Here is a 72,089-nt window from a genome sequence, read left to right on the forward strand (position 1 = left end):
ATCCAACACATCACCATCCAGCAAGCCTACGATGGAATTACTCACGCACGGCGGTGAGCATCATGAAATTGGTGGTGGAGGATGGTTAATGATGACGACGGTGATAGATTCCCCTCTCCGGAGCCCCGAATGGACTCCAGATCAACCCTCCCGAGAGAGATTAGGGCTTGGCAGCGGCTCCGTATCGTAAAACGTGATGAATCTTTCTCTCTGATTTGTTCTCCCCGAACGTGAATATATAGAGTTGGAGTTGAGGTCGATGGAGCACCAGGGGGCCCACGAGGCAGGGGGCGCGCCCAGGGGGGCAGGCGCGCGTCCCACCCTTGTGGACAGGGTGTGGGCCCCCTGGCCTTGATTCTTTTGCCAGTATTTTTTATTATTTCCAAAAATATCTCCGTTGATTTTTAGGTCATTCCGAGAACTTTTATTTCTGCACACAAATAACACCATGGCAATTCTGCAGAAAACAGTGTCATTCCGGGTTAGTACCATTCAAATCATGCAAGTTAGAGTCCAAAACAAGGGCAAAAGTGTTTGGAAAACTAGATACGACGGAGACGTATCAACTCTCCCAAGCTTAAACCTTTGCTTGTCCTCAAGCAATTCAGTTGATAAACTGAAAGTGATAAAGAAAAACTTTTACAAACTCTGTTTGCTCTTGTTGTTGTAAATATGTAAAGCCAGCATTCAAGTTTTCAGCAAAGATTATGACTAACCATATTCACAATAACATTTAAGTCTCATGTTTACTCATGTCAATGGCATAATCGACTAGCGAGCAATAATAATATATCTCGGATGACAACACTTTCTCAAAACAATCATGATATGATATAACAAAATGGTATCTCGCTAGCCCTTTCTGAGACCGCAAAACATAAATGCAGAGCACCTTTAAAGATCAAGGACTGACTAGACATTGTAATTCATGGTAAAAGAGATCCAGTCATAGTCATACCCAATATAAATTAACAGTAATGGATGCAAATGACAGCAGTGCTCTCCAGCTGGTGCTTTGTAATAAGAGGGTGATGACTCAACATAAAAGTAAATAGATAGGCCCTTCGCAGAGGGAAGCAGAGATTTAAAGAGGTGCCAGAGCTCAATTTTTGAAATAGAGATGAATAATATTTTGAGTGGCATACTTTCATTGTCAACATAACAACCGAGAGATGGCGATATCTTCCATGCTACACACATTATAGGCGGTTCCCAAACAGAATGGTAAAGTATATACCCCCCTCCACCAATGTTGGGGATATTACCACTGGGCGTAAACCGGCCAGGAGAGGCCGGGTTAACCCCATAAGTAGTTCATCTGCATCTGAAGTCCATGAAAACAGACGGTGACGCTATATGAAGGCCCAGGGCCCAAAGCCGATTTAAGGCCTGTAGACATAAACCGGTATTAATATGTAAACTTATGTTGTAAGATAGAAGTAGCAGAGACCGAGCCGGACACGATTATGAGCCGGCCTCGGGATTCTGTAAACCGACGGGCGTCAACCCATGTATATAAGGGGACGACCCGGCGGTGGTTCAAGGACAACAGACAACAACTCGAGACTCAGGCAAAGCGTATTCGCTCCCTGGTCATCGAAACCCCATCAATTCCATCACAACTAGACGTAGCTTTTACCTTCATCGTAAGGGGCCGAACTAGTATAAAACTCTCTTGCATCCTTTGTCCGCTTTAACCCCTTTAAGCTAACCCGTAGCGATGGCTCCATGACTAAGTCCTTTCTCTAGGACATCTGCCATGACAAAACCACGACAGTTGGCACCCACCGTGGGGCTATCGCACGATGGTTTCTAGTTCTTGGAGGGCAACTTTGAAGGACTCAAGGGTTACGCTGTGGGCCGGATGACCAAGAGTCATCGCGGCAAGCTCTACATCGATGATGCAGGCTACGGCCCTGAGGCCGGCTCAATCGAGTACGGGTACCGGGTCCCCTTTGGTGGCATACACGTTTTCATTGGCAAGATCGGCGAACCGGGCCCTGAGCCGGACATCTGCACCGACCTCGTCGAAACGGCTCAGCGTGCGAGATCTGCCCAGGTCAAGCCTGTCATGAAGCGTGCCTTCGTGGGAGTTATCCATGGAGGGGAATCTGAGGATAGATCGGAATCTGGTGGTGAGACCGTCGTTTATTCCGGCGACGAGTCATCGACCGGAGAGACCGAGTCGTTATATCAGTTACAAGATGGCCGGATTGGGGGCTATTCCGATGGCGACAGTATTCTGGACCCCTTTGATCTTCCAAACCGGGTTGCGATCTTCATGGCCGGTACGCAACTGGTGCTCCACTCTTCGACTGCAGCGGCGATGATTTCCGGATCGACAGCGGCAACAGCGGCCGGGGCAGGAGGCCTTGTGGGACCGCCAGCTCAGGTTCTATCTGATTTGTTTGACGCGTTGGCAATGCTGATGGCGGAGGTTAACCCGGCGGATCAGGATGCACACAATGCGGAAATCACGAAAGTGAAAGATCAGATCACCCAGGCCAAAGCCGACTTAGCAGCTGAGGATACCAGGATGGCCGCGGAGCGGGCCGCTTTGGATGCACAAGCTTACCGGATTATGCTGGATCAGAGTGCATCGAACGAAGTCCTGAAGAGGAGGCACCGATCTCGCCTGCCGCCGGTTTATGACGCTAGAAATCTCTTTAACACCCCAGGAGCAAGGACCAGTAATCCGCTGGTGGTAAACCGGGCGGAGGCACCTGGAGCAGGGGCGCCGGTTCAGCCACCTTTGGTGGATCCGCCTCGTCAGAACAACATTGTAACACCGCATGTCCCGACGCCACCGGGTCATTACTCTAACCCGTTGGACAACATTGTCGCTGCCGCTTCACGGCTGGCGGCCATCCCGATCGAAGGCGATTCTCCAGCGGCGGTCGAGACGCGTCGGGTTAAGGAGCTTCTTTAGACAGCCTTGGTTCAACAGGAGGCTTATTCATATAGTCGCGATCAGATTCATTCCACTCCCCGTCCAAGCCGGAGTTACCGCAGGCGTATGGATGAACCGGCAGTGTCAAGCAATGCACGGAACCATGATCCGCCCCGTGGCAATAACCCGGCGGGTGGTGCTGGTGATGCTCAGGAGGTGGTGGACTGGGCTCGGGCACGCAGAGAGGCCGAGTTAGCGGCGCAGCATGAAGCCCGTCAGCTTACTCCGATTCATCCAACCACATCAGTGGAACCAGGAGTTACCTCTAGTTCTTTGGGAGTGCCGTCAGCTTACCAGGCGTTGCGCAATGTGCGCCTGCCCAAGGATTTCAAGGGCCCGCGCAAGGTGCCGAATTACACCGCTGATTTATCCCCTGAAACATGGGTCGAAAGCTATGAGATGGCCATGGAGATGCTGGATGTGGATGATACGGCATGTGCGAAATACTTCACCATGATGCTAGAAGGGATGGCCCGCACTTGGCTAAAGAGCTTACCGGCTAATTCTATCAGGTCATGGGCCGAGTTGAGAGCCCGGTTTATTCAGAATTTCAAGGATACATGCAAGCAGCCCATGTCAATTATGGACTTAGCTGCCTTTGTCCAAGAGGAAGGAGAATCAACAACCCATTGGGTGCGCCGGGTTTCGGAGATTTTGCATTCATCGGACCGCATCAACGCTGACACCGCAGTTTTAACATTGGAAGGCAATTGCCGGTTTGAACCCCTGAAGTTGAAGTTGGGATGGCTCAAACGTCATTGTAATGACATGGGAACCCTCATGGCTGCACTGGTGAAGCATGCCGACTCTGATAGTACCAAGGATCCCGAGTCTGACGATGATAAGACAGGGAAGGGAAAAAAGAGCGGCAACGCCAAGGGGCAGCACCACAACCCGGCGGTTCATGGAAACGGCGGCAAGCACAAGGCGGACCACGGTTTAGACTTTGTGGCTAATACTAATACACATGACAAGGGCCAGCGGCGTAAGGGTAAACCGCCCCAGCGCGGTGGAGGGCCAAGTCCTAATCCGGACCGTTTGTCTTATCTGTTGAACCAGCCCTGTCCAAAGCATGGGACGAAGGAGAACCCGTCTACGCACCTCTCGAAAGATTGTTACATCATGCAAGAGTTCAAAAATTCGGATTCTTTCCGGTATGATCATGGACCAGGAGGCGGTTCGGGCCCCGGGTCTCATGGGCCGGGTTATGGTGGAGGAAATTCCGATTCAGGCTTCCACGGTAATCAGGGTGGACACAACAATCAAAGTAATCAGGGTAACCAAGGTGGCTATAATCATCAGGGCAATCAGCAGCAGCAGCAGTAGCAGTCGGGTTACCAGAGCAACCCGAAGCAGTTGAACAGTGGACAGTATCATGTCTTCACCACTAGCTTGGACAAGCGCGATCAGAAGCTTCATAAAAGGGCGGTGAATGCCGTTGAACCGGCGGTGCCCCGTTATTTGCGCTGGTCCGAGCAGCCGATTGTGTGGAGTAGAGAAGATCATCCACCCCGGGTTGACAATCCGGGTCATCTGGCTCTGGTGGTGGCACCTCAGGTGGGAGGTTATAAGTTCACTAAGGTACTCATGGATGGAGGGAGTAGTATCAATATCCTATATTATGAAACCTTCCGTCGCATGGGGTTAACAGATAAAAATCTTAAACCGTCCAATACGGTGTTCCATGGTGTGGTGCCTGGTAAGTCGGCATATCCTATTGGTAAGATAGCTCTAGAGGTGGCTTTTGGAGATGAGCATGACTTGAAATCAGAAACATTGACCTTTGAAGTGGTGAAAATTAGAAGTCCGTATCATGCCCTATTTGGACGGCCAGCTTATGCTAAGTTTATGGCACGGCCTTGTGATGTCTATCTGCAGCTCAAGATGCCGGGTCACAAGGGAACTATAACCGTGCATGGGAGCCGCAAGATTGCTCTGGAGTGTGAAGAAGGTGATGCGGCTTATGCTGAGTCGGTTTGTGCAACAAAAGAGTTGAAGTTTTACAAGGACAATGTTGATCCGGCAGATATGACTTCGTTGAAGAAACCAACTACAGAGCATGATCCAAATCGGCTGATGAGACTAAGCTTGTTGACTTCGTGCCTGGCAATTCGTCCAAGAAGTTTAGCATCAACGCTAACTTAGATCCGAAATAGGAAAGCACGTTCATCGAGTTCATCCGTGAGAATCAGGACATCTTTGCATGGAAGCCTTCTGACATGCCAGGTGTACCGAGAGAACTCGCTGAGCACACTCTCAATGTTGATCCCAAGTATAAACCGGTCAAGCAGTTTCTCCGTCGGTTCAATGAATAAAGACGCAAGGCTATTGGAGAAGAAGTAGCCAGACTCTTGGCGGCTGGTTTTATCGTTGAAGTATTCCATCCTGAGTTGTTGGCTAATCCGGTGCTGGTCCTCAAGAAGAATGGCACTGGGCGTATGTGTGTGGACTACACAGATCTCAACAAAGCTTGTCCAGCAGATCCTTTTGCCCTTCCCCGTATTAATCAAATTATTGATGCTACGGCGGGTTGCGAGCGTTTAAGCTTTTTGGATGCATATTCTGGTTATCATCAGATCAAAATGGCAGTTAAGGAGCAGGAGAAGACAGCCTTCATAACTCCCTTCAGAGCCTTCTGCTATGTGTCCATGCCCTTTGGGCTCAAGAGTGCCTAGGCGACTTATCAACGGTGTTTGCAGAATTGTCTTCATAAACAGATCGGCCGCAATGTTCACGCCTATGTGGATGATATTGTGGTAAAATCAAGGAAGAAGGAGACATTGATTGATGACTTGAAGGAAACCTTTGATAACCTGCGGGTTTATAAAATGATGCTTAATCCGGCCAAGTGCGTCTTTGGTGTACCTGCAGGCAAGCTCTTGGGCTTTTTCCTGTCTAACAGGGGCATTGAAGCTAATCCGGAAAAGATCAAAGCCATCACCTCCTTGGCCAAACCGAAGTGTATCAATGATGTTCAATGCCTGGCAGGCCGGATTGCCGCGTTGAGCCGGTTTATCAGTTGCCTTGGTGAGAAGGCCATCCCTTTATATCAGATGCCGAAGAAAACGGATAACTTCATTTGGAGTGACGCCACTAATGAAGCATTTGAGGACTTAAAGCGGCCGCTAGCTAATCCGCCGGTTCTCGCTGCTCCAGTTGACAAAGAGCCATTGTTGCTATATGTGGCAGCTAACGCCCGGGCTGTTAGTATGGCTATTGTGGTGGAGCGCAAGGAGGCCGAAAAGGAATATCCGGTTCAACGGCCGGTTTACTATATCAGTGAGGTACTTATTGAGTCCAAGCAGAGGTACCCGCATTGGCAAAAATTGGTGTATGGTGTTTTTATGGCAAGTCGGAAGCTTAAGCAGTATTTCCAAGGTCATCCCATCACGGTGGTCAGCTCTGCTCCATTGGGAGATATAATCCAGAACAGGGAAGCAACTGGCCGGATTGCTAAGTGGGCTATAGAGCTCGGGCCTCACAGGTTGAAATACATACCCCGAACGGCGGTCAAATCTCAGACACTTGTGGATTTCATCAATGATTGGTCAGAATTACAAGCGCCAGAGGAGAAGCCGGATCATACTTATTGGACTATTCATTTTGATGGGTCCAGGCAATTGGAGGGCTCGGGGGCTGGAGTCGTATTAACTTTCCCACGAGGTGATAAGTTTTGTTATGTTCTCCATTTAATGTTCCCTTTCACTAACAATGCAGCTGAATATGAGACTTTACTCCATGGTCTTCGGATGGCTAAGGAGATGAACCTAAGCCGAGTTAAGTGCTTCGGTGACTCGGATCTGGTGGCTCAACAAGTGTCCGGCACTTGGGATTCCAAGGACCCACTAATGGCAGCATATCGGCGTGAAGTGGATATTGTTGCAAGTCACTTTAAAGGTTATCAGGTGGATCATGTGGACCGGCGGAAGAATGAAGCGGCGGATGCTTTAAGCCGCCTGGGTTCCCAACGTAAACCGGTTCCACCTAATGTCTTCCTGGATGTTTTGCATAATCCGTCCGTCAAGCTCCCTGGTGAAGAGGATTTGGATGTTCCTGATCCGGAGGCTCAGTTGGTGGCGGCTCTTCATGTTATCCCGGATTGGACGGTTCCATATCTGGTGTATATGAACCGGGGCGAGTTACCAGAGGATGAAACTTTGGCCAGGCAGATAATCCGGCGGTCCAGGTCCATGACTATTATCAATGGAGAGTTACATCATTGCAGTGTGACAGGGGCGTTTCAATGCTGTGTGTCTCCTGATGAAGGCAGTGAAATTTTGCGTGAGATCCATGAAGGAGATTGTGGTCACCACGCCGGTTCAAAATATTTGGTGGCCAAGGCGTTTCGTCATGGTTTCTATTGGTTGACAGCTCATGCTGATGCCGAGGACTTGGTCAAGAGATGTGATGGCTGTCAGAAATTCTCAAGGCGCGCTCATGTACCAGCTCAAGAATTGAGGATGATTCCAATCACCTGGCCGTTTGCAACTTGGGGGCTGGACATGGTTGGGCCTTTCAAGAGGTCCAAGGACAAGAAGGCCCACCATTTGGTGGCGGTTGATAAGTTCACGAAGTGGGTGGAGGCAGAGCCAGTTAGTAAGTGTGACGCAGCCACGGCGGTTCAATTCATCAAAAAGGTGATCTTTCGGTTCGGCTTTCCACACAGCATTATAATAGACAATGGTACCAATCTGTCAAAAGGTGCCCTGAAGGAGTTCTGTCAACGTGAGCACATCTGGCTTGACGTATCATCAGTGGCTCACCCACAGTCTAATGGTCAAGCAGAGAGGGCCAACCAAGAGATCTTGAGAGGCATCAAACCCCGGCTTATGGTTCCTTTCCAACGGACGCCAGGTTGTTGGGTTGAGGAGTTACCTTCTGTGTTGTGGAGCATCAATACCACACCCAACAGATCGACGGGATACACACTATTCTTCATGGTTTATGGAGCGGAAGCAGTTCTTCCTAGTGACATCCGTCACGACTCACGTCGTGTAGCGGCATATGTTAAAGCTGACAACGAGAAGGCACGGCAGGAAGCTCTTGACTTGTTAGATGAGGAATGTGACATGGCGGCAGCCCGTTTGGCGATTTATCAGCAAGATCTGCGTCGTTATCATAGCCGCCGGGTTAGAACCAGAACCTTTCAAGAAGGTGATTTGGTGCTTCGGCTCATCCAGGATCAGATGGATATGCATAAGCTATCCCCCCCTTGGGAAGGACCCTTTGTGGTCAGCAAGAATCTACACAACGGGTCATACTACCTAATCGATGTTCGAGAGCGCAAAGACTCACGCAAATCGGAGGAGGAGACCAACCGGCCGTGGAATATTGCTCATCTTCGGCCCTACTATACTTGAGCTATAGGCTCTGCTTATGTACATATTATGACATTGTGTATATTATGATCAGTATAATAAACCGGAACCTCAGCTAAAGCGGGGTATCCCTGTTTTTCTCACATCATGTGTGGTTACATGGAGCTTACAAAGCGGCGTCTGGTTTACCCCTTGATTTAGCTTCTCAAAGCTTTATATTACATCACTTGGGGGCTTGGTCGTATCCGAACCATAGCTACACCTCTTGATCGGCGCAATGCCACAACATCACTTGGGGGCTTGGTCGTATCCGAACCATAGCTACACCTTTTGATCGGCGCAATGCCACAGCATCACTTGGGGGCTTGGTCGTATCCGAACCATAGCTACACCTCTTGATCGGCGTAATGCCACAGCATCACTTGGGGGCTTGGTTGTATCCGAAGCACAGTCACACCTCTTGATCAGCTCAAAGCCACATCAATCCGGGGCCAAAGAGAGTGTTGTAAAACAACAGCTCAAACATAGGCACCCACTGAGCACAGCTCACAACGTTGCTTGGGGATTCTTTGCTGTCGAAATGAACTAAGAATCTACACTTGTAATGGGCTATCAAGCCATGGCATGGAAGCCTGGTGTATACACCTAAAACCCCGGGTTAACCTCCCTATTTAAGTAAGTTAGTCCGCCCAGGTAAACCTGGTATGACCCTTCGAACTTTGACAAGTTACTCTAAAATGAAGACCCTGAACTTGTCAAGTTAAAACGATGATTGGTTAAGGATTGAGGGCCATCTTAAAAGGCTTTGCAAAAATGGTTTAACTCAGTGGCCTGGTAGCCCATGAAAAGCCTCGAATTTGGGGCCTGGCAGCCCGTGAAAAGCCTCGACTACAATGGTTTTCATTTGCCTTTTGCTAAGTTTTCTTTGTTTTCATAAGATTTGTGATGTTTTTAAACCGGTGTTTATCAACCCGGTTAGGCTGTCAACTACAAGTTGTCAGTACACGATCAAATTATAATCCGGAGACTATCAGCCCGGTCTGGTTTTGACTCAAAGTCACCAGTATGGAATAAACCGGTGTTTATCACAACCCGGAACAGTTTTATTGTAAACCGGCATCATATATCAGGAGTTACTTATCCTCCAGAGTCGGGTTATGGCCCTAATTACAAAGTTGGTCAGCCAACACTATGCCTAAAGGTCACAGGTATCATATATTTCCATATTTGGTTATCTTTTACAACCTTGGTTATAAACCTTGGTCATATATATAGATTTGGGTATCATAACCCACCCGGTGGTAAACCGCCAGGGCACTTTAAGCTTCTTATCTACAGGAACAACTTGGATAAATAGCTATGGATTATGAACATCATATCTTAAGCATGGTGAATTAACACGCATCAGTTGCAGATAAATATGCACGAAGGCATAACAGACCAAGTGTTTTAACTAGCCTATTACAAGGCGTTTCAGTGCCCAAAGGGATAATTGTTTCTCAATAAGCATTGCAGCACGTGGAAGACTAAACCAGCCCCCGGATTATGATTGCTTATCAGCTTGACCTGACCACTGCGGATCATCTTGCACCGGTTCATCTTCTTCATCTCTACCCAACGGCTGGAAGTCAACAGTTGCCCAGTCGATCCGAGTTAAAGCTTGGAACACAGCTTCGTCGCTTATAAGGGTGGACGGTTCAATATCAGGGGCATAGGTGTGCTTACGGATTGGAGGGATCAGATTTTGCGCTTCCGGAATTGGTGCAGCAACCCGTCTGTTCTTGTCATCATAACTTGCCTGATAGTATGAGAGATCAGCTTGTTCAGCCAATTGACAAGCCAGTGGACGTACTTCCCAGTTTATGGCGCGGAGATCCTCCTGGCCAAATTTTGATCCGTCTTCTTTTAAGCTTGGGAAGCCTTTTGCCACGTCCACCGGATCAAGTTCAGGCACCCACGCCTTTGCCCGGGTTAGAGCGGTCAGAGCTCCGGCCCTTGCCGCAGCTCTCTTTAGTTATTCAACCCGGGCAGGCAGCATGGATAGCCTTTCTAAGGTGTCCTTGATCAATGTTGTAGGAGGTTTATTGTGTGAAGCGGTGCAGATGATCCACTGCGCGCCGGTATACAGCTGCTCTATCAGAGTATAGGCCACTTTCAATTTCTTCTGTACGTCAGAGCCCAGATGGCTAATGCGAGCTCCTGCACCATTGTACACATCAGTAAGCCGACAACACATGGGAAAGATATGTTGAAAGCATTACGGAAAAGATGTTTACCGAAAATAGCAGCAGTCATGGCATGAATCTGCTGCTTTACGCCGGTCAGTTCATCAACCACCAGTTTAAGAGCGGCTTCTGCGTTTTCAGCCCTTTTTATCAAAGTGGATTTTTCAGTCTCCCAATCCGCCCGCTCCTTGGTGAAGCTCTCCTTTAGCTTTTCCATAGTGGCTAAGGCGCTCCTCAGCTCATCTTTTGCCTTGGAAGTTTCGGCCTGTTGGGACTTGAGGTTCTCTTGCAGATCATCGGTTTGGCTTTCCTTCTTGCTCAGTTCAGCCTATAAAGAGACAGATATATAATGAGTTGACAGTACATATTTGAAGTACCAAGCACATAACAAGTTATGCCCTTAGTACTTGGGGGCTAATGCATATTTGCTCTTTATCAGAAATTTTTACAAGTCCCAAGCACAATACAAGTATTAAGCTTGGCACTTGGGGGCTAATGTGTATTTGCTCATAAAATGCTGATATGGGAATTCTTCTACAAAGTCCCGGTTCATCATTACAAAGTTAATCCGGCCCTTGGGGGCTACATCAGTGAAGTTAAGGTGCATTGTTGCAAACATGAAATTGTTACTAAGTCCCGGTTTAAATTGGTATCTTAAACTGTCACTTGGGGGCTACTGGAGTTGATAAGCTGCAATTAAATATAAGAGAGAAACACTTATGAAGTTACCTCATATCGCGCCTTCATCATATTTACCAAACCGGCTTCATAGTCACGGCTGCTGTACAGACAGTTCAGGAAGCCAGAGTGAAGGTCTTGAGCATTCAGATGAGCATAATTTGACAAATCGGCATTCCATTTGCCTTTGCAAATTGCAGAGAGCTCATCTTTGGCAGTATGCTTTGACAAAGCGACAGGATTGCCCGGAGCGGTGTGGCCAGTGCCAGTAATCATAATGTCATCATCTCTATCATCAGCAGCCGTTACTGGGGTTGGCGGTTTGTTAGTGTTTTTAACTAGACTTGCTGGTTTATTGTCAGTTCGGACAGGGCTGGTTGGCTGGTCAGCATGGCTTGTGGTGTCAACTTCTGCCTGCTCAGTAACGAAGCCATGGTCTTGAAGCGGTGGGTCGTTCAGTATGGCATCAATATTGGTCTCTTCAGGATCTACAGTTTTCTCCGGTTCAACAGCCACGTCTTCATTAGCCGGTTTATTCAACCGAGCTTTTTTGCTGGGTCTGGGCTTGGCGCAGAGAAAAATAAACATGAGGATTAGTACAGTATATCAAAATAGCAACATCAAGGATAACAACAAGTGTATAGCTCACCCAAGAACCATTTTAAGGGGAGGAAGTTTTGTGGCCGACGACTCGCCAGAAGATGAGTGAGAAGTACCCTGATAATTTGAATCAGACGGGTTAAGAGGCTGGCGGAAACAACCCGCTTTGGGGCATGAAGTATCAATGGGATAAGAGACCTCTGATTGGCGTTCCCGAACCGGACTATTCGGTAAACCGGCGGAGGTAACTACCTGGCCGTTGTGCCGGGTTGCGGCGAGCCTCGTGTTGCTGTGTCTTCAAAAGAAAGTTTGGGTCCAAGTAAGCAAGGGGGTGAGAAAATTTTACTTTCTGGTTTGCTCGACGGATTTTTGATGTTGGCAGAGGATCTGAATCGGAGGAAAGAATGATTACCTCTACATCATCAGCATGACTGCCTTCAGCGTCGTCCTGATAATAATCATTGTCAATGAGGTGTACGAAAAATGAACCAAGAGAGTCAAGTTCTACCTCTGGTTCCGGATTACCCACATCGTCATCAGCTGGTAGATCGGAGGATGCAGTGGTCCTTTTCTTGGCAGGTTTTTTGACAACCTTGGTCTTTGGATGAACTGGCTTGACCTGTTTGTCTTGCGGCTTCGCCGGTTTGTCTTGTGATGGTTTCTTGTTCCAGAACGGATCATCACCCTGTTAGAAAATAATCACACTTTCACAGAATATTTGGACAGAAGCAACTTCAGATAAAAAGATTATATGATTCTTACAGCTAGTGGTTTATTGAAGGTGCAGAAAGGGAGTAGTCCGGTTTGGGCACAGACAGCCTCCGGTTCGTTCATTATCTTTTTTACAGCCTCAGCGACTTCTGCATCTGTAAGCTGAATGTCAATGCCGCTGAGCATCCTTCAAACTCCCCGTATATTCACACATCAAACCGGAGCGCCGGCTTAAGGGCAGAATACTCCAGCTTATCCAACAACGAGCAAGAGCAACTCCTGTCAAACCATTTGCCATGAAGGCCCTAAGCTTTGATAATTGAGGAGCATAGTTGGCCCTTTCTCTTGCAGTCAACCTCTGAGGAAAAGGATGTGTGTTGCTCAGGTGTTCTGGGCGGTAACCCAGCAGGGGGTTTTCATCAGGTGGAGATGTATCCATGCAATAAAACCAAGTCTGGTTCCACTCTTTGGGGTGACTGTGGAGTTTGGGATGAGGGAAGGTGACTTCTTTCCTTTTCTGAACCGCCATTCCGCCCAGTTCCGTATTGGGTCCATCCGAGAACTCTGTGTGACGGTTTAAGTGAAAGAAATCCCTAAACAGTTCGACTGTAGGTTCCTCTTGTAGATAAGCCTCACAGAAGACTTGGAAGTGGCAGATGTTGGTCACAGAATTGGGACCGATGTCTTGAGGGCGCAGCCGAAAATTGGCCAGTACATCCCGGAAATTTTTTGAGCCGGGAGGGCTAAAACCTCGTCCGAGATGATCAGCAAACACGACTACCTCTCCGTCCTTGGGTGTAGGAGGACTTTCCGGGCCAGGGACCCTCAAGTGGATGACATCTTTTTTGGCTAAAGCGCCCGTTTTAACAAGATTGATTAACTGCTCTTCGGTTACTCGAGAGGGAGCCCAATTGCATTCATAGACTTGCTTGGCCATGGCAATGGAAATCTGAAACATGATTATTGCCGGTTTAAGATTTACAGTGGACAACTATAAAACGGTATAAGGATACAAGCATATTGATAAACCAGATTTGGTTATTCGTAAACCGGAGTCTGACAATGGAAATAGTGTAATGCATTGGCGGTTCAACATGGGACTAATGGTATCTATTGGGTCATCATTTTGTATATGAAGTTAAACTGCCCAATCTGGTATTAAAAGTGTATAAGTGAAGGAAGAAACAAGTTCCACATCTTGCCCTGATAATTTCAGATCTACCGCGCGTTGGAAAAACAAAATATATTCCGACCTAATTTCCAGCGTGTGAAAGGTTCACCAAGTTGAGATGAGTTTTATACAAGGCAGATGTTCTAACAAGAAGAAAGGATTCTAAACTACAGAAGACGCTAAAAATATTCAGATCTAACTGGCCATTGGTGCCGAAGGAAGAACAACTTCAAGCTATGAAGAACATCGAACCCTAATGGCGGATCTAGGGCGAGAAGAAGAGGGACTTACTGGCGCAGGAGGAAGCAGCGGAGGATCACCGCTTTTCTCTGATAGGAACAGGTTGATGCAGCGGCCTTTGTCGAAGCAGAGACGAAGGACGACGGTGGCGGCAGAGCTCGAGGGTCAGTCGGCGCAAGGAGGACGACGATGCGAAGAGGCGCGAGGGGAAAAAATGGAAAGACCCCCTGGCCCTATTTATAAGGGTAGAAAGATAAGTGTCAGGCGTGAAAATCGAGGAGCCTAAATTTTGGATATGAGGCGGAGCTGTCGCCTCGATTGTCAGAGGCTCATTAATGACACGTGACGGCACGGTGGTTTACCATGATCCTAGAAGATGATGTCACGGCGGTTTACAAGATTATGTGAAGATATTGAAGAAGAAATTTTCTTAAGTATTGAGGATTGACATGAACCAGTTCAAATCAATCTGGGGCCTAATGTTGGGGATATTACCACTGGGCGTAAACCGGCCAGGTTAACCCCATAAGTAATTCATCTGGATCTAAAGTCCATGAAGACAGACGGTGACGCTTTATGAAGGCCCAGGGCCCAAAGCCGGTTTAAGGCCTGTAGACACAAACCGGTATTAATATGTAAACTTGTGTTGTAAGATAGAAGTAGCAGAGACCGAGCCGGACACAATTATGAGCCGGCCTCGGGATTCTGTAAACCGACGGGCGTCAACCCATGTATATAAGGGGACGACCCGGCGGCGGTTCAAGGACAACAGACAACAACTCGAGACTCAGGCAAAGCGTATTCGCTCCCTGGTCATCGAAACTCCATCAATTCCATCACAACTAGACATAGACTTTTACCTTCATCGTAAGGGGCCGAACTAGTATAAAACTCTCTTGCGTCCCTTGTCCTCTTTAACCCCTTTAAGCTAACCCATAGCGATGGCTCCACGACTAAGTCCTTTCTCTAGGACATCTGCCGTGACAAAACCACGACAACCAACAAACATCAATCCATGGCTTGTCCGAAACAATGGGTGCCTCCAACTAACAACAATCCCGGGGGAGTTTTGTTTGCAATTAGTTTGATTTGATTTGCATAAAGCATGGGACTAGGCATCCCGGTGACCAGCCATTTTCTCGTGAGTGAGGAGCGGAGTCCACTCCTCTTGAGAATAACCCGCCTAGCATGGAAGATACAGACAGCCCTAGTTGATACATGAGCTATTCAAGCATACAAAACATAATTTCATTTGAAGGTTTAGAGTTTGGCACATACAAATTTACTTGGAACAGCAGGTAGATACCGCATATAGGAAGGTATACTGGACTCATATGGAATAACTTTGGGGTTTAAGGGATTGGATGCACAAGCAGTATTCCCGCTTAGTACAAGTGACAGCTAGAAAGAGACTGGGAAGCGACCAACTAGAGAGCGACAACAATCATGAACATGCATTAAAATTAATAAACATTGAGTGCAAGCATGAGTAGGATATAATCCACCACGAACATAAATATCGTGAAGGCTATGTTGATTTGTTTCAACTACATGTGTGAACATGTGCCAAGTCAAGTCACTTAAATCATTCAAAGGAGGATACCACCCTATCATACCACATCACAACCATTTTAATAGCATGTTGGCACGCAAGGTAAACCATTATTTACTCCTAGCTAATTAAGCATGGAACAAGCAACTATAATCTCTAAATGTCATTGCAAACATGTTTATTCATAATAAGCTGAATCAGGAACGATGAACTAATCATATTTACAAAAACAAGAGAGGTCGAGTTCATACCAGCTTCTCTCATCTCAATCATTTCATCATATATCGTCATTATTGCCTTTCACTTGCACGATCGAACGATGTGAATAATAATAATAGTGCACGTGCATTGGACTAAGCTAAAATCTGTAGGCATTCAATAAACTGGAGAAGACAAGGCAATATGGGATCTTGGTTAAATCAACAATGATGCATATAAGAGCCACTTTAACATTTTCATTATGGTCTTCTCCTCTCGACCCCCAAAGAAAAGAAAAGAAAAGAAATAAAACTTTTTACACGGGAAAGCTCCCAACATGCAAAAGAAGAACAGGAAATCTTTTTGGGTTTTCTTTTAATTATTACTACTACAGGCAAGAAAATAAACTAGCTAAAAGCTACTACTAATTTTTTTTTGGTTTTTCTTCAAGTTTTTCAAACACACAAGAAGAAAGCAAGAAAAAGGAAATAGACTAGCATGGATAGCACAATGAAAAACTTTGAGCACCGACAACTAGCAATGAGTGTGTGAACATGAATGTAATGTCGGTGAGAAATACGTACTCCCCCAAGCTTAGGCTTTTGGCCTAAGTTGGTCTATGGCCATGGCTGGCCTGGCGGATATCCGAAGTTGTAACTGGGGTCCTACTGAGATGAAGCCTCGGGTTGCCACTGGTTGGCCATCTCCTCCGGGTCCAACTGGTAAACAGACTGGCGTGAAGGAACAAATTGTGGTTCCGTATCTGGCTCTATAGCTGATGTGGGGTTCCGGTAGGCGTGAATGGCCTCCAGCGGAACAAGGTACTTGCCTGCAGATAAGTCAAACAAGGAAGGAGCAGGCAAAGTAATAGTTTCAGAGTGATTTTTATCAAATATCAGTCTATAGTTAAGCTCCTTTTTCCCATTCTTAACAATCAAATCATGTGCTACCATACTCTTCTAATCTAGAAAAACAGGAGGTAGCAACTTTTCTTCTTGCTCATAATGTCTAATAGGTATGCTAAAATGTGCGGCAAGGCGCGAGGCGAAGATACCTCCCAAGATGGGGCCCTTAGTACGGTTAAGATTTAACCACTTTGCAACAATAGCGCCCATACTAAATGTGTCATCACGGAACAAGGCATGGCACATAATAACAATGTCAGGGGCACTTAGGTTGCCACAGTTTCCGCGACCAATTAAGCATCAACTAGCAAATATTGCAAAGTAACGTAAAACAGGAAAATGTATGCCAGTAATTCTTGCATCAGAAACTTCCCTAGTATTCCCTACAGCAATTGTATCAATAAACCCCTCCACATCGTCACGATGTGGCTCCTCTACGCTACCCGAAAAAGGCAACTTGCAAACCTCACAAAATTCAGAGAGGGGCATCTCCTTATACTCATTATATAAATCGAAATCCACCGAAGGTGGTGACCTCCTAGCATGGAAATGAAAATTTTGAACAAAGATATTAGTGAGTAAGAGATACTGTTCACGTTGGTTGCGGAGGAAGTTGGTGAGGCCTGCATTCTCAGCCAACTCATAAAAATCATCATAAATCCCGGCTGCTCTCAAGAAATCATCACAAGGCCATTCACACGGCCGAACTTCCGCGGTGCGAGGGAGATTATACTTGGGCCTCTCTGAGGGAGTCCTGGATTAGGGGGTCCTCGGACAGCCGGACTATATCCTTCGGCCGGACTGTTGGACTATGAAGATACAAGATTGAAGACTTCGTCCCGTGTCCGGATGGAACTCTCCTTGGCATGGAAGGCAAGCTTGGCAATACGAATATGTAGATCTCCTCCCTTGTAACCGACTCTGTGTAACCTTAGCCCCCTCCGGTGTCTATATAAACCGGAGGGTTTAGTCCGTAGGACAACATCAATCATACCATAGGCTAGCTTCTAGGGTTTAGCCTCTAGGATCTTGTGGTAGATCAACTCTTGTAATACTCATATCATCAAGATCAATCAAGCAGGAAGTAGGGTATTACCTCCATCGAGAGGGCCCGAACCTGGGTAAACATTGTGTCCCTCGCCTGCTTACCATCCGCCTTAGACGCACAATTCGGGACCCCCTACCCGAGATCCGCCGGTTTTGACACCGACATTGGTGCTTTCATTGAGAGTTCCACTGTGCCGTCATCATAAGGCTGGATGGCTCGCCTCATTGTCAAGGATAACATCACTTCTAGGGGAGCCCTGGTTGTAGGCCAAACTCTCCGACTAGGCGGTTTCGTCATGACCGCCTGTTCGGCCGCTGCGCCGACGATGACTTCTCGGGTCATCGAAAACAGCCTCCACGTTAGCTCGGGACTCGCCGAGCAGTTGGATCCAATAGAACTCTCTTCTTCGAACGAGCTCTTGGATCGCATCACTGCTTTGGGAGTCGCTACAGACTATGATCAGATCGGGCTTAAACCCGACCAAAGGGAGATTAACTCCCCGCTGGTCACCATCAGATAGCGGTGGTGGAGGAGCAATGCGGCGATTCTTCCTCTACCTTGAGGACAAACTATGTCCGGATTCCCGAGCTCTCTGAGCCGGATACCCGTCTACGGGAGGACATCACCCAAACCCTAAACCTAGAATCAGGCAGCGGGCCAGACCTATCGGGCAACATCCCGGAGCCCGAACTTCCAAGATCGGAAACTCCGACACCCCTGGGTCTCAGATCGGGTCAAGGATCGGACTTAAATCCACCCACCTACCCAGATATAAACGATCTTTCCCACATTAGACAAGAGCCCCAGGAGACAGTACACCACTATTGGGCCAGATTCCTCCTTGTAATTAACAAGGTCAAGGACTGTCGCGAGGAAGACGCAATTTCATTATTTTGCAATAATTGCACGGACAAGGGAATCCTCAACGCCATAAGTCGCCGTGACATAGCACACTTCGCTGACTTGGCGGCCATAGTACGGAAGTACTGTGCGATGGAAAGCGCCTGGATAACCCAAACAAAATTTTGGGATGCTCCGGCTCTGACAAAACCCCCAGTGCGAACTAAAAGGGTGCACTCTCGTAAGTCGCCCGACCCAATCACAAAGAAGCAAAAGCCCACTACAGGGCGTGGAACCATATTGGAGCGATGGCTTAATGGGCCATGCAAAATTCACAGTACAACGGATACCATACCAACACACAACCTTAGAGCATGTTGGGTACTCCGGCAGGTGGCCAAGAGCGGTGAGGATCTCCTCATTAAAAATACCGCAGAGCACCATCCCGTGGATAACAACAATACAGTATTGACAGTCTTCGAGACCTTCACCTCAAATAATAGGCGTAAGCGAGCACTCCGCAGCCTTGCCGAAGTCTGCCACGTGGCAGCCATAAATCCATGGAGCGACACGGCTATCACCTTCAATGCCAGTGACGAACCTAAATTCCGAACAGCCCGAGCACCAGCCGCTTTGGTCCTTAGTCCAATTGTGGACAGCTTTCGGCTTAATAAAGTGCTCATGGACGGCGGCAGCGGATTAAACCTCATCTATGAGGAGACTCTTCAAAAAATGGAAATAGACAGAAACCGCATTGAGCAAAGCAGCACGACCTTCAGAGGAATCATCCCTAGTCGGGAGGCACGATCCGCTGGGAAAATCACACTAGATGTGGTATTCGGCACGCCGGAGAATTATAGGTCCGAAGAAATCACATTCCAGGTGGCCCCGTTCAGTAGCGGATACCATGCCCTTCTAGGGCGGGAGGCATTCACGATCTTCCAAGCCATACCCCATTACGGGGACATGAAGCTCAAAATGCCCAGGCCCAATGGAATCATCACTCTAGCTAGTGATCCGGACATAGCACTCTGCGCTGAAAACAAAACAGCCGCACTAGCCCTCGAGGCATTATCCGAAGCCCTTGCGCCCGAGGAATTAACTGTGCTGCGCTCCACAGTGGACAGGGACGACGTGATACTCGACAAAAGATCCAAGTCCACCTCTTTTGAACCAGCGGACGAAATAGTCAAATTCCAAGTCCACCCAACGGACCCTACACAAACAGCTTCAATCGGGGCACAGTTAAACCCCGCTATAGACGCCGAACTACGGGAGTTCCTGCGCGAGAATTGGGACATATTCACCTGGCATCCTTCAGACATGCCAGGAATCCCATGCAGGTTGGCTGAGCATAGCCTTAACATTCTAAAGGGATTCAAGCCGGTCAATCAGACTCTTTGGCGTTTCTCTAAACCTAAGCGACAAGCCATGGGAGAGGAGCTAGCCAAGTTACTGGAGGCCGGATTCATTAGAGAAATAAAACATCCGAACTGACTAGCAAACCTGGTGATGGTACAAAAGAAGGATAAATCCTAGCGCCTATGTGTCGATTTCAAGGACCTTAACGAGGCTTGCCCCAAGGATCCCTTCCCCCTCCACCGCATCGATCAAATTATCGACGCTACTGCAGGACACGACTCATTGTGTTTCCTCGACGCATACTCTGGATACCATCAAATGAAGATGGCGGAGTCCGACCAAGCCGCAACGGCATTTATCACCCCATACGGCCCCTTCTGTTTTAACACCATGCCTTTCGGGCTTAAGAATGCCGGTGCAACATATCAACGCATGATTCAGACATGCCTGGAAAAACAGATCGGCAAAACAGTGGAGGCATACGTAGACAATGTGGTCGTTAAAACCAGATACGTCGAATCCTTAATAGACGACTTGAGGCTCACGTTCGACAATCTCCGAACATACGACATCAAGCTCAATCCGGAAAAATGCGTTTTCGGCGTGCCCGCCGGAAAGCTCCTGGGCTTCATCGTCTCCAGTAGAGGAATTGAAGCAAATCCGGCTAAAATCCGAGCTCTGTCACAGTTGGCTATCCCAACTGACCTCAAGAAAATCCAGAAATTAATTGGATGCGTGGCGGCCTTAAGCCGCTTTATCTCCCGATTAGGAGAAAAGGCACTACCCCTTTATCGCCTTCTTCGGGGCACCGAACACTTCAAGTGGACGGATGCGGCCACGGCCGGATTGGAAGAAATAAAAGCCATATTGGCCACCAACCCAATCTTGGCCGCGCCAAATGTCGGCGAACCAATGCTGTTATATATAGCGGCAGCTCACCAAGTTGTAAGCACAGTGCTCGTCGTCGAACGAGAGACGGACGGACATAAATTCCCACTTCAAAAGCCGGTATACTATGTATCCACTGTCCTCACTCCATGCAAATCACGGTACCCACATTATCAAAAGATAGCATACGCGGTATTTATGGCATCCCAGAAATTACGACACTACTTTCAAGAGTGTTCAATTACGGTGGCCTCGGAAGTACCACTCAACGACATAATAAACAACCGCGATGCCACGGGCCGGATTGCCAAATGGGCTATCGAGCTCCTCCCGTTCGACATAACATACAGACCACGGCGAGCCATTAAGTCGCAAGTACTGGCCGATTTTGTCGCCGAGTGGACAGAAGCCGAACTCCCTAAAGAATACGGCGCGTACTCCAATTGGATCATGCACTTCGATGGCTCTAAAATGCTGGCTGGTCTGGGGGCTGGCGTCGTCCTGACGTCCCCCACCGGAGATACAGTCCAATACGTACACCAAATACTATACACAGACTCCAACAACGCAGCCGAATACGAGGCCTTGTTACATGGTCTTCGGATGGCAGTTTCCATGGGCATTCAACGCCTGGAGGTGCGTGGGGACTCGAACCTCGCAATATCCCAAATAAATGGAGACTTCGACGCCAAGGATCCGAAAATGGTGGCTTATCGCAATGTCGTCCTCAAAATGTCAGCTCGGTTCGAGGGGCAAGAATTCCACCATGTGGCTCGGGAAAACAATTAGGCGGCGGATATCCTCGCCCGTATCGGCGCTAAGCGCGACCCTGTCCCACCTAACATCTTCTTAGAAAGGCTGTTTAAGCCATCCGTGGTATGGGAAGGGGACACCGGTAACAATAGTCTGGACCCGGCCACAACACCAGATACCGAACACTCTGACACAATCGGAGGCTCTGCCACCGAAATAACACCTTCAGCCCACGTGATAATGGCCGTCATAGCCCCGTGGACAGAACCATTCCTGGCCTACCTAACCAGGCAGGAACTACCCGAGGACCAAAATGAGGCACGCTGCATAGTGCGGCGGTCTAAAGCCTACAAGGTCCACGAGGGAGAGCTTTATAAGAAAAGCACTACCGGAGTCCTTCAAAGGTGCATCTCCGAAGAGGAAGGGCAGAAGCTTTTGGCAGAAATCCATGCTGGACTCGGTGGCCACCACGCTGCATCTCGGGCCCTTGTAAGCTAGGCCTTCCGTACAGGTTTCTATTGGCCGACGGCCCGAGCAGACGCACAGGACCTTGTTCAACGTTGCCAGCTTTTTGCAAACCAAAGCCATATGCCGCCTACCGCTTTACAAACAATCCCCATTACTTGGCCCTTTGCGGTCTGGGGGCTTGATATGGTCGGACCGCTCAAAGGGGGAACCCATAAGAAAAAATACCTATTGGTCATGGTGGACAAATTCACCAAATGGATAGAAGCCAAACCAGTCAAAACGGCTGAATCTGGACGAGTGATAGACTTCATATCTGGGGTTGTACACCGTTATGGCATTCCCCACAGCATCATCACCGACAACGGCTCGAACTTTACAGCTGACGAGGTAAAACTATGGTGCAGCAACATGGGCATCAAGCTCGATTATGCTTCTGTCCATCACCCACAGACTAACGGTCAAGTCGAGCGAGCAAATGGTCTTATCATGAGCGGCATTAAACCCAGATTAGTGCGGTCCTTAAAGGAATCAAACACGCACTAGGTAGAGGAGCTCGACTCCGTACTATGGGGGCTGCGGACCATGCCGAATCGCACTACCGAATACACACCGTTTTTTATGGTGTACGGCGCAGAGGCGGTACTGCCCTGCGACATAATTCATGACTCACCTTGAGTGCGCATGTATGAAGAAAAAGAGGCCGAGCCCAATCGGCGGGATAGTTTGGACGCCCTGGAGGAGGAGCGTGATGTGGCAAAAGCCCGTTCCACATTCTATCAGCAACAGGCTCAAAGGTATCAAAGCAGAGAAGTACGGGCCAAAACTTATAATGTTGGCGAACTCGTTCTACGCCTACCGGAGAAGAAAAAGAACAAGCTCAAGCCCAAATGGGAAGGTCCCTTCATTATCGAACAGGTTCTGACTGGTGGAGCGTACCGTCTGCGGGATGCATCGGATAATCGACTCGAGCCAAACCCATGGAACGCAGCCAGACTCCGAAGGTTCTACGCCTAGTGCTGGACTCTATGTTCGTCTCCTTACCTCCATCAATTTTTTACATATCCGTTATCTGTATTTTCTCTCTTTCCCTTTTTTCTTTTTCTTCAAGGCCTTAAAAGGCTAAATTGTGTCTTGACCACACAATCTTGACGCGCTAACCGCGCTCATTATACCTGGGGGCTTCTTATACAGAAGCTTAATATAACTATTTTCCGGGCTTTATGCCCCACACATGTGTTATTCTTCCACATGTACCTTTTTTCGCCATTATATGCATCGATATGACTTAAGTTTTGGCCAAGCTGGGTTGCCTGGCTCTTGTGTTTATGCCCTACGTTCCCGTTAATTAGCTAGGGCATAAGGGGAGTACCTCTGCGATTGTTACTGCCGGGTCAGCCGGATGTGTACCTCAGACTGGGTGAAGCCAAAAGCTAGCATTCTTAAGGGAATACTCGGTCGGTGAACAAAAGATGACTTTTATTTATTTTAATAAATGCCCCCAAATGTTTATAGCATGTAGTTCAGACATGCACATTAGGGCATGCGTACCCAGGGAAAGGAACCCTTAACGGAACTATTCTCCCTGGAAGATGTTTCTTACTATCCATGTAATATAACATAGCTAGTTGGGTACTTGTCTGTTCAAGCACTTATGACCCCTACGCCTGGTCTCGACACGTACCCCAGTTTTTACATAACTGAGCGGGTATTCGGATACACTCCGGACTATTGGGTCCAGAGGTCAAAGCGAAAAGGTCCGCCATGACAAATGATTTACAATCCGGCTAGGGACAATATATGTCACTTGAAGTACACAGTCACTTAGACTGACTAAATTCTTCTTCTATACCATCCAATAGGCTGTCTAGCCTACAATCCTGTTGGGAATACTTTGCGGCTAATTCTACTTGGTCATACACCAAACAGACGGGGATCTCCTTCCCGTCAGGCCCCACAGGTCCGACCTCGGCCATGTGGTTAGGGTCAGCCTTGGTATACCGCGTCTTCATCATGGCCCAGGCTTCCCTCGCACCTTGTCGGCAGGCTGATATCTTCCTTAATCGGAAGCGCCGCCGCGCTCCCTTGAGCTTCTCTACAAGCTCCCCCATGCCCCCTAGCAGGGAGACGGATGGCCACAAGGCTTGGGAAATGCCCTGCATCACCTGCCGAACTTGTTTGTGCAGTTGTGAGAGCTCTGGCAAAAGATCACCCGCGGACCCGAGCATCTCCTCCTAGGGACGACCCGTCAGAATACCTGCAGATATGAATCTGTTAGCCGGTTTCTTCACCGAACTCTTTAAAAGTTCGTTCAAGCACTTACTAAAAATGCCGCGTCGAAGCCTCTTATTCTCCTTTACGGAGTCAGCAAGCTGGGCCTGAACATCCTTTAGTTCCACGCCCAGCTGGATATTGGCATCTTGAAGATTATTTTCTCCTGCCTATCCTTTTTAAGCACGCGCTCACCGGCCTTTAGCTGTCGTTGGGCATGCGGCTTGTTCTCTATCACGACCTCCGGATTCACTCTGGAGGTCATCTTCAGAATCTATTGTTAGATTTATATGCATGCCGCATACTATCTGGTACATGTCATTCTTTACAATAGAGACAAGTGTTACCAGAGGGGTCCTTCTCGGACTCCTTCAGCGTGGCAACAACGGTCCGTAGCTGGGCTTTGCACTCTTCCAGCTCTTGAGACAATTGGGTATTTTTCTCTGTAAGAACCTGCACAAATAATGATCCTTAAATCAGTTGTGTCAACTGTTTCAAGTCTCAGGGGCTACTGATATATATTATCACCAGATTTTCTTACCCGTATATCCTTTACATACTCGTCCGTGGCTCTGGCAAGACCATTTTGAGCAGCACGGATGTACGCGTCTCCTGAGTTGAAGGCATCAAACGCCTCTTGGGAGAAACAAGCGTCACGGAGTACGGCCCGACGACGCCTGTGATTCATGGCGCTCTCCACTTCGAAATTTCTAGCGGATAGTCTATCCGCATCGTCTGTAGGAGGAGCATCCGGTGTTCGCCCCGTGTTAGCCTCCGCCTCTATGTCCGGCCTTGGAGCCCGACTGGTGGAGGCGTGATCGGCAACCTCTCCGGATATAGTCCCGCGAGCGTTTTTCCTACTAGGAAACATGGACGTTATTATATTTTAAAAGACGACAACCACAGAGCGAGGTTCCGTATCATACCTCTGCGAAGGCGTCTCAGTCCTGACCGCCTTCCTTTTTAGCCTACCCGGCTTCGGTGCCCCTTGTTGGCGAGTCACTGCGGGTTCGGCATGGCGTCCCGAGGGCCTTCCCTGTAAGACACCATATGTGTACGGTAGGTGAAGTGCATAAAAGGGGATCCTTCTCGGAAGTTGGGACTCCGGTTTTACTTACATGCGATGCAGGGAGTAGCCCGGGATAGTCAGCTATGATGGCCACCATGGCATCATCGCAGCTCAATTGATAGAATGTCCTATTGATCAGCTCCACAAATATGACCGGATCCTCTTCGAGTCCGGGATCGAGGGCCCGGTCGGGGTCCTCCGGTTTTGGAGGCAGGCTGTGGACCTCCCTTACAGCTTTTCGCAGTTCCTGCCATGAAACGGCAAGGTAAGTACTTATGACGAAGAATGCGGGAAGGTTGGGAGTAAAAGGCGACAGCTCACCCAGCTCGGAGGGTTGTACATGAAGAATCCATCCCGTGGCTTAATGCGGATGAACTCCTCTTCCTCTCCCTTGTACAAATCGGACAGGATTTTTGCTAGAGCAGCAACTGAGTCCGGTCCCTTACGCCCGCAGCGGGTGGCATCATCTTCCCCGTTAAAGTGCCACATGGGGTGCCGTCGATATTGAAGTGGCTGCACCCCCCGCATTATACATATTGACATAACCTCGATTATTGTCAATCCTGATTGAGCCAGCACTTTTATCTGGCCCATCAGGTAAAGGACTTCTCCGTTATCTTCCTCCTGAGGGCTCCGAGGGCGCCAGCTGCGGCGTTTCTTCAGGGGAGCGTTGTCGCACTCAGGGAGGCCCATCCGAATAGGGCCCGAAAGGGGGACGTCCTCCATATAAAAGCACTCCGAAGGCCAGTCCTCGGATGTATTCTTCGGAGTACCGGACAGGTATCCGGTCCCGGCGATGCGCCATATTTCGGCTCGGGCCACTTGGTACAGTGACCCCTCCTGTGTACGGGGTACGAGGCAGAATAACCTCTTCCATAGCTCGAAATGAGCTTCGCAGCCCAGAAACAGCTCGCAAAGGGCGACATAGCCAGCAATGTGTAATTACGGGAGTGAAATTATGCAGCTGGAGGCCACATAAATCCAGGAGCCCATGGAGGAACGGATGAATTGGAAATCCAAGCCCCTTAATAAGTAAGGGACGAGGCACACCCGCTCCCCCATGGATGGGCTGGGGAAGCTCTCCGCTTGCTCCCCGCCGTTATAGGTGGCGAGCCCGGCTCGAACGGGGACCATATACGCTGGAGGGAGAAACCCCTGGGTCTATAACTCTACTAATTGGCTGTGAGGGACGGAACACTTCTTCCAATTGCTGGGCCTATGGCTACGGGGGCGAGAGGAGGAGCTGCGACGACCGGCCATGTTGGAATGGATTTTTTCCGGGCGTGCTCCGATGGATACTCGCTACTGGAGGATGGTGTGATCTGGATCTGAGAATCCCCGTCTCTTTAATAGACGATTTACCCACATGGCTAGGGTGGCAATTGTAAAAATGCCCCGACTTCTCGCATTTGCTCGACGCGTGGAGAATATCCATTATTAGGCGCGGAAGCCAAGGAGTGCAACATTTATGGGAAGCCGGACACTACTCAAAAAAGTATTCAGAATTTGGAGAAGAACCCGCCTTGCAATGCCGAAGACAATCTGCACGCCGGACTCATCGTCATTGAAGCCTGGTTCAGGGACTAGTGAGGGAGTCCTGGATTAGGGGGTCCTCAGACAGCCGGACTATATCCTTCGACCGGACTATTGGACTATGAAGATACAAGATTGAAGACTTCGTCCCGTGTCCAGATGGGACTCTCCTTGGCGTGGAAGGCAAGCTTGGCAATACGGATATGTAGATCTCCTCCCTTGTAACCGACTCTGTGTAACCCTAGCCCCCTCCGGTGTCTATATAAACCGGAGGGTTTAGTCCGTAGGACAACAACAATCATACCATAGGCTAGCTTCTAGGGTTTAGCCTCTACGATCTTGTGGTAGATCAACTCTTGTAATACTCATATCATCAAGATCAATCAAGCAGGAAGTAGGGTATTACCTCCATCGAGAGGGCCCGAACCTGGGTAAACATTGTGTCCCTCGCCTCCTGTTACCATCCGCCTTAGACGCACAATTCGGGACCCCCTACCCGAGATCCGCCGGTTTTGACACCGACACTCTCTTCTTCACTTTTCTTATCCTTCGAGCTTTGGCTCGAAGAACCCCTCAAAAATCTCTTCATCATTTTCTCAAATTTCTGAAATTTTTAGTAACTTCAAATAAAAGTGGACCAAACTCAACAAAATTGATAGAAACTACTCCCACAAGTGCCTAGAGACTATATCATGCATTAGAACTACTTGGGACCATATAAATTTGACATGCAAGCTCAAGAACAGGGTCACCTAAGCAGCAAAAATTTGCAATGAATAAAGCAGTAGAACAAAAACTAATTGGACCATTGGAGGAGTCACATACCGAAGAACAATCCCCCAAAGCAGTTTTGTGAGTGGAGCTTTGAGCAAGGAGATCAAAAGTCGCAGCAAAATGAGCTAGAACTCGTGCTTGAGCTGGTTGGTGAATTTTTTGGGAGGAAGAAGGAGTGTGTGGGTGCAGGAATAAGTGGAGGGGAGCCACCATGGGCCCACGAGGCAGGGGCGCGCCCAGGGGGGTGGGCGCGCCATGGACCCTCGTGGCCACGTGCTTGCTCCCCCTGCTGTGTTCTCAGTGCCAGATATTCTCAAATATTCCAGAAAAAATCATATTTCAATTTCAGGGCATTTGGAGAACTTTTATTTTCGGGGTATTTTTTATTGCACGGATAATTCAGAAAATAGACAGAAAATACTATTTTTGCTTTATTTAATCTAAATAACAGAAAGTAAAAGGAGGGTACAGAAGGTTGTGCTTTCTAACTTCATCCATCTCATGCTCATCAAAAGGAATCCACTAACAAGGTTGATCAAGTCTTGTTAACAAACTCATTCCGAGTAACATGAAACCGGAGAAATTTCGAATAACACTAGGTTACCTCAAGGGGGATATGCATGTCCCCAATAATAAGAATATCATATTTCTTCTCGATAGTAGGTAGAGGAAATTCAAAACCTCCAAAAATAATCGATGGAATTTTTCCAATAGAGTTTATACTATGAACTTGAGGTTGTTTCCTCGAAAAGTGTACCGTATGCTCATTACCATTAACATGAAAGGTGACACTGCCTTTGTTGCAATCAATAACAGCCCCTGCAGTATTCAAAAAGAGTCTTCCAAGAATAATAGACATAGTATCGTCCTCGGGAATATCAAGAATAACAAAGTTCGTTAAAATAGTAATGTTTGCAACCACAACAGGCACATCCTCACAAATACCGACAGGTATAGTAGTTGATTTATCGGCCATTTGCAAAGATATTTCAGTAGGTGTCAGCTTATTCAAATCAAGTCTACGATATAAAGAGAGAGGCATAACACTAACACCGGCTCCAAGATCACATAAAGCAGTTCTAACATAGTTTCTTTTAATGGAGCATGGTATAGTGGGTACTCCTGGATCTCCCAACTTCTTTGGTATTCCACCCTTAAAACTATAATTAGCAAGCATGGTGGAAATTTCAGCTTCCGGTATCTTTCTTTTATTTGTAACAATATCCTTCATATACTTGGCATAAGGATTCATTTTAAGCATATCAGTTAAAGGCATGCGCAGAAAGATAGGTCTAATCCTTTCAGCAAAGCGCTCAAAATCCTCATCATCCTTTTTCTTGGATGGTTTGGGAGGAAAAGGCATGGGTTTCTGAACCCATGGTTCTCTTTCCTTACCGTGCTTCCTAGCAACAAAGTCTCTCTTATCATTACGTTGATTCTTTGATTGTGGGTTATCAAGATCAACAACAGGTTCAATTTCTACATTATTATCATTGCTAGGTTGAGCATCAACATGAACATCATCATTAACATTATCACTAGGTTCATGTTCGTCACCAGATTGTGTTTCAGCATCAGAAATAGAAATATCATTGGGATTCGTAGGTGTGTCTACAACAGGTTCACTAGAAGCATGCAAAGTCCTATCATTTTTCTTTTTCTTCTTTTTAGATGGACTAGGTGCATCAACATTATTTCTCTGAGAATCCTGCTCAATTCTCTTAGGGTGGCCCTCAGGATACAAAGGTTCCTGAGTCATTTTACCCCCTCTAGTCATAACTCTAACAGCATTATCATTGTTCTTATTATTCAATTCATTGAGCAAATCATTCTGAGAGCCTTAAGTACTTGTTCTACTTGAGTGGTAACCATAGAAGCATGTTTACTAATGAGTTTAAGTTCACCTTTAACTCTGGACATATAATCACTCAAGTGTTCAATCATATAAGCATTGCGTTTTAATTCTCTGCCAAAATAAGCATTAAAGATTTCTTGCTTAACCATAAAGTTATCAAACTCATCGAAACATTGGCTAGCAAACTTAGTAGGAGGGATTTCAACTTTATCATATCTATAGAGAGAATTTACCTTTACTACCTATGTCGGGTTATCAAGACCATGTGTTTCTTCAACAAGCGGTAAATTAAGACCATGTATTTCTTCAACGGGAGGTAAATTCTTAACATCTTCAACTTTTATACCTTTTTCTTTCATAGATTTCTTTGCCTCTTGCATATCTTCAGGACTGAGAAATAGAACACCCCTTTTCTTTGGAGTTGGCTTAGGAGTTGGTTCCGGAAGTGTCCAATTATTTTCATTAGTCAACATATTATTCAATAGAATTTCATGTTCATCAGCTGTTCTTTTCCTGAAAACACAACCAGCACAACTATCCAGGTGGTCTCTGGAAGCATCGGTTAGTCCATTATAGAAGATATCAAGTATTTCATTTTCTTGAGAGGATGATCAGGCAAAGCATTAAGTAATTGGAGAAGCCTCCCCCAAGCTTGTGGGAGACTCTCTTCTTCAATTTGCACAAAATTATATATTTCCCTTAAAGCAGCTTGTTTCTTATGAGCAGGGAAATATTTAGCAGAGAAGTAATAAATCATATCCTCGGGACTACGCACACAACCAGGATCAAGAGAATTAAACCATATTTTAGCATCACCCTTTAATGAGAACGGAAATATTTTCAGGATATAATAGTAGCGAGTTTTCTCATCATTAGTGAACAGGGGGGCTATATCATTTAATTTAGTAAGATGTGCCACAACAGTTTCAGATTCATAGCCATAGAAAGGATCAGATTCAACCAAAGTAATTATATCAGGGTCGATAGAGAATTCATAATCCGTATCAGTAACAAAGATAGGTGAAGTAGCATAAGCAGGATCATACTTCATTCTAGCATTCAGAGATTTTTGTTTCATCTTAGCTAATAATTTCTTAAGATCACTTCTATCATTGCAAGCAAGAAAGTCTCTAGCAGTTTCTTCATCCATAACATAACCCTCAGGCACAACAGGCAATTCATATCTAGGGGGAGAATCTTCATCATCACTTTCATCAATATTATCAGTTTCAATAATTTCATTCTCTCTAGCCCTAGGAAGTTGTTCATCAAGAAATTCACCAAGTGGCAGAGTTGTATCAAGCATAGAAGTAGTTTCATCATAAGTATCCTGCATACCAGAAGTGGCATCATCAATAACATGCGACATATCAGAATTAATAGCAGAAGCAGGTTTAGGTATCGCAAGCTTACTCAAAACAGAAGGAGAATCAAGTGCAGAGCTAGATGGCAGTTCCTTACCTCCCCTCGTAGTTGAGGGATAAATTTTGGTTCTCTCGTCTTTCAAGTTCCTCATAGTGACCAGCAGATATAAATCCCAAGTGACTCAAAGAATAGAGCTATGCTCCCCGGCAACGGCGCCAGAAAATAGTCTTGATAACCCACAAGTATAGGGGATCGCAATAGTTTTCGAGGGTAGAGTATTCAACCCAAATTTATTGATTCGACACATGGGGAGCCAAAGAATATTCTCAAGTATTAGCAGTTGAGTTGTCAATTCAACCACACCTGGATAACTTAGTATCTGCAGCAAAGTATTTAGTAGCGAAGTAGTATGCAAGTAACGGTAACAATAGCAGTATTGTAGTGATTGTAACAGTAGCAACAGTAAAGTAACTAAGCAAAGAACAGTATGTGAAAAGCTCATAGGCATTGGATCGGTGATGGAGAATTATGTCGGATGCAATTATTCATGCAACAGCTATAACATAGGGTGACACAGAACTAGCTCCAATTCATCAATGTAATGTAGGCATGTATTCCGAATATAGTCATTCGTGCTTATGGAAAAGAACTTGCATGACATCTTTTGTCCTACCCTCCAGTGGCAGCAGGGTCCTATTGGAAACTAAGGGATATTAAGGCCTCCTTTTAATAGAGTACCAGACCAAAGCATTAACACATAGTGAATACATGAACTCCTCAAACTACGGTCATCACCGGGAGTGGTCCCGATTATTGACACTTCGGGGTTGCCGGATCATAACACATAGTAGGTGCCTATTGACTTGCAAGATAGGATCAAGAACTCACATATATTCATGAAAACATAATAGGTTCAGATCTGAAATCATGGCACTCGGGCCCTAGTGACAAGCATTAAGCATAGCAAAGTCATAGAAACATCAATCTCAGAACATAGTGGATACTAGGGATCAAACCCTAACAAAACTAACTCGATTACATGATAAATCTCATCCAACCCATCACCGTCTAGCAAGCCTACGATGGAATTACTCACGCACGGCGATGAGCATCATGAAATTGGTGGTGGAGGATGGTTGATGATGACGACGGCGACGGATTCCCCTCTCCGGAGCCCGGAACGGACTCCAGATCAGCCCTCCCGAGAGAGATTAGGGCTTGGCGGCGGCTCCGTATCGTAAAACGCGATGAATCTTTCTCTCTGATTTTTTTCTCCCCGAACGGGAATATATAGAGTTGGAGTTGAGGTCGGTGGAGCACCAGGGGGCCCACGAGGCAGGGGGCGCGCCTAGGGGGCAGGCGCGCCTCCCACCCTCGTGGACAGGGTGTGGGCCCCCTGGCCTTGATTCTTTCGCCAGTATTTTTTATTATTTCCAAAATTAATCTCCGTTGATTTTTAGGTCATTCCGAGAACTTTTATTTCTGCACAAAAATAATACCATGCCAATTCTGCTGAAAACAGTGTCAGTCTGGGTTAGTTCCATTCAAATCTTGCAAGTTAGAGTCCAAAACAAGGGCAAAAGTGTTTGGAAAAGTAGATACGACGGAGACGTATCAATGAACCACTTTCCAATACGGGAGCAGGTATAGTTACCTCATCAAGTTCTATTTTCCTCCCACTCACTTCTTTCGAGAGAAACTCCTTCTCTAGAAAGGTCCCATTCTTAGCAACGAATGTCTTGCCTTCGGATCTGTGATAGAAGGTGCACCCAACAATTTCCTTTGGGTATCCTATGAAGACACATTTCTCCGATTTGGGTTCGAGCTTATCAAGTTGAAGCTTTTTCACATAAGCATCGCAGCCCCAAACTTTAAGAAACGACAACTTTGGTTTCTTGCCAAACCACAATTCATAAGGCGTCGTCTCAACGGATTTCGACGGTGCCCTATTTAACGTGAATGCAGCCGTCTCTAAAGCATAACCCCAAAAAGATAGCGGTAAATCAGTAAGAGACATCATAGATCGCACCATATATAGTAAAGTGCGATTACGACGTTCGGACACACCATTTCGCCGTGGTGTTCCGGGTGGCGTGAATTGCGAAACTATTCCGCATTGCTTGAAATGTAGACCAAACTCGTAACTCAAATATTCTCCTCCATGATTAGATCGTAGAAACTACATTTTCTTGTTACGATGATTTTCCACTTCACTCTGAAATTCTTTGAACTTTTCAAATGTTTCAGACTTATGTTTCATTAAGTAGATATGCCCATATCTGCTCAAATCATCTGTGAAGGTGAGAAAATAACGATACCCATCACGAGCCTCAATATTCATTGGACCACATACATCAGTATGTATGATCTCCAACAAATCTGTTGCTCGCTCCATTGTTCCGGAGAACGGCGTTTTAGTCATCTTACCCATGAGGCATGGTTCGCAAGTACCAAGTGATTCATAATCAAGTGATTCCAAAATTCCATCAGTATGGAGTTTCTTCATGCGCTTTACACCAATATGACCTAAACGGCAGTGCCACAAATAAGTTGCACTATCATTATCAACTCTGCATCTTTTGGCTTCAATATTATGAATATGTGTATCACTACTATCAAGATTTAATATAAATGGACCACTCTTCAAGGGTGCATGACCATAAAAGATATTACTCATATAAATATAACAACCATTATTCTCTGATTTAAATGAATAACCGTCTCGCATCAAACAAGATCCAGATATAATGTTCATGCTCAATGCTGGCACCAAATAATAATTATTCAGGTCTAAAACTAATCCCGAAGGTAGATGTAGAGGTAGCGTGCCGACCGCGATCACATCGACTTTGGAACCATTTCCCACTCGCATCGTCACCTCGTCCTTAGCCAATCTTTGCTTAACCCGTAGTCCCAGTTTCGAGTTGCAAATATTAGCAACAGAACCAGTATCAAATACCCAGGTGCTACTGCGAGCATTAGTAAGGTACACATCAATAACATGTATATCACATATACCTTTGTTCACCTTGCCATCCTTCTTATCCGCCAAATACTTGGGGCAGTTCCGCTTCCAGTGACCAGTCTGTTTGCAGTAGAAGCACTCAGTCTCAGGCTTAGGTCCAGACTTGGGTTTCTTCTCTTGAGCAGCAACTTGTTTGTTGTTCTTCTTGAAGTTCCCCTTCTTCTTCCCTTTACCCTTTTTCTTGAAACTGGTGGTCTTGTTGACCATCAACACTTGATGCTCCTTCTTGATTTCTACCTCCGCAGCCTTTAGCATCGCGAAGAGCTCGGGAATTGTCTTATCCATCCCTTGCATATTATAGTTCAACACAAAGCTCTTGTAGCTTGGTGGCAGTGATTGAAGAATTATGTCAATGACACTATCATCCGGAAGATTAACTCCCAGTTGAATCAAGTGATTATTATACCCAGACATTTTGAGTATATGTTCACTGACAGAACTATTCTCCTCCAACTTGCAGCTGTAGAACTTATTGGAGACTTCATATCTCTCAATCCGGGCATTTGCTTGAAATATTAACTTCAACTCCTGGAACATCTCATATGCTCCATGACGTTCAAAACGTCGTTGAAGTCCCGGTTCTAAGCCGTAAAGCATGGCACACTGAACTATCGAGTAGTCATCAGCTTTGCCCTGCCAGACGTTCTTAACGTCGTCACTTGCATCTGCAGCAGGCCTGGTGATACGTCTCCAACGTATCAATAATTTTTTATTGTTCCATGCTATTATATTATCCATCTTGGATGTTTTATGGGCTTTATTATGCACTTTTATATTATTTTTGGGACTAACCTATTGACCCAGAGCCCAGTGCCAGTTCCTGTTTTTTCCCTTGTTTCAGTGTTTCGAAGAAAAGGAATATCAAACGGAGTCGAAACGGAATGAAACCTTCTGGAGAAGTTATTTTTGGAAGGAAAGCAACCCGGGAGACTTGGAGTCCACGTCAAGAAAGCAACGAGGAAGGCACGAGGCAGGGGCGCGCCCTCCACCCCCGTGAGCCCCTCGTGGCTCCCCTGATGTATTTCTTCCGCCTATATATATCCATATACCCTAAAACGATCGGAGAACAGAATAGATCTGGAGTTCCGCCACCGCAAGCCTCTGTAGCCACCAAAAACCTCTTGGGAGCCCGTTCCGGCACCCTGCCGGAGGGGGGATCCCTCACCAGTGGCCATCTTCATCATCCCGGCGCTCTCCATGACGAGGAGGGAGTAGTTCACCCTCGGGGCTGAGGGTATGTACCAGTAGCTATGTGTTTGATCTCTCTCTCTCTCTCTCGTGTTCTTGATTTGGCAGGATCTTGATGTATCGCGAGCATTGCTATTTTAGTTGGATCTTATGATGCTCCTCCCCCTCTACTCTCTTGTAATGGATTGAGTTTCCCCTTTGAAGTTATCTTATCAGATTGAGTCTTTAAAGATTTGAGAACACTTGATGTATGTCTTGCCGTGCTTATCTGTGGTGACAATGGGATATCACGTGATTCACTTGATGTATGTTTTGGTGATCAACTTGCGGGTTCCGCCCATGAACCTATGCATAGGGGTTGGCACACGTTTTCGTCGTGATTCTCCGGTAGAAACTTTGGGGCACTCTTTGAGGTTCTATGTGTTGGTTGAATAGATGAATATGAGATTGTGTGATGCATATCGTATAATCATACCCACGGATACTTGAGGTGACATTGGAGTATCTAGGTGACATTAGGGTTTTGGTTGATGTGTGTCTTAAGGTGTTATTTTACTACGAACTCTAGGGCTGTTTGTGACACTTATAGGAATAGCCCAACGGATTGATTGGAAAGAATAACTTTGAGGTGGTTTCGTACCCTACCATAATCTCTTCGTTTGTTCTCCGCTATTAGTGACTTTGGAGTGACTCTTTGTTGCATGTTGAGGGATAGTTATATGATCCAACTATGTTATTATTGTTGAGAGAACATGCACTAGTGAAAGTATGAACCCTAGGCCTTGTTTCCTAGCATTGCAATACCGTTTGTGCTCACTTTTATCATTAGTTACCTTGCTGTTTTTATATTTTCAGATTACAAAAACCTATATCTACCATCCATATTGCACTTGTATCACCATCTCTTTGCCGAACTAGTGCACCTATACAATTTACCATTGTATTGGGTGTGTTGGGGACACAAGAGACTCTTTGTTATTTGGTTGCACGGTTGCTTGAGAGAGACCATCTTCATCCTACGTCTCCCACGGATTGATAAACCTTAGGTCATCCACTAGAGGGAAATTTGCTACTGTCCTACAAACCTCTACACTTGGAGGCCCAACAACGTCTACAAGAAGAAGGTTGCGTAATAGACATCAAGAAGTTTCTGGCGCCGTTGCCGGGGAGGTGAGTGCTTGAAGGTATATCTTTAGATTTTGCAATCGAATATTTTTGTTTCTTGTTTTATCGCTAGTTTAGTTTATAAAAGAAAACTACAAAAAAATGGAATTAAGGTTGCCTCATATGCTTCATCTTTTCAATATCTTCCATGAAAATGATGAAAAGGAAAATTGTGCTCAAGTACTAGAAGAAGAATTACATAGAATGCTTGGCATAAAATATGTGAATAATGAGCATGATTGCAATGTTGTTAGTATGAATTCCTTGAATACCCATGATGCTAATGATATGCAAAGCCACAAGCTTGGGGATGCTATGTTTGATGAAGATGGTATGTTTGGTCCCCCAAGCTTTGATGAGAAAATTTACTATGACGAAAGCATGCCTCCTATCTATGATGATTATTGTGATGACACGTATGCTTTAAAGAATAATGATAACCATGAAACTTGTCATCTTGATTTTAATTTTCAATCACATGATAGTTATTTTGTTTAGTTTGCTCCCACTACTATGGATGAGAAGAATTTTGCTTATGTGGAGAGTAATAAAATTTCTATGCTAGTAGATCATGAAAAGAATGCTTTAGGTGCTGGTTATATTGTTCAATTCATTCATGATGCTACTGAAAATTATTATGAGAGAGGATCATATGCTTCTACATATTGCAATAATTTCAAGTTTCCTCTCTATGTGTTGAAAATCTTGAAGATTTGTTTGTTTTGCCTTCCTATGCTAGTTGATTATTATTCCCATAAATTGTTTGCTCACAAAATCCCTATGCATAGGAAGTGGGTTAGACTTAAATGTGCTAGTCATATTCTTCATGATGCTCTCTTTATGTTTCAATTCTTATCTTTTATGCGAGCATCATTGAAATCATCATGCCTAGCTAGGGGCGTTAAACGTTAGCGCTTGTTGGGAGGCAACCCAATTTTTATTTTTGTTCTTTCTTTTTGGTTCTGTTTAGTAATAAATAATCCATCTAGCTTCTGTTTAGATGTGATTTTGTGTTTTAATTAGTGTTTGTGCCAAGTAAGACCTATAGGATCTTCTTGGATGATAGTTATTTGATCTTGCTGAAAATTCCAGAAACTTTCTGTTCACGGAAACAATTGTTAAAAATCACCAGAACGTGATAAAATATTGATTCAAATTGCATCAGATCAATAAAAAATTGTCTAGGCCGTCCTATTTTGGTAGATTTTTTGGAGTTCCAGAAGTTTGCGTTAGTTACAGATTACTACAGACTGTTCTGTTTTTGACAGATTCTGTGTTTCGTGTGTTGTTTGCTTATTTTGATGACTCTATGGCTAGTAAAATAGTTTACAAACCATAGATAAGTTGGAATACAGTAGTTTTAACACCAATAAAAACAAATAATGAGTTCATTACAGTACCTTGAAGTGGTGTTTTGTTTTCTTTCACTAACGGAGCTCACGAGATTTTCTGTTAAGTTTTGTGTTGTGAAGTTTTCAAGTTTTGGGTAAAGATTCGATGGACTATGGAATAAGGAGTGGCAAGAGCCTAAGATTGGGGATGCCCAAGGCACCCCAAGGTAATATTCAAGGACAAACAAGAGCCTAAGCTTGGGGATGCCCCGGATGGCATCCCCTCTTTCGTCTTCGTTCATCGGTAACTTTACTTGGAGCTATATTTTTATTCACCACATGATATGTGTTTTGCTTGGAGCGTAATTTTATTTTCTTTGGCTTTGCTTGCTGTTTGAATAAAATTCTAAGATCTGAAATTATTAAATGGGAGAGTCTTCACATAGTTGTATAATTATTCGACTACTCATTCATCTTCACTTATATCTTTCGGGGTAGTCTGTCGTTTGCTCTAGTGCTTCACTTATATCTTTTAGAGCATAATGGTGGTTTTATTTTGAAGAAATAGATGAACTCTCATGCTTCACTTATATTACTTTGAGAGTCTTAAATAGCATGGTAATTTGCTTAATCCTAATATGCTAGGTATTCAAGATTAGTAAAAACTTTCTTATGAGTGTGTTGAATACTAAGAGAAGTTTGATGCTTGATGATTGTTTTGAGATATGGAGGTAGTGATATTAAAGTTGTGCTAGTTGAGTAGTTGTGAATTTGAGAAATACTTGTGTTGAAGTTTGCAAGTCCCGTAGCATGCACGTATGGTAAACGTTATGTAACAAATTTGAAACATGAGGTGTTCTTTGATTGTCCTCCTTATGAGTGGCGGTCGGGGACGAGCGATGGTCTATTCCTACCAATCTATCCCCCTAGGAGCATGCGCGTAGTGCTTGGTTTTTTATGACTTGTAGATTTTTGCAATAAGTATGTGAGTTCTTTATGACTAATGTTGAGTCCATGGATTATACGCACTCTCACCTTTCCATCAATTCTAGCCTCTTCGGTACCGTGCATTGCCCTTTCTCACATTGAGAGTTGGTGCAAACTTCGCCGGTGCATCCAAACCCCGTGATATGATACGCTCTTTCACTCATAAACCTCCTTATATCTTCCTCAAAACAGCCACCATACCTACCTATTATGGCATTTCCATAGCCATTCCGAGATATATTGCCATGCAACTTTCCACCATTCCATTTTTCATGACACGTTCATCATTGTCATATTTCTTAGCATGATCATGTAGTTGACATAGTATTTGTGGCAAAGCCACCATTCATAATTCTTTCATACATGTCACTCTTGGTTCATTGCATATCCCGGTACACCGCCGGAGGCATTCATATAGAGTCATACTTTGTTCTAGTATCGAGTTGTAATTATTGAGTTGTAAATAAATAGAAGTGTGATGATCATCATTTCCTAGAGCATTGTCCCAAGTGAGGAATAAAAGAAGAGAAAGGCCATAAAAAAGAGAGAGAAGGCCCAAAAAAATGAGAGAAAAAGAGAGAAGGGACAATGCTACTATCCTTTTTCCACACTTGTGCTTCAAAGTAGCACCATGATCTTCATGATAGAGAGTCTCTTGTTTTGTCACTTTCATATACTAGTGGGAATTTTTCATTATAGAACTTGGCTTGTATATTCCAACAATGGGCTTCCTCAAATGCCCTAGGTCTTCGTGAGCAAGCAAGTTGGATGCACACCCACTTAGTTTCTTTTGTTGAGCTTTCATGCATTTATAGCTCTAGTGCATCCGTTGCATGGCAATCCCTACTCATTGCATTAACATCAATCGATGGGCATCTCCATAGCCCGTTGATTAGCCTCGTTGATGTGAGACTTTCTCCTTTTTTGTCTTCTCCACATAACCCCCATCATTATATTCTATTCCACCCATAGTGCTATATCCATGGCTCACGCTCATGTATTGCGTCAAGGTTGAAAAAGTTTGAGATTACTAAATTATGAAACAATTGCTTGGCTTGTCATCGGGGTTGTGCATGATGAGAGCATTCTTGTGTGACGAAAATGGAGCATGACTAAACTATATGATTTTGTAGGGATGAACTTTCTTTGGCCATGTTATTTTGAGAGGACATAATTTCTTAGTTAGTATGCTTGAAGTATTATTACTTTTATGTCAAATGAACTTTTATCTTGAATCTTTCGGATCTGAATGTTCATACCACAATGAAGAAGAATTACATTGAAATTATGCCAAGTAGCATTCCACATCAAAAATTCTATTTTTATCATTTACCTACTCGAGGACGAGCAGGAATTAAGCTTGGGGATGCTGATACGTCTCCAACGCATCTATAATTTTTTATTGTTCCATGCTATTATATTATCCATCTTGGATGTTTTATGGGCTTTATTATGCACTTTTATATTATTTTTGGGACTAACCTATAGACTCAGAGCCCAGTGCCAGTTCTTGTTTTTTCCCTTGTTTCAGTGTTTCGAAGAAAAGGAATATCAAACGGAGTCGAAACGGAATGAAACCTTCTGCAGAAGTTATTTTTGGAAGGAAAGCAACCCGGGAGACTTGGAGTCCACGTCAAGAAAGCAACGAGTAAGGAACGAGGCAGGGGGGCACGCCCACCCCCCCTGGGCGCGCCCTCCACCCTCGTGGGCCCCTCGTGGCTCCCCTGACATATTTCTTCCGCCTATATATATCCATATACCCTAAAACGATCGGAGAACATAATAGATCTGGAGTTCCGCCGCCGCAAGCCTCTGTAGCCACCAAAATCCTCTCGGGAGCCCGTTCCGCACCCTGCCGGACGGGGGATCCCTCACCGGTGGCCATCTTCATCATCCCGGTGCTCTCCATGACGAGGAGGGAGTAGTTCACCCTCGGGGCTGAGGGTATGTACCAGTAGCTACGTGTTTGATCTCTCTCTCCCGTGTTCTAGATTTGGCACGATCTTGATGTATCGCGAGCTTTGCTATTTTAGTTGGATCTTATGATGCTCCTCCCCCTCTACTCTCTTGTAATGGATTGAGTTTTCCCTTTGAAGTTATCTTATCGGATTGAATCTTTAAAGAGTTGGGAACACTTGATGTATATCTTGCCGTGCTTATCTGTGGTGACAATGGGATATCACGTGATTCACTTGATGTATGTTTTGGTGATCAACTTGCGGGTTCCGCCCATGAACCTATGCATAGGGGTTGGCACACGTTTTCGTCGTGATTCTCCGGTAGAAACTTTGGGGCACTCTTTGAGGTTCTATGTGTTGGTTGAATAGATGAATCTGAGATTGTGTGATGCATATCGTATAATCATACCCACGGATACTTGAGGTGACATTGGAGTATCTAGGTGACATTAGGGTTTTGGTTGATGTGTGTCTTAAGGTGTTATTTTACTACGAACTCTAGGGCTGTTTGTGACACTTATAGGAATAGCCCGACGGATTGATTGGAAAGAATAACTTTGAGGTGGTTTCGTACCCTACCATAATCTCTTCGTTTGTTCTCCGCTATTAGTGACTTTGGAGTGACTCTTTGTTGCATGTTGAGGGATAGTTATATGATCCAACTATGTTATTATTGTTGAGAGAACTTGCACTAGTGAAAGTATGAACCCTAGGCCTTGTTTCCTAGCATTGCAATACCGTTTGTGCTCACTTTTATCATTAGTTACCTTGCTGTTTTTATATTTTCATATTACAAAAACCTATATCTACCATCCATATTGCACTTGTATCACCATCTCTTTGCCGAACTAGTGCACCTGTACAATTTACCATTGTATTGGGTGTGTTGGGGACACAAGAGACTCTTTGTTATTTGGTTGCACGGTTGCTTGAGAGAGACCATCTTCATCCTACGTCTCCCACGGATTGATAAACCTTAGGTCATCCACTAGAGGGAAATTTGCTACTGTCCTACAAACCTCTACACTTGGAGGCCCAACAACGTCTACAAGAAGAAGGTTGCGTAATAGACATCAAGCAGTTTCTGGCGCCGTTGCCGGGGAGGTGAGTGCTTGAAGGTATATCTTTAGATTTTGCAATCGAATATTTTTGTTTCTTGTTTTATCGCTAGTTTAGTTTATAAAAGAAAACTACAAAAAAATGGAATTAAGGTTGCCTCATATGCTTCATCTTTTCAATATCTTCCATGAAAATGATGAAAAGGAAAATTGTGCTCAAGTACTAGAAGAAGAATTACATAGAATGCTTGGCATAAAATATGTGAATAATGAGCATGATTGCAATGTTGTTAGTATGAATTCCTTGAATACCCATGATGCTAATGATATGCAAAGCCACAAGCTTGGGGATGCTATGTTTGATGAAGATGGTATGTTTGGTCCCCCAAGCTTTGATGAGAAAATTTACTATGACGAAAGCATGCCTCCTATCTATGATGATTATTGTGATGACACGTATGCTTTAAAGAATAATGATAACCATGAAACTTGTCATCTTGATTTTAATTTTCAATCACATGATAGTTATTTTGTTTAGTTTGCTCCCACTACTATGGATGAGAAGAATTTTGCTTATGTGGAGAGTAATAAAATTTCTATGCTAGTAGATCATGAAAAGAATGCTTTAGGTGCTGGTTATATTGTTCAATTCATTCATGATGCTACTGAAAATTATTATGAGAGAGGATCATATGCTTCTACATATTGCAATAATTTCAAGTTTCCTCTCTATGTGTTGAAAATCTTGAAGATTTGTTTGTTTTGCCTTCCTATGCTAGTTGATTATTATTCCCATAAATTGTTTGCTCACAAAATCCCTATGCATAGGAAGTGGGTTAGACTTAAATGTGCTAGTCATATTCTTCATGATGCTCTCTTTATGTTTCAATTCTTATCTTTTATGCGAGCATCATTGAAATCATCATGCCTAGCTAGGGGCGTTAAACGTTAGCGCTTGTTGGGAGGCAACCCAATTTTTATTTTTGTTCTTTCTTTTTGGTTCTGTTTAGTAATAAATAATCCATCTAGCTTCTGTTTAGATGTGATTTTGTGTTTTAATTAGTGTTTGTGCCAAGTAAGACCTATAGGATCTTCTTGGATGATAGTTATTTGATCTTGCTGAAAATTCCAGAAACTTTCTGTTCACGGAAACAATTGTTAAAAATCACCAGAACGTGATAAAATATTGATTCAAATTGCATCAGATCAATAAAAAATTGTCTAGGCCGTCCTATTTTGGTAGATTTTTTGGAGTTCCAGAAGTTTGCGTTAGTTACAGATTACTACAGACTGTTCTGTTTTTGACAGATTCTGTGTTTCGTGTGTTGTTTGCTTATTTTGATGACTCTATGGCTAGTAAAATAGTTTACAAACCATAGATAAGTTGGAATACAGTAGTTTTAACACCAATAAAAACAAATAATGAGTTAATTACAGTACCTTGAAGTGGTGTTTTGTTTTCTTTCACTAACGGAGCTCACGAGATTTTCTGTTAAGTTTTGTGTTGTGAAGTTTTCAAGTTTTGGGTAAAGATTCGATGGACTATGGAATAAGGAGTGGCAAGAGCCTAAGATTGGGGATGCCCAAGGCACCCCAAGGTAATATTCAAGGACAAACAAGAACCTAAGCTTGGGGATGCCCCGGATGGCATCCCCTCTTTCGTCTTCGTTCATCGGTAACTTTACTTGGAGCTATATTTTTATTCACCACATGATATGTGTTTTGCTTGGAGCGTAATTTTATTTTCTTTGGCTTTGCTTGCTGTTTGAATAAAATTCTAAGATCTGAAATTATTAAATGGGAGAGTCTTCACATAGTTGTATAATTATTCGACTACTCATTCATCTTCACTTATATCTTTCGGGGTAGTCTGTCGTTTGCTCTAGTGCTTCACTTATATCTTTTAGAGCATAATGGTGGTTTTATTTTGAAGAAATAGATGAACTCTCATGCTTCACTTATATTACTTTGAGAGTCTTAAATAGCATGGTAATTTGCTTAATCCTAATATGCTAGGTATTCAAGATTAGTAAAAACTTTCTTATGAGTGTGTTGAATACTAAGAGAAGTTTGATGCTTGATGATTGTTTTGAGATATGGAGGTAGTGATATTAAAGTTGTGCTAGTTGAGTAGTTGTGAATTTGAGAAATACTTGTGTTGAAGTTTGCAAGTCCCGTAGCATGCACGTATGGTAAACGTTATGTAACAAATTTGAAACATGAGGTGTTCTTTGATTGTCCTCCTTATGAGTGGCGGTCGGGGACGAGCGATGGTCTATTCCTACCAATCTATCCCCCTAGGAGCATGCGCGTAGTGCTTGGTTTTTTATGACTTGTAGATTTTTGCAATAAGTATGTGAGTTCTTTATGACTAATGTTGAGTCCATGGATTATACGCACTCTCACCTTTCCATCAATTCTAGCCTCTTCGGTACCGTGCATTGCCCTTTCTCACATTGAGAGTTGGTGCAAACTTCGCCGGTGCATCCAAACCCCGTGATATGATACGCTCTTTCACTCATAAACCTCCTTATATCTTCCTCAAAACAGCCACCATACCTACCTATTATGGCATTTCCATAGCCATTCCGAGATATATTGCCATGCAACTTTCCACCATTCCATTTTTCATGACACGTTCATCATTGTCATATTTCTTAGCATGATCATGTAGTTGACATAGTATTTGTGGCAAAGCCACCATTCATAATTCTTTCATACATGTCACTCTTGGTTCATTGCATATCCCGGTACACCGCCGGAGGCATTCATATAGAGTCATACTTTGTTCTAGTATCGAGTTGTAATTATTGAGTTGTAAATAAATAGAAGTGTGATGATCATCATTTCCTAGAGCATTGTCCCAAGTGAGGAATAAAAGAAGAGAAAGGCCATAAAAAAGAGAGAGAAGGCCCAAAAAAATGAGAGAAAAAGAGAGAAGGGACAATGCTACTATCCTTTTTCCACACTTGTGCTTCAAAGTAGCACCATGATCTTCATGATAGAGAGTCTCTTGTTTTGTCACTTTCATATACTAGTGGGAATTTTTCATTATAGAACTTGGCTTGTATATTCCAACAATGGGCTTCCTCAAATGCCCTAGGTCTTCGTGAGCAAGCAAGTTGGATGCACACCCACTTAGTTTCTTTTGTTGAGCTTTCATGCATTTATAGCTCTAGTGCATCCGTTGCATGGCAATCCCTACTCATTGCATTAACATCAATCGATGGGCATCTCCATAGCCCGTTGATTAGCCTCGTTGATGTGAGACTTTCTCCTTTTTTGTCTTCTCCACATAACCCCCATCATTATATTCTATTCCACCCATAGTGCTATATCCATGGCTCACGCTCATGTATTGCGTCAAGGTTGAAAAAGTTTGAGATTACTAAATTATGAAACAATTGCTTGGCTTGTCATCGGGGTTGTGCATGATGAGAGCATTCTTGTGTGACGAAAATGGAGCATGACTAAACTATATGATTTTGTAGGGATGAACTTTCTTTGGCCATGTTATTTTGAGAGGACATAATTTCTTAGTTAGTATGCTTGAAGTATTATTACTTTTATGTCAAATGAACTTTTATCTTGAATCTTTCGGATCTGAATGTTCATACCACAATGAAGAAGAATTACATTGAAATTATGCCAAGTAGCATTCCACATCAAAAATTCTATTTTTATCATTTACCTACTCGAGGACGAGCAGGAATTAAGCTTGGGGATGCTGATACGTCTCCAACGCATCTATAATTTTTTATTGTTCCATGCTATTATATTATCCATCTTGGATGTTTTATGGGCTTTATTATGCACTTTTATATTATTTTTGGGACTAACCTATAGACTCAGAGCCCAGTGCCAGTTCTTGTTTTTTCCCTTGTTTCAGTGTTTCGAAGAAAAGGAATATCAAACGGAGTCGAAACGGAATGAAACCTTCTGGAGAAGTTATTTTTGGAAGGAAAGCAACCCGGGAGACTTGGAGTCCACGTCAAGAAAGCAACGAGTAAGGAATGAGGCAGGGGGGCACGCCCACCCCCCCTGGGCGCGCCCTCCACCCTCGTGGGCCCCTCGTGGCTCCCCTGACATATTTCTTCCGCCTATATATATCCATATACCCTAAAACGATCGGAGAACATAATAGATCTGGAGTTCCGCCGCCGCAAGCCTCTGTAGCCACCAAAATCCTCTCGGGAGCCCGTTCCGCACCCTGCCGGACGGGGGATCCCTCACCGGTGGCCATCTTCATCATCCCGGTGCTCTCCATGATGAGGAGGGAGTAGTTCACCCTCGGGGCTGAGGGTATGTACCAGTAGCTACGTGTTTGATCTCTCTCTCCCGTGTTCTAGATTTGGCACGATCTTGATGTATCGCGAGCTTTGCTATTTTAGTTGGATCTTATGATGCTCCTCCCCCTCTACTCTCTTGTAATGGATTGAGTTTTCCCTTTGAAGTTATCTTATCGGATTGAATCTTTAAAGAGTTGGGAACACTTGATGTATATCTTGCCGTGCTTATCTGTGGTGACAATGGGATATCACGTGATTCACTTGATGTATGTTTTGATGATAACTTTCGGGTTCCGCCCATGAACCTATGCATAGGGGTTGGCACACGTTTTCGTCGTGATTCTCCAGTAGAAACTTTGGGGCACTCTTTGAGGTTCTATGTGTTGGTTGAATAGATGAATCTGAGATTGTGTGATGCATATCGTATAATCATACCCACGGATACTTGAGGTGACATTGGAGTATCTAGGTGACATTAGGGTTTTGGTTGATGTGTGTCTTAAGGTGTTATTTTACTACGAACTCTAGGGCTGTTTGTGACACTTATAGGAATAGCCCGACGGATTGATTGGAAAGAATAACTTTGAGGTGGTTTCGTACCCTACCATAATCTCTTCGTTTGTTCTCCGCTATTAGTGACTTTGGAGTGACTCTTTGTTGCATGTTGAGGGATAGTTATATGATCCAACTATGTTATTATTGTTGAGAGAACTTGCACTAGTGAAAGTATGAACCCTAGGCCTTGTTTCCTAGCATTGCAATATCGTTTGTGCTCACTTTTATCATTAGTTACCTTGCTGTTTTTATATTTTCATATTACAAAAACCTATATCTACCATCCATATTGCACTTGTATCACCATCTCTTTGCTGAACTAGTGCACCTATACAATTTACCATTGTATTGGGTGTGTTGGGGACACAAGAGACTCTTTGTTATTTGGTTGCAGGGTTGCTTGAGAGAGACCATCTTCATCCTACGTCTCCCACGCATTGATAAACCTTAGGTCATCCACTAGAGGGAAATTTGCTACTGTCCTACAAACCTCTACACTTGGAGGCCCAACAACGTCTACAAGAAGAAGGTTGCGTAGTAGACATCACCTAGCACTCAGCGGTGCTTCCAGGACGTAATTCTTCTATGCAGCAATGAGGATAATCCTCAAGTTACGGACCTAGTCCGTGTAACTGCTACCATCATCTTTCAACTTTGCTTTCTCAAGGAACGCATTAAAATTCAACGAAACAACAGCACGGGCCATCTATCTACAACAACATAGACAAGCAAAATACTATTAGGTACTAAGTTCATGATAAATTAAATTTCAATTAATCATATTACTTAAGAAATCCCACTTAGATAGACATCCCTCTAATCATCTAAGTGATCACGTGATCCAAATCAACTAAACCATGTCCGATCATGACGTGAGATGGATTAGTTTTCGATGGTGAACATCACTATGTTGATCATATCTACTATATGATTCACGCTCGACCTTTTGGTCTGAGTGTTCCGAGGCCATATCTGCATATGCTAGGCTCATCAAGTTTAACCCGAGTATTCTGCGTGTGCAAAACTGTCTTACATCCGTTGTATTTGAACGTAGAGCTTATCACACCCGATCATCACGTGGTGTCTCGGCATGACAAACTTTTGCAACGGTGCATACTCAGGGAGAACACTTGTACCTTGAAATTTAGTGAGAGATCATCTTATAATGCTACCGTCAATCAAAGCAGAATAAGATGCATAAAGGATAAACATCACATGCAATCAATATAAGTGATATGATATGGCCATCATCATTTTGTGCCTTTGATCTCCATCTCCAAAGCACCGTCATGATCACCATCGTCACCGGCGCGACACCTTGATCTCCATCGTAGCATCGTTGTCGTCTCGCCAACTATTGCTTCTACGACTATCGCTACCACTTAGTGTTAAAGTAAAGCAATTACAGGGCGATTGCATTGCATACAATAAAGCGACAACCATATGGCTCCTGCCAGTTGCCGATAACTCCATTACAAAACATGATCATCTCATACAATAAATATAGCATCATGTCTTGACCATATCACATCACAGCATGCCCTGCAAAAACAAGTTAGACGTCCTCTCCTTTGTTGTTGCAAGTTTTACGTGCCTGCTACGGGCTAAGCAAGAACCGTTCTTACCTACGCATCAAAACCACAACGATAGTTCCTCAAGTTAGTGATGTTTTAACCTTCTCAAGGACCGGGCGTAGCCACACTCGGTTCAACTAAAGTTGGAGAAACTAACACCCGCCAGCCACCTGTGTGCAAAGCACGTCGGTAGAACCAGTCTCGCGTAAGCGTACGCCTAATGTCGGTCCGGGCCGCTTCATCCAACAATACCGCCGAACCAAAGTATGGCATGCTGGTAAGCAGTATGACTTGTATCGCCCACAACTCACTTGTGTTCTACTCGTGCATATAACATCTACGCATAAACCTAGCTCGGGTGCCACTGTTGGGGAACGTAGTAATTTCAAAATTTTCCAACGCACACGCAAGATCATAATGATGCATAGCAACAAGAGGGGAGAGTGTTGTCCACGTACCCTTGTAGACCGAAAGCAGAAGCGTTAGAACAACGCGATTGATGTAGTCATACGTCTTCACGATCCGACCGATCCAAGTACTGAACGTACGACACCTCCGACTTCAGCACACGTTCAGCTCGATGATGTCCCACGAACTCGGATCCAGCAGAGCTTCGAGGGAGAGTTCTGTCAGCACGACGGCGTGATGACGGTGATGATGATGCTACCGACGCAGGGCTTCACCTAAGCACCGCTACGATATGACCAAGGTGGATTATGGTGGAGGGGGGCACCGCACACGGCTAAAAGATCAATGATCAATTGTTGTGTCTATGGGGTGCCCCCTGCCCCCGTATATAAAGGAGCTAGGGGGAGGCAGCCGGCCAAGAAGGAGGGTGCGCCAAGGGGGGAGTCCTACTCCCACCGGGAGTAGGACTCCTCCTTTCCTAGTTGGAGTAGGAGAAGGGGGAGGAGGAGAGAGAGAGGGGAAGGAAAGGGGGGCGCCGCCCCCATCCTTGTCCAATTCGGACTAGAGGGGGAGGGGGCGCGCGGCCTGCCCTAGCCGCCCCTCCTCTTCTCCACTAAGGCCCAATAGGCCCATTACACTCCCTGTGGGGTTCCGGTAACCCCCCGGTACTCCGGTATATGTCCGAAACCTCCCGTAACACTTCCGGTGTCCGAACATAGTCATCCAATATATCGATCTTTACGTCTCGACCATTTCGAGACTCCTCGTCATGTCCGTGATCATATCCGGGACTCCGAACTACCTTCGGTGCATCAAAACACATAAACTCAGAATACTGATCGTCACCGAACGTTAAGCGTGCGGACCCTATGGGTTCGAGAACTATGTAGACATGACCGAGACATGTCTCCGGTCAATAACCAATTGCGGAACCGGGATGCTCATATTGGTTCCTACATATTCTACGAAGATCTTTATTAGTCAAACCGCAGAACAACATATGTTGTTCCCTTTGTCATCGGTATGTTACTTGCCCGAGATTCGATCGTCGGTATCTCAATACCTAGCTCAATCTCGTTACCGGCAAGTCTCTTTACTCGTTCCGTAATGCATCATCCCGCTACTAACTCATTAGTCACATTGCTTGCAAGGCTTATAGTGATGTGCATTACCGAGAGGGCCCAGAGATACCTCTCCGACAATCGGAGTGACAAATCCTAATCTCGATCTATGCCAACTCAACAAGTACCATCGGAGACACCTGTAGAGCACCTTTATAATCACCCAGTTACGTTGTGACGTTTGGTAGCACACAAAGTGTTCCCCTGGTAATCGGGAGTTGCATAATCTCATAGTCATAGGAACATGCACAAGTCATGAAGAAAGCAATAGCAGTAAACTAAAATGATCAAGTGCTAAGCTAACAGAATGGGTCAAGTCAATCACATCATTCTCCTAATGATGTGATCCAGTTTATCAAATGAAAACTCATGTCTATGGCTAGGAAACTTAACCATCTTTGATCAATGAGCTAGTCAAGTAGAGGCATACTAGTGACACTATGTTTTTCTATGTATTCACACATGTATTATGTTTCCGGTTAATACAATTCTAGCATGAATAATAAACATTTATCATGATATGAGGAAATAAATAATAACTTTATTATTGCCTCTAGGGCATATTTCCTTCAGCCCTTGCTTGCTGCATTTGGTTGTTGCATTTGTTTGCTGCATATAGACTTATTTCAGTTACCCTAACCCCTGTTTCATGCGTAGATGGCGGTCAACTTCCATGAGTTCAGTGCCCTCCCCATAGCTCCCGGTGTCGTTCCCATTGCGTTCAGTCCCACTCCTGCACCTCTGAGCTTTGCCACCCTCCTTGACGATATGTGGTGTAGCATTTATCCTCTCGGAGATCCACCTCATTATCAAGTATTCCAGTCTCCTGCTGGAGGAAGAATCCTGGAGTATGTTGCTCACGTGCATCTGTCAGCCCCGATTCCTGTCGGTAAGCGCACCTACAGTTTCCATGGTGGTTACGGCGCTACTCCCGAGCGTGTCGTCCAGCTTGCCGCAATGGCAGCAATCACCTGTCTTCGTCGTCAAAAGAACATGGTGCAAGAGAACCGTGCTTATCAATATTATCCCACCATCGTCGATAATACTAGGCGGATCCAATTTCCCTCCGTTAACCCTCAAGATGACCCGGCTATCCTCGCCATGTCTCGTTACATGACGGCCGAGTGTCTTCTTATTTCCGAGTTAGTCCGAGACGCCATTCGAGCCAGGAGATTGCTTGGTGCCGCTTTACCTCAGTCTCCGCCAGTTTCTCCAACCCCTCCACCTCGTCCATCCGGAGTTTCGGAGTCAGCAGTTCCACTCGCTACTCCCTTAGCTTCCTCGTCAGTTCACGAGCATTTGCTCAAGCATATGGTGTAGTCCTTCACGTAGTGCTTGTGCATCTCCTGTAGTATCATGCTTGTGTGTGCCTGTGTGGAGCAGCTTTGTAGCTTGTTTGTTGTGTGCTTTGTTGCAATAAATCGTTTTCTCGTGCTTCTTTGTTTTGAATCCTCGGTGTTACCCCCTTATGGAAATTACTCCTCGACCGACATCGGATCAGAAGAAGCCATGAGCAGTACAGATATACCCCAAGGAACTCGGTTAAAAGCAATGAGATTTTCAGCCAACAGCATTGTATTGCAGACATCCGGTCTGAATACATGTATATTATGCTTAGACTTTCAGCAACAAGTACCTGTCAGAGATACACTTTTATCGCAGCAATGATTAAATTAGCAAGAGGACAAAAATGGATCAACAGTGCATTTCAAGTCAAAAGGTATGGTCTTTGCACAATGATTGAATCTGCCATGAGTCAAATTTAAAACATTGCGACACCCAGAAGTCAGTCCAAATACGCAATGAAAGCAGCAAGAACAGTTAGACAATTCTTGTCATATAAATAATCAGCTGCCGGACTGACAAGAATATATATATGGCATTCCATTCACCAAGAAAATCAGTCTCGCCCTTCTCCACAATTTATTGGCAAAGTGTACATAGACAAGGTCCCCAGTCTGCATCGGTAGGGTATGAATGGATTCCCATGCAAGATATTGAGTCTTCTCAATAAAATACTGCAAAAGCTTCTGGCATAAGGTACTAAGTCTTCCTTAGCAAGTCTTTAAGGGGGAAGCTTATGAGGTACGGTACCCCGTTCTTCCTCAAGAAGATATCCACCGAAGGGTTCGGGCACAAGTCATCCAGTCTTCCTCAGTATGATACCCCGGTGGTTTCCAAACGCAAGCTACCCAGTCTTCTTCTGTACGGTACTAGTACAAGACAGCAAATTATGAATTGTCAGCATATGGCAGTGTTTTCCTAGTGGCAGATCTGCAACAGTTGGTCTGAAACAAAAATCAGTCAGAGGTATGCCTCGAGAATCATATATTAGTTCATTCAGTATGCTGCCAAGTCCATGCAAGTCTCTCGCACAAGGGAGAATTCACGGTACACATCCGACAACCTCATCGGTTATTCAAGAAATAAAAACTAGTGGGTGATGCCATAATGAACAAGTCTTGAAGGAAAGACAACATTGAGACAATAATCTTGGCAGTGATTATCAAGATCAGTCCCGCACATCCGACAATATGATGTTATTAACCCTGTCACTGTCCGGCATAATCAACAATAGTATTGAGATCTGTATAACCACACGTGAGCCTGATAAATATACCGAGGCTCAAAACATGAACCAGACCAAGGTATGATTGCCAGATATTGTACGTAACAGTATTCAGGGCCGCGAAAATAATCAAGGATATATATAAGGCCCCGCTCTTTCAGTTAAGGATCCAGATAAAGAAACTAACAATGAAAGAGCAAGACCAACAATACAGGTATGCCGGTTATTGTGTGAAAAATGTGGATGCCCAAGACCGTCGTATTCCACAGCAAACCCAAGCAAAGATCCACCTAAGAGGTCTACTCCATTGTGGTAAGGACCTCATGGCAAGGCAACCAGCTTGGTCCACAGTATGCGCAAAACTGGCAGCATTAAATGCCCGAGTCTGTCAAGCCCGAACCTAGGACAACTCAATATATTGACCTCAGCACCCGTGATGGAGCATCACACGGACTATTATTCCCATGGAGATACCGAAAAAAATGAAGAATCAGTGTGAGAACACATACTTTGAGGATTGTCATCTCTCGCATGTGGGAAGCAATTAAAGAATACCTGTGTGAATGGGATTCTTTGCCAAGATCACCGCCAGTCAAGTCTGCAAATGTTATCATCGGGAGATGGTGCATTTTCTATCAGTCACGACAAGCGACAGTAAAACCTTTGGTACAACATGGATACTCAAGACTATGAAGCCAGTCAAGATAAGTCAGAAACTCCTGCAAGATGTCAGAATCCGTTAGCAAAACAGGTATGATCCACCTCACTGTTTTGAACCCCGAAGGCATGCATATATTCGTGGAGCCCGATGCCTAGATAGAAGCGATCCTTTGTTCCACGGGAAGATGTGTTCCCCAACCCTGTGGAATATTCTCGTTACTCGACACAAGAATAACATCTCCAACAAGGATCAATATCGAGAAGGACACATATGTCAGAAGATCTTTCGGACCCCAGCTCAGCCAACAGATATGAAAGAAAATTTGAGTCAGTATGAACAGGAACACATGTGGTAAGTCCTAAATAAATATCAGATACGGTGAAGCAAACCACCCTAGATCAAGACAGTCAGTCAGATCCAATTCAGTGGAAATATTATGTGAGAATGAATAAAAGAAACCCGAGTTGGAAACGGTTTCTTCAAGTCTGAAAAATTATTTAACCCTGAGCAACCCAAATCTCGAGGACAAGATTTCTTTAAGGGGGGAAGGTTTGTAACAGCCTAGATTTTGCCCTTTTCTTTTTTCCTTTGATTTTCTTGGATTTCTGATTTCGTTTGCTTTTCCATGGCTATGTGGTTCTGAAACTTGGGAAGATCATGTCTTCCTAGGTTTTATAGTGGCTTGTCACCCTCATCATCATCCCAAGATCATGTCATTTCCATCCTTGACCTAATCCCAATATTCTTTTGTTGGGAATATTCCTTTTCTGATAAAGGAATAACCCTTAAAACCCTAGGTTGTGAAGCAACCTATATTTTTGTCACTCCCAAAATTCCCAAATAATTCTCATAAATTGTTTGGGTCATATCTTCCTCAAATATGGCAAAATATTTCATTGCCACGTTCAAAAATAATCGTCCAATAATTCTTTTCCTATTATGCCCTAAATGGCACTTTGCAAAGGAAGTGCTATTTATATTTGCTTGATTGACCCCAAACTTCTTGGAAACCTTTTCCTGTCCATATCACTGGCCCATGCCAAAATTAAACTCAATTTGCCTAGTAAATATTTTTCAGCAATTTTCCAAAGTTTCTGTCTAGGAAGGAACTTTGTGAAGGAGCTATATTCTAGGCATATACAAATGAGTTGAAATTTTCCAAGGTCCTTTATATGATCAAATCATGACTCTCCACAAAATTTGAGCTCATGTAACTCATCTATGTGAGCCCAGCTCCAAATCTTAGTTTCTGGTCAGATTTTTAGTTTGTGAAGCAACTATATTTTATATTGCTTCATTTAAGCTGAAAATTTTCCAGCGCATTCTTCAATCCAGATAAACTTCCTCCACCAAAATTTGGCTCAATCTATTACACCATTTGCCCTGTGCAATTTTGCCAAGTTTCTGTCTAGAATGAAGCTTTGTGAAGAAAGTGCCACTTTGGTATTTTCAAATGGCATGAAACTTCTACAGAAGCTTCATATCATCAAATAACCCACCTCCACGAAATTTCAGCTCATGACAACCAAGTATGTGAGTGCCACTTCATAATGTTCAATTCTGGCCATTATAGTGGTTTCTACAGCAACCCTCATCTAAACTCCTCCTATTAGTCTGATTTTTGGTGATCAACATCACCTTAGTGTGTGATCACCACCAGACAAATTATTTACCACGTTACCAAGCTGGTGTAACCACAGCAAGTTACAAACACCTTCCCGTTGATTTACTTTGGAGCTAAGTGCAAATCTCTTCTTTGTCCCTGGACCGATTTATTTCCTCATTTTGACTAAGGGCACGACAGTCTATCTACTGGACATGGTTTGTCCAGACAAAACGAGCAGTTTGCTCTAGTGCGCATGGTGATCACGCTGATGTCATGCCTAATTGCGTGCTCTGGAGTCTTCCCGCCCTATGCTCGTCGTCTCCCTCCTCGTCTCGACCTCAAACATTGTCCAGGAGCTCCCCCGTGCTCTTCTGCGTCGCCCTGCGTCGCTGCCTCGTCGTGGTTCGCCATAAATGAGCCGCAAACTCCACGCCCGTGCCGTGCCCAGCCTTTATCAACCATTAGAGCACTGCACAAAGCTCGCTAGCGTTGCTCTAGAGCCCTCCACTCGGCTATATAAGCGTGCCCCGAGCCCTCCTGCAGCTCATCCACTCCTCATTTGCCTCCCTAGCCCACCAGAGTCCTCGGCCCCCTCTTCTTTTCGCCGGAGACCGCCATGGCCGCCTCGGTTCCTCCTCGGTTTCGGTGAACCTAGCCCCTCTCCTCTCCTCCAGAGCTGTCCATTAGCTTCCCCACATCCTCGCGCGCCGCCCGACCCACATGTCCATCCCCGGAGAGCCTCGTGGCCGCGTCTCGCAAGTCCGGCCGCCGCTCGTCCCGTTTGGGCACCGCACCGACCGGCCGTTCCGAGCCTCCTCGTGCTTCCCCGACTCCACCCACGTCTTCCCCACGTCCCGCTGAACCTCCCTACCCCCTCATCTCTCACCGGAGCATCCTACATCACCGGATATCATCACCACCGCCGCCTCTCTGTCCGCCTCCGTCGCCGCGGCCTCCCCTCCTCTCCACTCCTCCTGGCGCTGGTTGACCCTCTGAACGGCTGCGGCCTGGCCCCGCGGTCCCGCCGGTGTGCTCGGCCGGGCCGGAGCTCGCCGGAGCGGCCCGCCCCATCGCCGGCCTCGCTCCTGTCCTCGCTCCTCTGTTCCCGATCGGGGGCAGGGAGAGGAGGAAGAAGACGAGCGCGCGTGGACCCCCTCCTCCCCGCGGACCCCACTGGTCAGCCTCTCAGGCGTTGACCATGCGCGGGCTCAGGCGCATAAGTGGAAGCGCTCCAGAGTGAGTACGTTTTCATTTGCACGAAGGCGTATTTCCATTTGTACGCTTTCATTTGCCCGAAAGCATGCTTCTTTCCTTCATCAGCCCGGAATATGTTTTCTAACTCAGAAAGCGTATTTTCTGAAATCCGTTTCTGTCTTATCCACTCAGCGACCTGTTTGCTGAGGAAATATTCACAGATTGGTCCTTCTCCTTCCACACCTCACAACTTTTCAACCATAACTCCGATCAAGGTGAAACTAGCGCTCACTTCTTCGTCTCGTCGAACTCTATCTTTTGGTAACATTTTCACTAGGTGGTCTCACAATGAAAATGACCATTTTGCCCTTGCCTCTAATCAGCCCCCTCCTAGAGCGAACCGCCCGGCGTTTCATTTCGCGGCTGCACCCCACTTTTTCCCGGAGTCTCCGTCACCCCGAGCAAGCCACAATACCCACTTGCTGATAGTCATGCAGTAGCCAGGGTTTTCAACTTGAATATTTATTAAACGTTTGCTTGTTTAAAATATGTTTATCGTTGTTTCGGTAATGCTTCTGGGTTAGTGCTTACTTTCTTGCTATGTTGTTATACACCTGGTTATCATGCCCTGCTAGTTGCTAGTATTCCTTTCATATGCTTATGCTTGCTAGTAAGACATGTTGATGTTGGTGATGGTCTTTGGTGCATGACTGCCGTCTGTCCGGAGTACCATTGTTATGCTTGTTCCATTGCGTCCAGTTGGTTAAATGCTTGCATGATGGCATTGTTGATATGTTCTTGCATGATATTTATTGTTGATGCTAGTGGTCATGCTATGTTTCTGAGAAGTATGTACTTGTGATGTTCATGCTAGTCAGTATGCCATGCTTAGTTGGATATGATTCATTGTTGATATGGTGAATAGTTATGTTGCACCTCCATGCTTATGTTGATATCATGTTCATGCATTGTAATTTGCATCATGTTATTTTATCATGGCTCAGCATATTTGCATTCAAGTTTAACCGGATTAAATTGAACTTGAACAATTGTTGGCTGAGTCATGGTGCCACCATATCGAGCTGACCAGTGCAACCACGCTTGCCTTTATGGGAAGGTCCTAACTGGGTCTATTGTCGTGCCTCTCACCGGTGCCTCCAACGAGGGAAGGTTATGGGCGTGCGGTACCCTGGCCCGGTAAGCAGACATAACCTTGTGTGCTCGTTGTTGTTATATCCGGATTGTCCCTGTTTGGGACCGTTTGGCCACGATGGTGGCCGTTTTGCCCCGACGGTGGCCATTGGTGCCTTTGGTAGGCACGGGCCAGCCATGACCTAGCCCAGAGGGGAGTTGGTCGGAGTGGCCGGGAGAGTGTCATGGCAATAGGACGGTTTTGTCGGAACGCCGTTGGTCCACCCGAATGGGAGTGTGAGGCCATGGGTTCCGTGGTGTGGGTACAGTGTGCTAACCTCTGTAGAGTGTGTTTTAAATCTAATGATAGCTGTGCCCGTGGATAAGGGCCCAGTTCGTGTTGGTCACACTATGGGTCAACGGTAATAATAATAATGTGCTTAATAACAACCCTGGTTCGATGATGAGATAAGTTGGTTCTGTGATCCGTGAATGATCACCGTTTGGTTACGAGGTAACCCGTTGAGCCCAGAGTGGTTCGGTTTGTGATCCATGAATGATCACCGTTTGGTTACGAGGTAACCCATTGAGCCAAGATTGGTTCCGTTTGTGATCCATGAATGATCACCGTTTGGTTACGAGGTAACCCGTTGAGCCAAGATTGGTTCTGTTTGTGATCCGTGAATGATCACCGTGGTATCGACGATACCGAGTGGTTGGATATTCATGATGTTGTGTGAGAATCATGGGTAAAGATCAAGCTCCTTGTGGTCATTTAATGATTACTACGGTATTGTTTATACCAAGCTTGATTTGATCCTGAGATGATCGTGTGATGTCCGAGGTTGGTAAGTGATGCATGTGATGGTTACGAGGTAACCCGAGCAGAATAAGTGGTGCATATAGTGTCATCATGTTGCATGATAGTGCCGTCATGTTTATATGTTCATGCCATGCTCATATTGTTCTACCTGTATCATGTTCATATTGTTCATGCCATGTTATTCTTATGATCTCATGATAATTCCTTCTTAATCTGTAATTGCCATGCTGTTGTTCGTCTTGAATGCTTCTGGTTATTGTGAGCTTGCAAGTACATTCAATGCACTGACCTGGCGTGTCATGCCAGTTTGCAGGTCATGCCTGGATTGCTTGCTCGTTTGGTGTGGTTCCTGTGTTCGCGAGCTAGGATAAACGTTCCTGCCAGAGTCCCTGCGGATTGGAGTCCATCATCGCCGTTCGTTGTTCCGCTGCCAGTAGTTCTTCCGCTGCCTCAACTTGTTATGCTGCTTGCATAGAGCAACTGAGGATGGCATAGTGTCACTGTGCCGATGTTATTCATTGTAACATCGGAGACCTTGTATTCATATTCGTGTAATAATAGAAAGCTGGTTTGTTCTATGCTAAGCAGTGCCGTATTCCAGAAGACTTCACCTCGATCTCTGGGCTGGAATATGGGGCGTTCCAGTTTCTCTGAGCCGGGGTGCCACACAGTGTGATATTAGTTGCATCTTTCATATGATTTATAGCATGCGCTGCTTCAAATTTGTGGAAACTCTATTTATGATGGGACGCTTTTAACTTGGCAGAGTCATATTTGTTGCATCTTTCATGTGGTGTCTAGCTTGCATTGCTTCTTATTTGTTGAAATGGCTTCTCCTTAGTTTACACAAACAGTTGTGAATATGCCATGCCGTCCTTTTTTCGTACATATTCTATCCTGGTATCATGTGTTTGCCTTAAATCAAAGTAGTGATTGTGAGTACCATGCACGAGTTCTAGAGTGAATTTTATTGCTTTTTCTTGTCGGTTTTACTTGACAATTCAAAATCAATAAAGCGAAAGGAAAGTAGCAAGGCAGCGGATATAGGTGCTCCTTCCAAATGGAGGGCCTCTACAGATTCTACTCCCCCCCAAGAAGATTTGCAAGACAACACATGCATAGACACTCAACGTAGCTGTGTTGATGATGAGCACATCTCCCCTAGTGCACCATCACAGGCGCTCCCTCTAACTTGGCACTGTTATATGTGGTTGCATGTTATGTATGATGTCTAGCTTGTATTGCTTCTAATTTTGTTGAATTCCATCTGCTTACTTTACACATTATACTTGTGAATAAGACACGTGTTCCTGTTTTTAGAACATACAATATATGTCTATCACACCATGTTCTTACATCAAAGTACTACTGTTGTGTAACCTGCAACAATCACTTATCATAAGACACGTTTGACTTGGGAGTGTGATATAGGTTACATCTCGTATTCTTTTCTAGCTTGTACTACTTCTAATTTGTTGAAATGGCAGTTATGACAAGATAGTTTTAACTTGGTAGAGTGATATTCGTTGCATCTTTCATATGGTGTCTAGCTTTCATTGCTTATAATTTGTTGAAATGCCTTCTCCTTAGTTTACACATCATAAGCTGTGAATATGCAATGCTGTGAAATGCAATGGCACTAATGACGAGAGACCTTTAACTTGGTAGTGTGATGTTGTTTGCATCTTGCATACAATTTATTTCTTGTACTGCTTCACATTTTTTTAAACGCCATTTATGACGAGACACTGTTAACTTGGCACAGCAATATTTGTAGCATCTTTCATATGGTGTCTACCTTCCATTGCATTGCTTCTAATTTAGTGAAATGTCTTCTGCTTAGTTTACACATCATAGTTCTTGTTATGTCATGACGTCCTATTTTTGTACATATTACATCCTCCTATCATGTGGTTGTCTAACATCAAAGTTCAGTTCGTCTGTATCACGCATCAATTTGTTCTGAAGAACTAAATTGTTATTCATTTTTCTTGTCGGCTTGACTTAACATGGCACAAAGAAAGAGGAAGGAACACAGAATGACAAGGAAAAGGAAGCGGAAGAATCCTGCAGATTCTGCTGGTACTGATGGTGCAATAGAAGGTCAAAGTCCAGCGGAAAATTGTACAAACAGGGTATCCCGTGCTACGCGAGCTGCAGAACAAGCCAAACAGAAACCAATAGCTGCCACCAAACAAGCAGAGACAGCCCTAGTTGTTGCAACACCTTCCACAGTACCAACAGTTGCACGAGTTACTCGTTGGTCAACTCAGCTAGCAGCACGTTCTCAAGCTCCCTTGCCACCTGACACTACTTACGAAGCACTCTTGACACAAGACGAGTTGGCAAGATCAGATGAACTTTGTGAGCTTCAACAGCAAGAAGGTAGTTGCTGGAGTCAAGTTACAGTTGCATGCTTCTTTATATGTAGTCTCACAGTTTGATGTACACTAACACTTCCTATGTTCATTGTTGGACTAGCACCTAGGCGCAAGAGGAAACAAACATCAGGGATAATGCTCGATAGGTTAACCAAATCTAGAGGAGGAAGAATGGAGATCTGTTTTGAGGCAGGATTAAAAATGCCACGTGATGCTACAGAGTCAGCTAAGTTAGTATCAGAGGCAGCGGTCACCGTTAGGTGTCATGTACGTATCCTCCCAACATGGATTCAGTGCAGGAATGACAAAGACGAAACCCAGTTCAACACCTTCCTTGACCATTTATCTGTAAGTATGGTTATGTATGGAAACTAGTAATATCGTCTTGCTCTGTCCCATACTTTCTAGGTTGCTGATAATGAGACTCCCATAATTTTCAACAGATGAGGTTCAAGTTGGATAGCCAAGATGATGCAACCAGACAAGCTTGCACCTATGTTTTCAAGTCTGCTTTGTGACAGTATCAGTATAACTTGAGGAAAACTCACTTTGAAGGCAAGACTAACAGTGAACTTGCCCAAACATCTCGACTGGAAAATATATCGGATGAAGACTGGAGAGGCCTCGTTAAACACTGGTCTGATCCAAAGTATCAGGTACATTATATATATGTGATCAGATCACATGTTGAAGTCCTATTTATGCATGTGCCTCACAAATCTATCTTCTTGTAGGTGAACAGTTCGAAGAACAAGGCCAACCGTACGAAAGTGAAATTCCAACAGATGACATGATCTTGTAGCTATATTGCACACTCCGAGCCTCTTGTATTTAGCTGATGTTTCACTCTTTTCGCTGTACCATATTATTATATCTATATTGACTTGTTCCAAATGTAGAGGAAAGCCCGCAAGGACCAAAAAGTACCTGAACCAAATGCTGTGGAAATCTTCAAGGACTGTCACACCAGCAAGACGAAGGGCATGACTACACCAGTCAAAGCCGCTGTTGTAAGTACTTAATCCTCATGCCTTTTAACTACTACTTACTCTGACTTGTGCCTTGAACTGCATGGTTTGCAGCCAATGTCTATTACTGTTTTCAATTTTATACACAATTGTCTTAGCGTATCATTGCACCTTACAAGGTTTAAAAGAGAGGAGTGATGTTCCTTTGATCTTGATCTATAATCTAGTTTCGTGCTGGACTTGCCCACACAACATTACAATTGCTTGTTTGTCTGTTCTCAATTGTTTTGTGATATGAATGATGTCATACTATGCTCACTGTATTATAAACTTTGTCTCTTTATCCTTAGCTGTCAATACAATGTGAAGAAATAGACAATACATTAGCCATGATATGTGGTCATATGTTTGGAACCTGGTTTTATTATGTACTTTGTAGTAAAATACAACTAATATTTTACCTGGGTTCACTAGAATAAGTTTTGTATATAGAGCAAAGCTATTTTGTTTGGTTTTTTTGCCTCCTTAATATCTTCTGTTCTGGTACTACTAATGTAAAAACTCAACTTTTCAGCAAGCTATGGAAAAATGGTGGAACCGCCACCATCTGAAGGTGGCGACGCAACTATAACCGCAATGTCAGCTCTTGCTGCAGTGGGTCAGTACCTGTCCACTAACAGTGCCAAAAGCATGTTCCTGCGTAATACTGGGTTGGTTGTTAAGGCAATCTTGTCGAAGCTGCCTCATGATCAAGATATGCAAGCTCAAAACAATGTTATATCTGCGCTCCAGATACAAGTCCATTCCCTAATAAAGACCCTTTGTGAAACAAGGACAGACATTGTTCGATGTCGTCAAGATATGCATGGTTTCGAAACCAGACTATCAGGCATTTGCTATGTTGTTCAGGAGCCTAGGAGAAATGAAGGCGAATGTTATGGTGCTCCATCGGACAATACAACATGAAAACATAACAGTCAGATCAAATGAACTGAGCTTCTAAACTTCTCGTGGTGCATTTATCTGCCAGACTGTTAACTTTTATGCCAACCTTTTGTTTTATAGTTGTAATTTGTTTTGTTGCGATACAAAATTTGTTCTTAATGGGCAGCCACCGGCTGAAGAAAACAGCAAGCCATTTTTGTATAGTGTAGGGTCTTCCCTATATTTGCACTGGTGGCGATCTTTGATGCCAAGTGGATGTAATCTGTGCAATCACCTTAATAGCCTAGCGTTTGTTTCAGGCTTATTTATTTCCTAGTCTTCTTTTTCCCTGGTTTGCTAGTGGCCGCAACAACCATGGGCCAAATACGGACCGTGGTAACCTTGGCCCTGCTACAGGTTGTAGGATCCATGGGCCTCCTACGGGCCATCGATAAATAGGCCACCAACAGGGCCGTAGAATCGGTGGGCCTTGGGCCGTCGGATAAATGGGTCTACATGGGACATAAACGGGCGTAATTGGTATCGGCCCAGCTTGGTAACGGGCAGTTAACAGGCCGGGGGACAGCAAAGGCTTAATTCTGTCACAGGCATAACGGGTCGTTAATGGGCCAGAATATAGGACGGGCCGGAAACGGCGCAACAGGTTAACAGGACACAAACGGGCCGACTCTGGCCACGGGCCGAATTTGGCCCATTAGGGGAACAGGCCAGTAACGGGCCGAAAGTAATTGAGGGCTGGAAAGGAGCCCAAGAACGTATGGGCCGTCAGTAGGCCGAAAGCAAACATGGGCTGGAAACGGCCCATGTGAATCATGGGCCGTTAATGGGTACAAAGAAATTTACTGTTCATTATGGGCTAGAGTCACTATGGGACTCTAAAGGGCCTAAAGATATGAAAGACCTCATATGGGCCGAAAGACATCGTGGGCCATACATGGGCCGAAAGTGAAATGGGCTGGTGTTATATTCGATGGCCTACATGACATTGTTGGGCCAATTTCGGGTAGGCCCTAACGGGCCGTAAAATGGGCTATTTGCGAAGAGACCATTAATAGGCTTTTCATGGGCTAGCCCGCAAATTTTTGACCAAGTCAAACGGGCCGACCTTTGTAAGCTAAATGGGCTAGTGGTGGGCTGTCGCACGTGTCGACATATCATAGGCGCATATTTGACCCACTGACGAGCTGACACATGTTTCCTCCGGCCAATCAGAATTTTACACGTGGAAAATTCCCGACCTGATAGCTTAACGGTGACCCGTTACGGTGGATGCCACATGTCAGTCACCCTTGATGAAAGCACTTATGTGACGCGCGATTTATCGTCATGGAAGTGGACACTTCCGTGATGATAATTTTGGTTATGTCATGGAACACTTCTACGATAGCACATGTATGACTATCTTGATTCTGTCATAAAATCGTCATGGATGTACATGCATGACAGAAAACGTGACCTTCTGTGACAAACACGTATCATCACGGAAGTGTATTTTTTTGAAGTGCCAGCAGTGGTCGAGCACCTAAGGTGATCCTTGGAGTCGAATGTGATGGCGTACTGTGACCACCTAAGGGGGCGCTTGGCCTCAAGCTTCGAGAGGGCCGCGTAAACCTCACAGGAGAACTGCTTGAAGATGCGGCTTGAGGCGGGGGCCTGGGCGCCATCGAGGATGCAGGCGATCGCGCGAGGTTCCTGGAAGCCCCAAGCCCCATCGTCCTGATGGTTGTCATCACTCCTTGGTGGTGGTGGCAGCGGAGGGAGGCCGACATTGCCCTGAGGACGAGCCTCACGAGGCTGATCAAGCCAGGGGCCATCGCGAGGTTGACCACACCAACGGTCCTCGTGAGGCTGGTCGCGCTAGCCCTAACGGGGGTTGTGGTTGTCCAAGTGGCCTCCGCCGCGGCCTCCTGCACGGTCAAAGCCACGGTCGCCGTGCTCAGGGCGGCGGCCCAGGCACTCGTCATGGAGCTCCCTAAGCTCCTAGCTGTCGTTGGTGTTGTGGGTGTGAAGGTTGTGGAAGATGCGGAATGGGCAGTTATCCTTGATAGGCTCGTCGTGGTCGTGGTTGCGCTTCAGTTCAGGCTCTGCTACCAGCACGGTGGGGCCCTTGCGCTTCACTTCCTTGGCCTTGGCCTTCTTATCTTCGAGATCGATGTCAGGGTGCTTGAGGAGAGAGAGGCGGCCCTCTTCCGCCCTGGCGCATCTGTCCGCTAGGTTGAACATCTCCAGGACTGAGCACAGTGAAGGAAATATGCCCTAGTGGCAATAATAAAGTTATTATTTATTTCCTCATATCATGATAAATGTTTATTATTCATGCTAGAATTGTATTAACCGGAAACATAATACATGTGTGAATACATAGACAAACATAGTGTCACTAGTATGCCTCTACTTGACTAGCTCGTTGATCAAAGATGGTTAAGTTTCGTAGCCATAGACATGAGTTGTAATTTGATAAACGGGGTCACATCATTAGGAGAATGATGTGATTGACTTGACCCATTCTGTTAGCTTAGTACTTGATCGTTTTAGTTTACTGCGATTGCTTTCTTCATGACTTATACATGTTCCTATGACTATGAGATTATGCAACTCCCGATTACCGGAGGAACACTTTGTGTGCTACCAAACGTCACAACGTAACTGGGTTATTATAAAGGTGCTCTATAGGTGTCTCCGATGGTAATTGTTGAGTTGGCATAGATCGAGATTAGGATTTGTCACTCCGATTGTTGGAGAGGTATCTCTGGGCCCTATAAGCCTTGCAAGCAATGTGACTAATGAGTTAGTTGTGGGATGATGCATTACGGAACGAGTAAAGAGACTTGCCGGTAACGAGATTGAGCTCGGTATTGAGATACCGACGATCGAATCTCAGGCAAGTAACATACCAATGACAAAGGGAACAACGTATGTTGTTATGCGGTTTGACCGATAAATATCTTCGTAGAATATGTAGGAAACAATATGAGCATCCAGGTTCTGCTATTGGTTATTGACCGGAGACGTGTCTCAGTCATGTCTACATAGTTCTCAAACTCGTAGGGTCCGCATGCTTAACGTTCGGTGACGATCGGTATTATGAGTTTATGTATTTTGATGTACCGAAGGTAGTTCGGAGTCCCGGATATGATCACGGACATGATGAGGAGTCTCGAAATGGTCAAGACGTAAAGATTGATATATTGGATGACTATGTTCGCACACCGGAAGTGTTTTGGGAGGTTTCGGACATTGTAGCGACCCGACCTCAGGCGGTCAAGTCTCTGTGCTTCAGTGTCATCCCTGGATCGGTAATGCTGACACACACAGTACTCGAAGGATTTATAACAGAGTAGCAATCACACACTTATTACATCGATAGTCTCCAAAGAGAACTTATTACAATAAATATGGCTTAAGGCCACCTAAATAGGATAACAGCGGAAGACTTGGAAGATAAAGTGAGTCCATCAACTCCAACGGCATAGCTGAGTGCATGACAACGGCCTAGCGAACCTTACTCCTCGTCCGAAAATGGGTCAGCACATGGAATATGCTGGCAATATAACACAGTAGAGCAAATGAACAGATAAATGCTATCACTATATGCATATATGGCTGGTGGAGGCTCTATGGTTATATGGTTTTTGCGTAAAGCCAATTTTTCCCTACAACAAAGGAATAAATTTTATTTAACAATCATGGTGGTTGAAACATTGAGAATGGTACCCCCATCTCAATCCCAATTAAAGTAATCATTAACAACCCAACAAAATTAATTTAGAGTGATGAGATCAAATCAATAATTCAAGTACCAGATATTCAAGATGTCCATAACCGGGGACACGGCTAACCATGATTAGTTTATACACTCTGCAGAGGTTTGCGCACTTTTCCCCACAAGACTCAATCGCCTCTGTTGGATTTCTCGCACTACATGGTGTTTGAGAAACGGATGACCAAGACACAGTCTTTCAAAAGCATTAACTCTTTACTCTGGGTGGACAGTTACACCTACTTCCCTCTACATCTGCTAGCCCACCACTGAAAGAGCTCACACAACATACTCAACTATGCCAGAGCCCATAATGGCTTGTGGCTGCACACGGAAGTTTCTAGCATGAATAATCTTATGATTCCTTTGAGCCTGGGTGGCGGACCGTAGGATGATCGCACGGTATAACCCCGGGATATCCTAGGACAACACTGGATTCCCCAGGTGCCCAAAACAAACAATCCACCCAGATGTGTATTAAAGTTGCCACCTTAAGTTGAACCAGTAATTAGCAATCTCACATCTGTCATGGATACACTCAAACCCAATCCATGTCTACGAGCATAGCATGGCAATATAAGCATAACGTAGAAGTAACTCTCGGGGTTTGATAATAAACAGGGCAATAGGTTCTACCTCATGAACTACTTCCCAAACCCACAAGTTAAACACATCCTAATCATGCAATGTTTGAGGATTGTAACTAATGCATAAAAACTGGGTATGAAAAGAGTATGATCAATGTGTTACTTGCCTTGCTGACGATCCGCAAAACCTAGAGACTCGTAGTAGCACGCTTTGCACTCCGGGATTTCTATCGCAAACAAACAATAGCATACATGAGCAATCAACCAAAGATGCACGGGTAAAACTCAAATAAGAAGATCTAACCAGAAACTTCAACTGAAGAACTCCGGTTTGCAAAAAGAATCAAATCAAACGAAACAACGAAACTCAACTGCGAAAGAAACAAGATCCGATTACTAATCTGGACTAAAGTCAAATTTTACAGTACCAAAATCTTGTTCAAGTTGGTTAAACAGAAAGAGGGCTTCGAGACGAAGATCTAGGCACTTGAATCGCCTGATTCTGATAAACGAGCGAAAAGATAAACTAAAACAAAAATCGGGTCAGAAATAGCGATCGAAAAAAATCGTGGAAAACCCTGGAAAAAGAAAAAACTGACGAACAGGCTAACGATCGAACGTTCGCTGTCTATGAAAAACGGGTGAATGGCATTCGTTAAAACGAACGTACGGATGGACGTCCACTACTTAACTAAACCGCAGAAAACCGGAATAAAACCGATCTAAAAAAACCGAGAAAACCTAAAATACGACCGGTCAACGGCGGCTGCGGCGGCGGCGCGAGGTGGTAGCAGCGGTGGTGCGGTTCTCGAGGCGCGGCGGGGCTAGGGTTTGGGGGCAGCTCAGGCCTCCGCTTATAAAGGCCGGGCGGGCAAAGTCCTAGGCGGGCACGGCTCGGCTAGGTCGGTTGACTTTTTTTTAAATAATTCCGCGCAGAAAAACAAAGAAAAGAAATACTAACCGGACTCCAAAAAACCCGAAATAAATTTTCGCCGTCCTCTAAAAATATGTCGGACAAGGTGAACATTTATTTGAGCCTATAATGAAATTTTGGAAAACGCATATTTTTCCTAATTCGAATAAAATAGGAATAAAATCCTTTATTTGATTTTAATATTTTTCCTCCAATATTTCACTTAATTTTGGAGAAGTCATATTATCTCCTCTCATATATTTTAATTCAAAATATTTTCGGAGAGAAAAATCATTAAAACTAAAATGATCCTTGTTTCAATATTTGATAAAATTCAAATATGAAAATCGGGAAATCCCCAACTCTCTCTGCGGGTCCTTGAGTTGCTTAGGATTTCAAGGATCGTGAAACGAAAAAAATGCAATAAATATGATATGCATGAATGACCTCTGTATAACATTCCAAATTGAAAATTTGGGATGTTACAAACCTACCCCCCTTAAGATGAATCTCGCCCTCGAGATTCGGGTTGGCTAGAAAATAGGTGTGGGTGGTCTTTGCGTAGATCATCTTCTCGTTCCCAGGTGGCTTCATCCTCGGTATGGTGGCTCCACTGAACTTTGCAAAACTTGATAACCTTGCTACGAGTAACCCGGCTGGCAAACTCAAGAATCGTGTCAGGTTTCTCCTCATATGTCAAATCACTGTCCAACCGAATAGCTTCCAGGGGCACTGTATCTCTCAGAGGAATATCGGCCATCTCTGCATGGCACTTCTGCGGGTGAAAAGCTGTACTGAACTCTAGCCTGGTTCCCAAAGTCTGGTACCAAAACTTTGAAGTAAACTCTGTTCCTCTATCTGATACGATGGTCCTCGGAACTCCGAGCGGACATACGATCCTGGTCATATTTATCTTGGCCAACTTCGCACTTGTATAAGTGGTTTTCACTGGGATAAAGTGGGCTACTTTGGTCAAGCGATCCAATACTACCCAGATAGAATCATATCCCGATCGGGTCCTGGGCAAACGGGTGATAAAATCCATGCCAGGCTTATCCCACTTCCATTCGGGTATCGCATAGGCTACAGTAATCCTGCAGGCTTCTGATGTTCTGCCTTCACTCTCTGACATACATCACATATGGCTACATACTCGGCAATATCCTTCTTCATACCAGACCACCAGAAACGCTCCTTCAAATTCAAATACATCTTGGTGTTTCCGGGGTGTATCGTGTATGGCGAGTCATGAGCTTCCGGAAGTATCAGCTTCCTGATCTCTGCATTATTGGCACATATACACGGTCCTCAAACCATAAGGTGTCGTGCTCATCCTCACGAAAACCCTTGGCTTTCCCTTCACTCATCTACTCCTTTATCTCGGCAATCTCCTTATCATCCTTCTGAGCTTCTCGAATCTTTCCCCACAATGTAGACTTAACTTCCATAGCTGCAACAAATCCTCTAGGGACTATCTCCAAACGTAGCCCCCTGAGATCTTCTACCAACTCCTTTGGCATTCCTCCGCTTACGAGGGTATTGACATAACTCTTCATGCTCAAAGCGTCTGCTGCGACATTGGCCTTGTCTGGATGATAGTGCAACTTCATATCATAATCCTTTATGAGCTCCAACCAACTCCTCTGCCTGAGGTTAAGCTCCTTATGTGTGAAGATGTACTTCAAACTCTTGTGATCCGTGTACACATCGCAACGGTTTCCAATGAGAAAATGTCTCCAGGTCTTGAGCGCATGCACCACAGCTGCTAACTCCAAATCATGCGTGGCATAATTCAACTCATGCGGTCGAAGCTGTCGTGAGGCATATGAAACAACTCTTCCGTCTTGCATAAGTACTCCTACAAGTCCTAAGCGAGAGGCGTCGCAGTACACGTGGAAATCCTTGCGTATATGCGGCAGAATGAATACTGGGGCTGTAGTCAAACATTTCTTCAACTCCTGGAAACTTGCTTCACATTCTTCAGTCCAATGGAACTTGGTGTCCTTCTTCAAGAATGCCATCATAGGCTTCGCAATCTTGGAGAAATTCTCGATAAATCTCCGATCATATCCCGCGAGTCCAAGAAAACTGTGGATCTCGCTAACTGAGATGGGTGCCAACCACTCAGTGACTGACTGAACCTTGGTGGGGTCTACTGCTATACCTTCTCCTGATATAACATGTCCAAGGAATCCAACTTCCTTCAACAAAAACTCACATTTGCTGAACTTGCCATATAACTGATGTTCCCTGAGCTTTTCGAGAACTAATCGCAAATGCTCCTTGTGTTCCTCTTCATTCTTCAAGTATACCAAGATATCATCAATGAACACCACGACAAACTTATCCAAGAACTCCATGAACACCTTGTTCATCATACTCATGAAATAGGCAGGGGCGTTACTTAGTCCAAATGACATAAACGTATACTTGTATAACCCGTACCTTGTGGTGAAAGCTGTTTTAGGTATATCTTTGTCCCTAATCTTCAGCTGGTGATATCCTGATCGCAGATCGATCTTCGAAAACACCGTAGCTCCTTGCAACTGGTCAAACAAATCATTGATCATCGGCAGTGGGTACCTATTCTTGATTGTTACTTCATTCAACGCACGATAATCAACAACCATCCTTAAGGATCCATCCTTCTTCTCGACCAAGAGCACTGGAGCTCCCCATGGTGATGAACTTCGTCGAATGTAACCTTTCTCCAACAACTCCTTAATCTGCTTCTTAATCTCCTCCAGATCATTTGCGGGAATCCGGTATGGTCTCTTAGATATTAGTCCGGTGCCTGGTAATAGTTCTATCAAAAACTCGATGTCTTGATCTGGTGGCATGCCTGGTAACTCCTCTGGAAATACATCTGGGTAATCCTTTACTACCGGCACTTCCTCCTGAACAACTCCCGTGAGAGAATTTACTTGAGTCCTCCTCGGCGCATGCCTGGATACATACTTGATCCTTTTTCCCTCCGGGGTAGTGAGCAATATCGACTTACTCGCGCAATCGATGTTTCCTCCATACATCGATAGCCAATCCATTCCTAGTATCACATCCAATCCTTTTGACTCCAAAATTATCAGGTCTGGGGGGAAAACATGGTTTCCAATGGTCAATGGCATCTGAAAACATCCTTGTCTTGCCATATATTCTGCTCCTAGCGAACTTACTAACATAGGTGTCCTAAGCACCTTAGTGGGCAACTTATACTTATCCACGAATCCCCTTGATATGAATGAATGCGATGCACCAGTATAAAAAAGAACGATTGTAGTAAAAGACTTAACCAAAAACTTACCGATAACTGCATCTGGCTGCTCCTCAACTTCCTCCACGTTCACGCGGTTCACTAGTCCCCTGTTGAAAGGGTTGGGCTACTTCCCAGCGCTTCCATTGCCATTTCCGTTCTTCAATTCCGGACAATCGTTGGCGTAGTGCCCAGTCTTCCCGCAGTTGAAACAGGTAATGTGACTTTGATCCTTCTTGGCGGGTGTGGTTGGGTTAGAGCGGTTCTGATTGCTTCCTGCTCCATTCCCGTTTCCATTCTTGGAGCCATTGTGGTTGTGAGAACTCCCTCCATTGTGGGTGTGGCTCCCATGGTTATGGATAAGTCCTCTCGAGTTCGGGGTGAAACGAGGCTTCTGCTGAGCTCCAGAATTGTACTTTCCTTGTCCATACTTCCTCTTGCGGCTCTCAATCTGTTGCTGCTTCCCTTCAATCATAAGAGCCTTGTCTACCAACTCCTGGTAGTTGTTGAATGTTTCCACCATCAACTGCATCCTCATCTCATCATTTAGCCCTTCCATAAACTTCTCCTGCTTCGCGGCATCTGTGGCCACATCATCAGGGGCATAACGAGATAGCTTACTAAACTCATCTACGTACTGAGCCACAATACGATTTCCCTGGCGTAAGTTGCGGAACTCATGCTTCTTCATGCTCATAGCTCCAGTTGAGACATGGGCTGTGCGGAATGCTTGCTGAAACTGATCCCAAGTGACATTGGCTATGGGAAAAGTGGCTGTGTAATTCTCCCACCATGAGGCTGTTGGTCAATCCAACTGATGTGCGGCAAAACGCACCTTCTCTGCATCTGTGCAACCTGCGGTGGTCAACTCCCTTCCAATCCTGTGTAGCCAGTCATCCACAACTATTGGCTCGGTGCTACTGGAAAACACCGGCGGCTGTAACCTCAGAAGATGGGCTAAGTTGTCAACTGGAGGAGGGTTGTTGTTGTTGTTGTTGCCTTGGTTCTGGACTAATATCTGCATCAAGGCATTCTGCTGCTAGATCAACTGGGTGATCTGCGGTGGGAAGACAAATCCGGTGTCATGTGTCGGAGGCATCTGATGGGTTTAGAGGGAAGAGAGTAGAATAGAAATTACGTCTAGTGAGAAAACACTACCCATATGCACATGAGACATAAACAATCATATCACTCAATCAATCAAGTAAGGGCATACAATCGATCTAACTATCGTTACAGTGCTCGGACTATACTATTTACATGGGGGAAATACTACTGATCATATGGTGGTCAACTAGAAATTTTGATCGGTGGAAGACTCCATGATGTCCGCTCCAGCTTTGTCTTCATAATCATCATCACTATCATCGGGGTCGGAGTCGGTGTCGTCGATGATGATGTAGTTCTCCGGGCAAGTGGAATCGTCGTCCTCTCCTCCTGGTGCGGGGTCTCCCATGAAAACTCCTAGCTTCCTTGTTAGGTCATCATTCTTCTCCACGAGTATCGGCATTTCCTCCTCATATCCATCGCATGTAGACTTGAGTTCCTCCTCTAGCTCGATGATCCTTGTCATCGCCTTCTTCAAATCTATCATGGTTGCGCACATCTAGTTCTCCTGGCATCGAATGTGCTGGTTTAACTCCTGGATGAATGCTGCAATGGACTTGTCCCTCCTGGTGCTGACTATCTCCCATTGCTCATCTCGGTGCCCGCATATCTGGTAGATAGTATCCTCGAGATCCTTGTGGTAAACTTCACCAATGCGTCCCATGGCGATGTGGGCTGCCATGCTCTTTCCCAGACTCCAGGTTGGGGCATCAAAGGAAAACTCTATGGGCTCCGTGACTGGCGTGAATGTCCTTCCTGAAACTT

The sequence above is a fragment of the Aegilops tauschii genome, chromosome 2, assembly GCF_002575655.3.
Source record: "Aegilops tauschii subsp. strangulata cultivar AL8/78 chromosome 2, Aet v6.0, whole genome shotgun sequence".
Taxonomy (NCBI): domain Eukaryota; kingdom Viridiplantae; phylum Streptophyta; class Magnoliopsida; order Poales; family Poaceae; genus Aegilops; species Aegilops tauschii.